Raw genomic sequence first — 72089 nt, 5'->3', positions numbered from 1 at the left:
CTGAATTACAACACTCTTGACAGCTAATATTGCTAAATAAATGAAAGAAGGAGGTATTTCCCATCTTTTCTTCACCATTTTACATTGAGGTTCATAATATTTTGTTATCTGCATGATTTCAGAATGAATTCAGGACATTATAGACGGGACTTCACTTGGTCTTTCTATTTGGTTTAACATTGTGATAAATAGCTAACCGTTAGTGCTTACCGTATGCCAGGCACTCCTCTGAGCACCTTAGGTGTATTAACTCATTTCACCTTCACAAGTCCCCTGTTAGTTACCCAGTAACCCACTGCCATCAAGTTGATTCTGACTCACAGCGACCCTATGGGACAGAATAGAACTGCACCATAGGGTTTCTTAGGCTGTAATCTTTATGGGAGCAGATTGCCAGGTCTTTTCTCCCAGAGCTGCTGATGGGTTCAAATCACCCATCTTTTGGTTAGCAGCCAGAGCTTAACCATTGTGTCATGAAGGCTCCTTCTAGGAGGTATTAGCAGGAAGCAATTAAAGTAGAGCATTGGGATCTGAAAAAGAATGGCAAAAGGCTGATGGTAATGGAGAAGCAGAAGTTTCACATGTAACCCACATGCTAATGAGTCTGGCTTTGTAAAGAAAGAAGTAGACAGCATAGTGGTTACAGTGGACAGCAGGTCAAATCAAAATTTTGTTTTAAGTTTGAGGTAGAGGAAACTTCTACATGTTGGAATGAGGAGATCGAAGGTGCTGGTGGGAGACCAGATTAGCGTTAGACATGAGAGAGGAGGAGGTGTTCCTTCTTACTGAGCCTGCAGGAAGGAACAGACAGAGAACCATAGACCATTATAGCTGAGAGGGACCTTCCCAATCATTTTGTCCCAACCTTTCCTTTGACTGTAAAGGTAACTGAGACCTGGAAAGTACGATATCGTACCATTTACTCTTACTTTTGTATTTTTCTGCATTCTTTCTTCTTTTCTAATGTTCCAAGATACATTTTTTTTCCCTTTCTGTTTAGAGAACTTAGTTTAGGTATCCTTTTATGGTAGGTCTGCTGGTGAAAAATTTTCTTAGCTTCCCTCACCTGAGAATGCCTTGATTTTCCCTTTGTTCTTGGAGGATATTTTTGCTGGTTATAGAATTCTGGGTTGGTAATTCTTTTCCTTCTGGCCTTTGTGGTTTCTGATGAAAACTGCTTCATTCAAATCATTTTTTTCCCTGTAGGTAATGCATCATTTCTTTCTGGCTGCTTTCAAAATATTTTCATTTTATTTTATATTTTTGCCTTTAGTTTTCAGAAGTTTGACCATGATGTGTCTCAATGTGCATTTGTTTGGGTTTCTCAGCTTCTTCAATCTATAAGTTAGGTCTGGAACTTTAAGTCTTCTGCCTAATTTGAGAAAATTTCATCCATGATTTCTTTGATTATCTATTTATTTCCACTCCCTTTCTTCTGTTTTCCTGGACTTTAATGATATGAATGTTAAATCTTTTTTATAGTATCGCATGTCCCTAAATCTGCTCATTTCTCTTTTTTGGTTTATTTCTCTCTGTAGTTCAGATTAGATAATTTATACTGTTTTATTTTCAAGTTTACTAATTCTTTCCTTTGTCCTTCCCATTCTGCTTTTGAGCCCGTTCATTAAGTTTTTAAAATTTTGTTTATTGTGTTTTTTAATTCTCAAATACCCATTTCATTCTTCTTTATGTCTTCTGTTACTTTGCTAAGATGTTTTATATTTTCATTTCAAGCCTGTTTACAATTGCTATTTGAAGTTTTTTATGATAAAAAATGATATGCCTTAAAATCCTTGTCAGATAATCCTAATGTCTGTGTCTTCTTAACATTAGTGCCTGTTGGTTTTCTTTTCTCATTTAGTTAAGATCTTCTTGTTCATGGTATGAATGATTTTTCAAATGAAACTTGGAAATTTCCATACTGTATTATAAGACTTTGGATTATATTTAAATTAAAATCTTGTGCTTTAGCAGGCTTTTTTTTTTTTGACATGGAGATACGAGGCTCTAGGTAGAAAAAACAAAAATTATTAAAATCCTTTTTTTCTTTCCTTTTTTATTGTACATTAGATGAAGGTATACAAAACAAACTAGCTTCCCATTAAACAGCTAGTACACATAATGATTGATTTATGACATTGGTTAACAACCCATGACATGTCAACACCCTCCTGTCTCGACGTTGGATTCCCTATTACCAACTTTCTTGTCCTGTCCTGGCTTGTAGTCCTTGCCCCTGGGCTGGTGTGCCCCTTTGGTCTCATTTTGTTTCAGGGGCTTGTCTAATCTTTGGCTGAAGGGGGAAACCTTAGGAGTGACTTCATTACTGAGCTAAAAGTATGTCTGGGGGCCATACTATTGGAGTTTCTCCAGTCTCTGTCAAGTCAGTAAGTCTGGTCTTTTTTTGTGAGTTAGGATTTTGTTCTACATTTTTCTCCAGCTCTCCCTGGGACCTTCTATTGTGATCCCTGTCAGAGAAGTCAGTGGTGGTAGCTGGGCACCATCTAGTTGTACTGGACTGGGTCTGGTAGAGGCTGTGGTAGTTGTGGTCAATTAGTCCTTTGGACTAATCTTTCCTTTGTATCTTTAGTTTTCTTCATTATCCCTTGCACCCAAAGGGGTGAGACCAGTGGAGTATCTTGGATGGTCACTCACAGGCTTTAAGACCCCAGACGCTACTCACCAAAGTAGAATATACGATTTCTTTATAAACTAAGTTATGCCAATTGAGCTACATGTTCCCCAAGACCATGGTCCCCGCAGCCCTCAGCCCAGCAATTTGGCTCCTCAGGTGGTTTGGATGTGTCTATGGAGCTTCCATGACCTTGCCTTGGACGAGTTGTGCCGCCTTCTCCAGTATCGTGTACTCTTACCCTTCACCAAACTTACCATTTATCTATTGTCTGTTTAGTGTTTTTCCATCCCCACCCCTCCCCTCCCTCATAACCATCAAAAATTGTTTCTTTTTGTGTGTAAACCTTTTCATGAGTTTTTACAGTAGTGGTCTCAGACAATATTTGTCCTTTTGTGATTGACTTATTTCACTCAGCATAATGCCCTCCAGATTCGTCCATGTTATGAGATGCTTCCCAGATTCATCATTGATCTTTATCGTTGAGTGTATGTACCATAGTTTGTTTATCCATTCATCTGTTGATGGGCATCTAGGTTGTTTTCATCTTTTAGCTATTGTGAACAATGCTGCAATGAACATGGGTGTGCATATGTCTATTCGTGTGATGACTCTTATTTCTCCGAGATCTATTCCTAGGAGTGGGATTGCTGGATCATATGGTATTTCTATATTTAGCTTTCTAAGGAAGTGCCATATTGTTTTCCAAAATGGTTGTATCATTTTGCATTCCCACCAGCAATGCATAGGAGTTCCCACCTCCCCACAGCCTCTCCAACATTTGTTACTTCATGTTTTATTTTGATTCATGCCAGTAATGCCGGGTAGAGATGGTATCACATTCTGGTTTTGATTTGCATTTCTCTAATGGCTAGTGAATGTGAGCATTTCCTAATGTGTCTGTTGGCCACTTTAATGTCTTCTTTGGTGAAGTGTCTGTTCATTTCCTTTGCCCATTTTTTAATTGGATTATTTGTCTTTTTGTTGTAAAGATGTTGGGTTTTCCTGTAGATTTCAGAGATTAGACCTTCGATTTGTAATAGCCAATTTTTTTCCCAGTCTGTACGTTCTCTTTTTACTCGTTTGATGAAGTCTTTTGATGAGCATAAGTGTTTAATTTTTAGAGGATCCAAGTTCTAGCTTATCTTCTGAGTTTGTGTGTTGTCGGTTATGGTTTATATCCTGTTAATGCTGTGTATTAGGGCCACTAGCATTGATCCTATTTTTTCTTCTATGAACTTTATAATGTTTGGCTTTATTTTTAGGTCTTTGATCCATTTTGAATTCACTTTTGTGTATGGTGTGAGGTATGGGTCCTGTTTTATTGTTTTGCAGATGGACATCCAGTTTTGCGAGCACCATTTGTTAAACAGACTGTCTTTTCCTCATCTGATGGACTTCAGGCCCTTGTTAAAGATCAGGCGACTGTAGGTGGAAAGAATTACATCTGGGTTTGAAATTCTGTTACATTGGTCAATGTATTTGTTGTTGTATCAGTACCACGCTGTTTTGACTACCATAGCTGTATAGTAGGTTCTGAGGTCAGGTAGGGCAAATCCTCCTTTCTTCTTCTTCAATAGTGCTTCACTTATCTGGGGCTTCTTCCCTTTCCATACAAATTAATGATTAGGGTCATGGATTAAATTTAAAAAAAAAAAAAATTTATTTTTTATTTTTTATTTAATTATGTCCTCCCAAAAATGTGTGTATCATTTGGGCTGGGCCATGATTCTTGGTATTGAGTGGTTTTTGTATATGTTGTAAATCCCACCTCTATGATGTTAATGAGGGAGGATGGGTGGCAGTTGTGTTAGTAAGGCAGGGCTCAACCTACAGGATTGGGTTGTGTCCTGAGGCAGTCTCTTGAGATATAAAAGATAGAAGCAAGCAGAGAGACAGGGGGACCTCATACCACCAAGAAAGCAGCACCAGGAGCAGATCGCATACTTTGGACCTGGGGTCCCCGTGCCTGAGAAGCTCCTGGTCCATGGGAACACTGATGAGAAGGCTGGCAGAGAGAGAAAGCCTTCCCCTGGAGCTGACACCCTGAATTTGGACTTTGAGCCTACTTTACTGTGAAGAAATAAATTTCTCTTTGTTAAAGCCATCCACCTGTGGATTTCTGTTATAGCAGCACTAGATAACTAAGACAATTAGTTTTTCCATCTCTTTGAAGAATGTTATTGGTATTTGGATCAGGACTGGGTTGTATTTGTAAATTGCTTTGGGTAGAATTGTCATTTTCACAATGTTGAGTCTACCTGTCCATGAGCATGGTATGTTTTCCTATTTATGTAGATCTCTTTTGGTTTCTTTCTTGCAGTAGTGTTTTGTAGTTCTCTTTTTATAGGTCTTTTACATCCCTGGTTAGATTTATTCCTTAATTTTTAGGGGCTATTATAAATGGTGTTGTTCTCCTGATTTACCTTTCATCATTCTCTTTATTTGTGTACAGGAATCCAACTTATTTTTGCATGTTTATTCAACGGCAGTTGTGGTGGTGGATTCTGTATCCTGCTAGTCTGCTGAATCTATTAGTTCCAGTAGTTTTCTCATGGAGCCTTTTGGGTTTTCTATGTATGGTATCACATCATCTGCAAAGAGGGACAGTTTAACTTCTTCCTTACCAATTTGGATGCCCTTTCTTTTTTTTTTGCCTTATTGCACTAGCTAGGACTTCCAGCACAATGTTAAATAGGAGTGGTGATAAAAGTCATCCTGGTCTTGTTCCTGTTCTCATGAGGAATGTTTTCAGCCTCTCTTCATTAAGAATGATGTTGGCTGTTGGTTTTGCATAGATGCCCTTTATTATGTTGAGAAATTTCCGTTCTATACCTATTTTATTGAGAGTTTTTATCAGGAATTGGTGTTGAACTTTGTTGAGTGCCTTTTCTGTGTTGAGACGATCATGTGATTCTTTCCTATTATTTATGTGGTGGATTATGTTGATTGATTTTCTAATGTTGAACCATTCTTACGTACCTAATATGCATCCTACTTGGTCGTGGTGTATTATTTTTTTGATATGCTGAATTCTATTGGCTAGAATTTTGTTAAGAATTTCTGCATCTATATTCATGAGAGATACCATCTGTAATTTTATTTTCTCATGGTGTCTTTGCCTGGTTTTTGTATCAGGGTAATGCTGGCTTCATAGAATGAATTCAGAAGTATTGGTTCCTTTCCTATGTTCTGAAATAGTTTGAGTAGTACTGGTATAAGCTCTTCTCTGAATGTTTGGTAAAATTCTCCAGTGAAGCCATCTGGGCAGGGCTTTTTTTTTTTTCTTTTTTTTTAATTACCTTTTCCATGTCTTGTTATGGGTCTGTTCAGATTTTCAACATCATTTTGTGTTAGTTTGTGTAGGTAGTGTGTTTCTAGAAATTTCTCCATTTTCTCTAGGTCTCCAAATTTGTCGGAGTATAGTTTTTCATAATACTCTGTTATGACCTTTTTTTATTTCAGTTGGGTCTGTTGTAATGTCCTCCAGTTTATTTCTTATTTGGACTATTTGCGTCCTCTCCTTTCTTTTTGTCAATTTGGTTGGTGGTTTGTTGATTTTGTTGATTGTTTCAAAGAACCAACTTTTGGTTTTGCTGATTCTTTCTATTGTTTTTCTATTCTCTATTTCATTTATTTCTGCTCTGATCTTTATTATTTCCTTTCTTTTGGTGGCTTTGGGTTTTTTTTTTTTTTTTGCTGTTCACTTTCTATTTGTTTGAGTTGTATAGCTAATGTCTTGATTTTGTCCCTTTCTTCTTTTTTGATGTATGCATCTGTTGCTATAAATTGACCTCTGAGGATTGCCTTTGTTGTGTTCCAAAGGTTTTGGTTTGATGTGTTTTCATTCCATCTCTGGTTTCTTCTATTACGCAGTGGTTTTTAGGCGGTGTGTTATTCAGTTTCCATGTAATTGATTTTTTTTTTTTCCTTGCTTTTCCTGTTGTTAATTTCTACTTTGATTGGGTTTTGGTCAGAGGAGATACTTTGTATTAATTCAGTATTTTGGATTTTGTTGAAGTTTGCCATGTGGCCTAAGATGTGGTCTATTCTGGAGAAAGTTCCATGGACTTTGAAAAAGAATTTGCACTTTGTGGCTCTTGGGCAGAGCGTTCTATATATGTCTATGAGGTCAAGTTGGTTGATTGTGTCCTTTAGCTCTTTTGTATCTTTGATGAGTTTCTTTCTAGATGTTCTGTTTTTTACCAAGAGTGATGTGTTGAAGTCTCCTACTACAATTGTGGAACTGTCAGTTTCTCTTTTCAGTGCTGTTAGAGTTTGTTTTATGTATTTTGGAACCCTGTCCTTGGGTGCGTAGATGTTTATTATGGTTATGTGTTCATGATGGATCAAAGTGCCCTTCTTTGTCTTTCATGGTGGATTTTGTTTTAAAGTTTATTTTTTCTGCAATTAGTATTGCCACTCCTGCTCTTTTTTGGTAACTGTTTGATATTTTTTTTCCATCCTTTGATTTTTAATAAATTTATGTCTTTGTTTCTAAGGTATGTTGCTCATATACAGCATATTTATGGATCCTGTTTTTGTTTTTGTTTAATCCATTCTGTCACTTGCTGTTTCTTTATGGGTACATTTAGAACATTTACATTCAGTGTAATTATTGATAGGTATGACCTTATTGCTGTCATTTTGCAGTGCTTTTTTTTTGTGGTGTTGACTTATTCTTTGTTCTACTTACTCTCCTTTGCTGAATTTCTTTTGTTTGTGCATTTTTTTCATTTGTTTTTGTAGATTTTTTTTTTAACTGAAACTTTGTTTTTCTTCTTTATTTTGATGAATAGGTCTGTTAACTTTCTCTGTGTTTACCTTGAAATTTATTGTTATCTTCCTAGGTTTGAACCAGTCTATTATTACTTGGTATTGCCTTCCCTTCCCTCCATTAGAAAGTTCTATACCTACACCATTTATTCTTTCTTTTGTTGTTCTGATGCTGTTGTCATTTACAGATTCACCTCTCTGGTTCTCTGTTGTAATTCTTTTCGTTTTGGATAGTCCTTGAGTGTTCATTTCCTAAGTTGTTATCTGGCGGTACAATCTTGTGTCCTAGACTCAGACTGTGGTCTCATGTTGTTTGTTCTCAAAGCGAAGGACTCCTTCCAATAATTCTTGTAAGTTTGGTTTGGTTTTTACATATCCCCTTAATTTTTGTTTATCTGGGAGTTTCCTAATTTCACCATCATATTTGAATGAGAGTTTTGTGGGATATATCACTCTAAGTTGGCAATTTTTTTCTTTCAAGGTTTTATGTATGCCACCCCATTCCCTTCTTGCCTACATGGTTTCTGCCAAATAATCACAGCTTAGTCTTATTGTTTCCCCTCTGTAACTTTTTGTTTTTCTTGAGCTGCTCTCAGGATTCTTTCTTTGTCTTTGGTTTTAGGGAGTGTGATTATGACATGCCTTGGTGATTTTCTTTTGGATTCTATCCTATAAGTGTTTTGTTAAGCTTCTTGGATGGTCAGTTTTTCATCTTTCATGATATTAGGGAAGTTTTCTGTCAGCAATTATTCAATGATCCTCTCTGAGTTTTCTGTTTTCTCCCCCTATTCTGGAATTCTGATCACTCACAAATTTTTGCTTTTGATTGCATCCCACATAATTCTCAGGGTTTCTTCATTCTTTTTTTCTGATTTTTCCTCAAACAAAGTTGTATCCAGGTGTTTGCCTTCGATTTAGCTGATCCTGTCTTCCATTGTTTCAAATGTGCTTCTCATCCCTTCTATGGCGCTATTTCTGACATCTTGTTTTTTATCTTTTGGATTTCTAATTGTTGTTTTTGTATGATTTCTAGTTGTGAATTTATTTTGGGATTTTTTCCCTGTATTATTTTCCTGAATTCTTCCATTTTTTTGCCTGTATTTTTCATGAATTTGTCTTCCTTCTCCATGAATTTGTCTATGTTTCCTCATTTTTGTCTGCTTTTTCCTTCAACTCTTGGAAAGCTCTGAATATTAGAGATATGAATTCCCTATCAGGTAGTTCTAGTGCCTTTTCTTCTACTGGAAAGTCATCTGGTGTTTTATTTTGGATACCTCCTGGAACCATCTTGTCCTTTTTTTTTTTAAAAAATATGTTTTTATGTTTTCTAATGTCTTTGGGACATTCAGTAGTTATTTTCCTCATTTATTGATCGTAGATTTGTTTGTTTCACCCTGCTTTTTTGTTTTATTTGGTTCAGTCTGATCAGGTGGGTTGTGGATTCTTTATTGTTTGTTGGTCTGTGGCACGATATTTTTCACCTCCTTGTCCAATGGGCAGGACCAGTCACTCAGGTATGGTGCAGCAGGGCAGGTCCAGCTAAAGGGGAGGGACTGGGATGGGTTGTTTGTGGTACATAGGAGGGCCAACAGAGCTGGCCAGGAATCAGTGCAGGGCAGGTTCCAGTAGGCTGTGCCTGTGCTGCTTGGGGGTGTGATATTCAGCACGTTGTGCAGGCAGGCAGGAAGAATGGGGGAGGTTGAAATGTTGGGAGCTAAGATGGGTATGGGAAAGAAGAGAAACAGGAGCGGAAAAAAAAGTGCCTAGGGATCTTGCTGTTGGAGTAGAGAGATGATACACTGAGAAATGGGAGAAAACAAAAAGAGAAAAATAAATAAAAATTAGGAAAAACAAAAAAAAGCTCCCAGGGATTCCAGCGGTGTGGCTGCAAAACTGGGGAAGTGGCTCCCAAGGTACACAGTGTAGCCTGGCTAGAAGGGGTCCAGGTGTCAAACAGCACCAGGTATTCAGGAGACAGGAAAGGAAGGTAAGTATAGAGAGATGAGAAATGAAGAAAGACAAAAAGGAAAAAAGACAGACAAAAAAAAAAAAAAAAGAAAGAAAGAAATACCCCCAGGGATCCCGCCAGCACCGTTATGCTGACTGGGGAAGTGGCTCTTAAGCCACACAGTACAGCCCAGCTAGAAGAGGCTTACGATTTGAGAAAAGAAAAAGAAAACAAAGAAACTGAACAAAACAAAAAAGGCCCTGGGGATCCCACCAGCGGAACGGACTGCGGAAGCAGTTTCGCAGTTGAGTGGCACTTCAAAACCTTTCAAGCTGAAGAAGAGATGGCACACAGAGCCAGGTGTTTGAAAGAAAGGAGATGGAGGAGGTGAGAGGCAGGGAAAAAAACCAAAAGAAGTGGAAAAAGGAAACATTGGGTACAAAGAAATGGCACTTCGAGAGCCAGCATGGAGCCGGAGCTGGTGCCTCCCAGCCAAGAGACTGCGGCTGGTGGGAAGTGGCGGAGGCTGAAGGGGGTGGGGGGAGAAGGCTGAGTGGTGGGAAAGTGTATATCGCTGGTTATTGTATGCTGTGTCTCCTGCTGGGAGCTCCGTGAAGCTGCTTTCTCGTTCTCCTTGTCTGCTGATCTCCAATGTGGGTGTGGCAAATCCAAGTGGCATGGAGACTACGTTTCCCTGCTGGCTGAGTGACCGCAGCCAGCTAGAAAGCTGTGGAAGCTAAGCAGGGGGGAGTAGCATAGGGGGTAGGAAAGGGTATATCACTGCTTACTGGGTGTTCTGTCTCTTGCTGGGAACTCTGTGAAGCTGCTTTCCCATACCCCCTGTCTGCTGATTTCTGATGGGAGTCCAAGATGGCGAGTCCATGCTGCATTAGCCAATAGGGGACCTCCACACATATCTCTCCTTGCTCTCCGTTCTGTCAGTTTCTTATTCATTTGGTGCTTGGCTGAATTCTTTATCTCTTTATTTGACCTTTAGGATTCCAGGATCTCTGTTTTACTTAGTTTTTCAGGTCTTTGGTATGGAGGGATGGTGTGGTCCTTCTGTCTATAGCACCATGTTGGCTCCACCTCCTAAAGTTCCTAAAACCTAGCACTGTTATTTGCACAATATCACTTCTGCCACATCCTATTAGTCAAAGCAAGTATCAGAGTCAGTCCAAATTCAAGGGGAGCGAGAATCAGCCTCTACTTCTAGATGGGGGCGTGGCAAAGTCACATTGCAAAAGGTCATACAAGATGGGAGAAATGTTAGTGGTCAGCTTTGAAAACAATCTGCCACATTAATAGTTATTTCACCTTGTAGAATTATGGATTACTCGTTTCCTCATGTATTTTCCCCTAGTTTTCTATATTAAGATTATGTTCCCTTTAATAGCAAAAAAATACATGTCAAAAGACAGAAAAAAAAGACATGTAATGCCAAATTATACTGTGTCCGGCTTCTGCAAAGGAAATGTAACAACCATGCTCTTTGCTCCTTAGAAATGTAAAATGTTTAAAGGTAATGTCTGGAATGATTTCAAACACTAGGAAATCACACTCTGTGTGTCTTTTAGTCTGATCATCCAATTTAAAGTGTGGGAAGATACTTGCTCTGTACCTGTCATCCTTCTCTTTACACATACCAGGGCAAGGGAGAATCAGCACAGCCTTTTTTCCTGAGGGAGCTGTCGTGAAATGGAAGATGCCAGGTTTTGCTGACAACCGTCCTCCCTATTCTCTTCACATCTAATTTGCACAGGTGGAAAATATGGTTGGATCTGTGTTGTCACGTAACTACCATGCCCATTACAATAGTTGTTAGGTGCTATGGAGTTGGTTCCGGCTCATAACCACCCCATGCACAACAGAACAAAATGCTGCCTGGTCCTGTGCCATTCGGCAGTCCACAGTACATTCAGTATTCTTCACCAACACTGTAACTCAAATGTGTCAATTTCTTCTTTGGTCTTCCTTTTCCGTTGTCCAGCTTTTGCACATGTATGAGGCAATTGAAAATACCATGGCTTGGGCCAGGTGGACCTTAATCATCAAAGTGACATATTTGCTTTTTAACACTTTAAAGATGTCCTTTGTAGCAGATCTGCCCAATGGAATACATTGTTTGATTTCTTAACTGCTGCTTCCATGGTCATTGGTTGTAGATCCAAGGAAAATGAAATCCTTGACAACTTCAATCTTTTTTCCATTTATCATAATGTTTCTTATTAGTTCAGTTGTGAGGATTTTTGTTTTATGTTGAGGTGCAATCTGTACTGAAGTCTGTAGTATTTGACCTTCATCAATAAGTGCTTCATCTTACTGATGAAAATAGTGGCAACCTTATTTTCTCCCATTAGGGTGGATAAGAAAATATAGAGATTTTCTAGTCTTTCCTGGAGCCCCTGGCAAATACAGCCCCTTAAATTATCTGGTATTTTCTCCCCAGGAAAAGTTTGAGTTTCCTGAACACTAAACCAAACCAAACCCATTGCCATCAAGTCAATTCCAACTCATGGTGACCCCATATATTACAGAGTAGAACTGCTTTGCAGGGTTTTCTTGGCTATAATCTTTATGAAGCAGATTGCCAGGGCCTTCATCCATGGAGCTACTTGGTGTGTTTGAACTGACAACGTTTAGGTTAGCAGTCGAATGTAAACCACTTATGGCACCCAGGCTTACTAAGCATTTATTGGCAGAGTTCCCTTCATAGACCCTATGCCCTAGCTTCATACACTACCAAAACAGGAAGGAAGGGACCTTAGGAAATCTGCCCTTCAGCATCTTCGCTCAAGATACGAGAACACTGAGACCCACCAAAGGGAAGCAACCCTCTCAAGTTAGGTAGTGGTTGCAAGTTAAATTAGAACCCAGGTGCTCTGACTTCTGATGTTCATATTTTACTGAAAGTTGAACGAGACTGAATTACATTTCCAATCTTGTGGATTGCAGGTGCAAATTTTCATCCAGGTGTTTTGTGTTGGGTAGGGAAAGGCCGCAGAGAGATTAATGAAATCACAAGTCTTCAGCCAGAAAGTTCACGTTAGGATCTGTATCTCTTAAGCCTAAACATACACACCAAACATCCTCTCTTTTCTGCTAAGAAAAATTACTAACAAGAGGACAGGCTGCAGTATTCATCTTGGTCTGTTTTGCTCCTGAATTCCCTCATTTTCTATTTCCCTCAGGGTTAAATATATTAGTGTTGATGTTACTGTCTGACCTAATGTCTTGGAGGTCTCAGAAGACCAGGCCAAGCCGTGACAGCTGTTCAAATAGCATGAATGAGTTAATGAGGGAGGGAGCTCACGGAGAGGGTGGCTAGGTTCCTGCTCTGGCTTCTGTCTGTTTCTTTGTGTTGTCTGGGTAAAGATCATGGTTTTTTAATTTATTGATTCAGCAATTATGTAGAGCTTGTACTGTTCAGTAAGTGAAAAAAATCAAAAGCTCTGTGTTTGGAGCACCTAGGTATACCCACTAGATCAATGGCATTTTATGGCCCAGTTCTCCTGCATAAAGAGCTTTGCCCACAAAGGTAATTAAGCTTAGCAGAGTTTTCAGTGGGAAACCTGGGCTGGAACCACAAAGGCCAACACGCAGGGGGGCAGGTTAACAGGAAAATTCAAGTCAAGGACATGAATAAGGGGTTAATATCATTGGGCAGGAATTATTTTTTAACTGGTGACTTTTAGAAGGATCTAATCTTTGGGTGACATTAACAGTAACTGTCCGAACTGGGCATGGAACCTGGCTTCTCTCGGTCCAGCATCCCTTCTCCTGTTCTAATTAACAGGGTCTCCTTCCTTTACTCCTTCATGGAGCTCTTCTAGTCTCACTCCATGTGGACTGAATGGGAATTTCAATCATAGTGCTCTTTCCCTCTGATTGTAGATATACCATGTGGTACAAGCTAGGCCATGAGATATATTAGATCCATTTTAGGAGTGAGGAATTTGAGGATAGGGAGAACTTAGATAAGTTGCCAATTTTTTTTGCCAGTAATAAGGAAAAGAGGTAACATTGAAGCTCAAGATCAATTTATCCTGGACCCCTGACACCATAGAGCCTCATGAGTGCAAGGTGCAAGTGAAAGTCGGCTTCAGAAGTTAAGGTCTCAGGACACATTCAGGAGAGCTCCAAGGAACAGATGCTCAGCATCAGTCTCACCTCTTGCCATCTTTTTTTCGTTTTCTGTCAAATTTTACCTGGCAGGCTTTATCTCGTGGTATGAACGAGTTAGGACATGATTCCTAGAGTCAAACCGAATGTTACAGGTTTAGGAACTGAGTTCCAGAGATGTTAAATGGATTGCTCTTGGTCACATAGAAATTTAGTGCCAAATCAGGGATAGGACCAGGAGTTTCTGATTTTCAGGGCCCCACATAGCTCTTATTTCCATGATTTCTTCTTGAAATGATGGCATGTTATGCTTTTTCAAAGCAGTATAGTGGAGTTGCACCAGATAAACAGACATTTAACGTTTTAAATTTAAGTGCTTACACACTTGGCAATGAAAAGAGACAAGGATAAAAAGACACAAGAGAGAGAATTTTAATATTGCCAGTGATTCCATCTTCCAGTCTGGCTTATGAGCCAAAGTGAAAGTGAGATGGGAGAGGTGAGTATGATGATGATTCGCTGGGTTTTGGTTCTCACGTGTCTCTTACAGTGGGAGCAGCTAAACATGCTGAGTGGCCCTGCATTTTATATTTGTGTGTTATTTTTTTTAAATCAACATAAATCCTGAAACACAGTTCATCTATTTCCATTGCCTCCTCGCTCCCAAACTCTACTTGTCTGTTCAATATTGGAAGAAAAACTGACTGGTGGACTTCCTGACAGATGGTGTTGCACTTAATGGACAAAGACATTTTCAAAGATAATTTGGACTAAGGTTGGCATTTTTTAGTGTACTCACATTAGAATTCCAGCCCCATGGAAGTTGCAGCTCCATGTCTTAGCATATAATGAAACTATAGGGCGTGGGCTCTGGTGCCACAAGTTTTACATTAATATCTCAGTTCCATATATGGTTTAGAGCAATCCTTTACTTTCTTAGGTTATGGAAAAAGATCCATGTAAGATGTTTAGCATAATTCCCTGCCTATATTAAGTGCTTAAATGTTAACTATTGGCATAGTTATTATGATGGAGTTGTTCAAAGAAAGTTTTGATGCAATATTAGCCAAATCTAGTAAAGAAAATAGCTAGTACTCTTGACTTTCAGTTCATGTTCTTTGTTTGTCTTTACTTATATTCATAAAAATTGACTAGACACTCTTCCCAAAGTTCTAGATCTCTGATGGATGGCAATAGGGATATCCTCATCTATTTCTGTTTCGGTTATATTGCATAGCTATTTGCATAACAACCCATCCCAAATCTTACTGGCTTAAAAGATACACATATATTTAGCTCACAAGTCTATGGGTCAGATAGGTGGTTCTGTTCTTATCTGTGTCTATGATCTGCTGTGCATTGAAGCAATTCTGCTGATCTTGGCTGGGCTCTATTACATGTACATGGAGCACTGGTTGTAGGCTAATCCAGAATGGTCTTTGCAAGACCCTATTGTCCCTCCTTCTCCAGAAGGGTAGCCTGGGCCTGTTCATATGGTGGCAGCTGGGATCTAAGAAACAGAGCAGAACCCAAAGTGCCTCTTGAGGCTTAGGCTCAGAACCAGCTTCTCATCACTTTCTTCATCGTCTATTAGTTAAACGAAGTCACAAGGCTGGCCTAGATTCAAGGGGTGACAAAAGAAACTCCTCCTTTTGATAGGATGAGCTGCAAAGTTATATTTTCAAGGGGCACAGATATAGGAAGGGACATAATTTCGGTCATTTTAAGAATCATTCTACTACAACTTCAGATGTCTTGGGATCTGTCAATGGGATCTGATGTAGTCTCCAGACAGTTTTTTATCTTTCCTGGAAGAGAATTCAGGTTCTCCAGCAACTTATTTTCCTCCATCAAGAATCCTGGTATTAAGATACAGTTTTTAACAGCGAGAGTTCTGGTCCTGTCAGAATTTGACCTGGTGAGGCAACCATTTGTTTCACATTTGGAATAAAATGTACCATCTGGATATGGCCTAAAATTGCAAATGCATTTGTCAATTAGGATTGTTCAAAATGGCAATTGTTGCCTAAAATAATGACAGGATAATCTCCTCCTACATGATGGTCAGAAGAGAGGAACACAGACAAACAGCAGAGAATACTACTTTCGATAGCTGTAATATAATTTCCCTTCTTTTCCTTAGCAATAGTAGAGGTGGTGGTGATGGTTTTGGTGTGTGTGTGAATAAATAAACTTAGAATTTACAAAAAATATTTTGTGAACAGAACAGTGGCTCATTATCATTAGATGTCAGCTAAGAGGTCTATAGTGTGTGGCTGCTACTGGTGGTGGTATGGGTGATGGTACTAGCCACCAATGAATATGAGGGTCCTACTAGGTCCAGTTTCAGGAATAGAAGCGTGTTTGTCACTCTCTGATAAATGTTACAGGGTCACTAAGGGCACAGGCAATAGAAAACAAGTAATTCTACTATTAATTTCTCATAGGAGTAGAAAATGCATAGTTTGTAGCCATGTTCTTTTGTATTTTTTAATTTTAATTGAATTATAACATATATATTTATAGAAATCTGCACAGATCATTAATATCATCTCAATAAAATTTTTTGTATGAATACAACTATATAACCAGTACCTACATCAACAAATATAAAACATTATTAGCTTCTCAGAAGTCTGTCTCATGCCCCTCCTGATCACTACTCCTCTACAAAAGTAACAGCATAGATTTTTGCTTTTGTACTTTAAATGGATGGAATCATACAGTATATACGCTCTTGCTCTTTCTTTTTCTTTTTTTTTGGTTGCCTTCTTTTACTCAGCATAATGATTTTTGAGATTTATCCAAATTTCTGCATCTATCAATAGTTTATTCCTTTTTGGTGCTGACTAATATTAATTGCATGGATAGTTCAGGATTTGTTTTCTCACTTATCTGTTGAGGGATTTTTGAGTTGTTTCCAGTTTTTGGCTATTATGAATAAAGCTACTATGAACATTTGTGCACAGATCTTTGTGAGAACATACATACATAGGCTTTTCTTAGGTAAATGCCTAGAAGTGGAAAGCCTGGATTGTACGGTAGGCATAAGTGTAACATTTTAAGAAATGGTGAAATTGCTTGATTGTACCCTTTTACATTCGCAACAGAAGTCTAGTTTGAGCTCCACATTCTTACCAGTGTAGTCAGTCATTCTAATTTTAGCCATTTGTATGGGTATGTATAACACCGTGGTTTAAATTACATTTTCCTGATAGTTAATGATGTTGAGCACCTTTAAACTGCTTATGGCCGTCACCTTCTTTGGTAAAGTGTTTTCAAACCTATTGCCCATTTTCTTATTGGGTTATTTATCATTTATTATTGAGTTGTATGAATTCTGTACATTTTCTGGAGACAAGTCATTTGCTTTTTGTGTTGTGAGTGTTTTCTCCAGTCTGTGGCTTGATTTTTCATTTTCTTAATAGTGAATTTCAAAGAGAAAAAGTAATTTATTTTCACGAAGTTCAACTCATCAATTTAAAATTTTTGTTTAATGTTTTGTGCCTTCTATGCAAGAAACCATTGCCTACATCAAAGTCACAAAGATACTCTTTTTTTTTTCCCCATGAGTATTAAGAGTTTTAGGTTTTACAATTATTTCTATGATCAATTTTGAGTAAATTTTTGTTTATGGCGTGAGATGTGGGTTAATTTTTTTTTCTTACATTGATATTCAGTTGAGACAGTAATGCTTGTTGAAAAGACTTTCCTTTCTCCTTTGATTTACCTTAGATATTTGTCAAAAATTAATTGGTCCGATATATATAGGTCTTTTTTCTAGACTCTCCATCCTGTTCCATTAATCTGTATATTTATCTTTACACCAACATCAAACTGTCTTGACTAGTGTAGCTTTAAAGTAAGTCCTCAAATCAGAGTACATTCTCCAACTTTGTTCTTTTCTTTTAAAATTGCTTTTGATACTCTGGTACCATTGAATTGCTAAATATATTTTATAATTAGCTTACCAATTTCTACAAAAACCCTGCTGGAATTTTAATTGGAATTAATTTTAGTCTATAGATCAATTTGGGGAGAATTATCATCTTAAAAATAAGAGTCTTTCAATCCATGAACATGGTATATATTTCCATTTATTTAGCTCTTCCTCAATATCTCTCAGCAATGTTTTGTAATTTTAATTGTTAAGCTATTGGTTATCATTTGTTAGGTTTATTCCTAAGCATTTTATATCTATCTATCCATCCATCCATCTTTTAAAAATTTAGTTTTCCAAATGTTTGCTGCTAGTATATGAGAATGTGAAAGAGTCCTGGTTGCACAGTGGTTAAGGCTTGGCTGCTCACCAAAAGGTCGGTGGTTCAAACCTACCAGTCACTCCACAGGAGAAAGATGTGGCAGTCTGTTTCTGTAAAGATTTACAATCTTGGAAACCCTATAGGGCATTTCTACTCTGTCCTATAGGGCCTCTGTGAGTTGGAATTGATTTGGTGGCAATGGGTTTGGTTTTATATGTGAATACAATAGATTTTTAAAATATTAGCCTTGTATGTTGCATCCTTGATAAATGTTTTTGTTAGTTCTAGTAGTTATTTTGTAGATTGGGATTTTCTATGTAAACAATCACATTATCTGCAAACAGTGACAATTTTCTTCATCCCTTCCATTCTTTATGCCTTTTCTTTCTTTTTCTTGCCTTGTTGCAATGTCTAGGATCTCCAGAAGAATATAGAGTAGAAATGATAAAAGTGGGCATCTTTCTCTTGTTCCTGAACTGAGTATGAAATAATCACATTTTACTTAATAATCAACATTAAGTATGAAGTTAGCTGTCAGATTTTCATAGATGCCCTTTATCGTTTTCAGGATGTTCCTTATTATTCCTAGTTTGTTCAGAGATTTTATAATGAATAGGGTTTTTTTTTTTTCAATTTTTTCCTGCATGTATTGAAATGGTCATATGATTTTTCTACTTTTTTTTTTTTTTTTTTAATATATGTGACTTACATTGATTTTGAAGGTGTAGGATACAGAATGTGATTTGGCCATAAGACTCCAGTTTCTGAAAATAACCCAAGCAGTCAAGATACCTTTGTTTTCCAAAATAGCTGGACAAGTAGGGGCTACACAGGTCCCACATTTGGTGAACTAACTTCAGGAAGGGAGGGCGCCTTAATGCAGTCATGCATATTCACTGATTGGATTTATCATAACTATGCATTACGGGCTGGGTTATGCATTAATTGCTAAGTCATGCATATTCCTTGAGGGCCCAATGACACGGGGACCCAGGACCTTGGAGTACTCTCTTTGGGGCCCCCTGGATCATTGAGAACATCTCTGCATGGGAAATGGAGCAGCACATCCCTGAGGATGATGGAGGTTCTGTGCCAAGAACTCTCCTAGACCTTGAATCTCTGTTGTGTCCCTTCTGGTTATACCAAATGGGTAATTGTAAGTATGGGAAAAAGTCTCCATGAATTTTGTGACTCATTATAGAGATTTAGTGACCCCACAGAGGAAATGAGCCAGCAGGGGCTGGTAGTACAGAGTTGATTTGTATATACTCAGCTCTGGGTAGCTGGGTGATAGAAGAAGGCTATATGGGCAGCTAGAATTCTTCTCATTTGTGACCTAGTCCCAGGGGACTAGAGAGAGAAAAAGAGAGAGAGAGAGAGAGAGAGGAGCTGGTCTGAAGTGCAGGGAGTTGTGCAGACTCCTGAGCCTATGGCTGCTCACCTGAGATCAGGAATGTTTTGACCCAGGTCAGGATAGCAGAGGATGAGGTCTGATTTAACTCTGGGTTGTTAGGGTCAGAGAGAGAGTTTTTGCCATGGAAGCGGCCAGCAATGAGGTATGGAGATGTGGGAAGGTGAGGCCTGGATTCACTTCCAGCTGGGATGCGATTAGTGATAAAAGTGGGGTTTTATAGCAGAGTTTGTAGTGAAGTCTGCAGAATGTTAAGCCAACCTTGCCTTCCTTGCAGAAAATCTATTTGATCATAACTTACTAACATTTTTTGCAATATTACTGGATTTGATTTGCTTGTATTTTCTCAAGGAATTTGCATTTATATTCTTGAAGATTATTGGTCTGTAATTTTATTTTTTGTGATATCATTGTCGAATTTTGGTATCAGGGCTATATGTGCCTCGAAAAATGAGGTGGGAAGTGATCCCTCCTCCTCTCTTTTTTGAATAAGTTTGGGTAATATTGGTGCTATTTCTTCCTGGAATAGTAGATATAATTCAATAGTAAACTATCTGGGTTTGGAGTTATCTTTTTGGAAATGTTTTTGATATTAAATTAAATTCTTTAATATATGTCTAACTATTCATGTTCTGTTTCTTCTTTCATCAGGAAACCCTGGTGGTGTAGTGGTTAAGAGTTTGGCTGCTAACCAAAAGGTTGACAGTTTGAATCTACCAGGTGCTCTTTGGAAACCCTATGAGGCAGTTCTACTCTGTCCTATAGGGTTGCTATGACTTCTTTTCTCAATTTTCGCAAATTGTACTTTCCAAGAAGTTATCCATTTCATAAGCTGTTGAATTTGTTGGGATAAAGTTGTTTGTAATATTCTCTTTTTATCCTTTTAATGTCTGTGGTTATAACCTCCTTTTCATTCCTACTATTGGTGATCTGTATTATCTTTTTTATTTCCTGATTAGCCTAACTAGAGTTTTCTCAGTTTTATTGATCTTCTCAAAAAAAAAAAAAAAAAAAAAAGCAGCAGATCTTGGCTTTTAAATTTTCTCTATTGTCTGTCCATTTTTTATTTTATTGACTTCTACTTTATTTCTTTCTTTTCACTTACTTTGGAGTTACTTTGCTCCTTTTTTTTTTTCCTAGCTTATTTTTTAAAGTGAAACAGACCATTTATTTTAGATCTTTCTTCTTTTCAAATATAGGCATGTAAAGCTAGAAGTTCTCCTCTAAGCACTACTTTGAAGGAGCCCTGGTGGTGCAGTAGTTAAGCACTTGGCTGCCAATCAAAAGATCAGCAGTTTGAATCTACCAGCTGTTCCACATGAGAAAGATGTGGCAGTTTGCTTCCGTAAAGATTTACAGCCTTGAAAACCCTATGGGGCAGTTCTACTCTGCCCTATGAGTTAGTTCTACTTTGCCTATGAGTTAAAATTGACTTGACAGCAACAGGCTTGGTGTTTTTGGTTTTAAACACTACTTTAGCTTCATCTTCTAAATTTGATATGTTTATTTTTGTTGTCATTCTATTAAAAATACTTTCTAATATCTTTTGTGATCTCATATCTTATCCATAAATTATTTAGAAATGTGTTGTTTAATTTCTATATATTTAGAGTTTTCCTAAATATTTTATAGTTATTGATTTATAATCTAATTATTTTGTCATCAGAGAATGCATCTTATATGATATCAGTGCTTTTAAAATTATTGTGTCTGGTTTTATGATGCAGCATATGGACTATCTTGGTAAACATACCTTGTGAACTTGAAAACAATATTTGTCCTGCAGTTGTGATGCAGTGTTCTATTAATATCAGTTAGATTGAAGTATTTGGTTGTGTTGCTAAGATCACTGTCTTTACTGATACTTTTATGTCCAGTTTTTCTACCACTTGTTGAAAAAAGGGTGTTAAAATCTCCTACCCTAGTTGTGTAGTGTTCTATCTCTCCTGTTTGCTTCATGTAGTTCGAGGTTCTATCACTAGAAGAATAGTCATTCATAATTGTTATGTCTTGTTCATGTATTGTCCCTTTTACAATTGTGAAATGTCCCTCTTCATCTCGGGTAATTCTCTGTCTTGAAGTTTATTTATTCTGATATTTGAAGTATACATATTCTTGATATAAAATAGCCACTCCAGTTTTATTATGCTTACTGTTTGCATGGCATATCTGTATTCCTCTATTTCCTTTCAACCTATGTGTGCTCTTATATGTAAAGTGCATCTTTTTTAGGCAGCATATAGTAGGATCTTGCTTTTTTTTTTTTTTATCTTCTCTGTCAATTTCCACCTTTTAATTACAGTGTTTTCCTTAGATCATAAACATTTAATGTAATCATTGATATTGTTAGATTTAAGTCTACCATTTTATTATTTGTTTTCTGTTTGACAAGTTTGTTTTTTGTTTCCCTCTTCTATCTCTCCTTCCTTTTTTGGATTATTTGAATGTTTTTAGAATTTCATCTTAATTTATCTATTGGTTGTTTGGTTATATTCATTTATATTAGTTTTCCTAGTGGTCAATTTAGGGATTGCAGCACACACGTCCAATTTCTCACTATTGCTATGGATCAGAATCGACTTGACAGCAACGGGTTTGGTTTTTGTTTTGGTAATTAGATTTAATACTGTGCCACTTAAAGTAAAATGTAGAATCGTTGCAACCATAAAGATATATTTACCACCCCTCACTAACCTTTATAACTGTTGTAAGAATTATATTTACGTTTATTGAAAATCTCACCAGGTGTTATAATTTTTGTTTTCAACAGACATACATACTATAAGGAACTGAAGAAGGAAAAAAAAAAAAGTTTTTATATTTTCCCAGATGTTTACCATTTCTTTTGATTTTCCTTCATTTTTTTATGATGTAAGTTTTCCTCTTACATCATTTCCCTTCAACCTGAAGAATATTCTTCATTTTTTAGCAATTCTCTTAAGAGTGGGACTATTTATGACAAATTCTCTAGGTTTCTCTTGATCCAATAGTGTTTTATTTTGCCTTCATTCCTGAAGAATAGTTTCATTAGTTATAAGATTCTGGGCTGACAAAGATGTTGTTCTACTGTCTTCTTGTCCCCATGGTTTCAGATAAGAATTCTACGAAGTCATTCAAATTGTTATTAACCTGTATGCAATGTATTCCTTTTCCCTAGTTATTTACAAGATTTTTTTTTCTTTTTTTCTGTTCTGTTTTGTTTCTTTTTTCTGCAGTTTGATTATGATGTGCCCAGTTGTGGTTTTCTTTGACCGTACCTCTGTGGGGTTCGCTGAGGTTTTTTAATCTGTAAATTATTTCTTTCACCAAATTTGGGATTTTGGGGGTATTATTTATTCATTCTCAAAATCTTTCTGTTCTCATTCTAGAATGCCAATGACACACACGGTAGACCTTTAGATTTTGTTCTCTAAGTCTCTGAGTCTCTGTTCGTGTTTTATTTTTTCAATATTTTTTTCTGTGTTCTTCAGATTCAATCATTTCTATCGATTCGCATTCACTTTTAGTGATTCTTTCTTCTTTTTTTTCCATTCAGCTATTGAGCACATCCAGTGAACTTTTTACTTCAGATATTACATCTTCCAGTTCTAAAATTATACTTTGATTCTTTTTTATAGTTTCCATTTCTCTGCTGAGAATTTTTATCTTTCTGCTAATTTCAAGTATGTTTAAGTTACTTATAATATCTGGTTTAAAAACTTTGATAATTTCAACATCTAGGTCATTTTGGGATTGCCATTTATTGTCTTTTCCCTTGAGAATTAGTCACACTTTTTGTTGTTCTTTATATGCCCAGTAATTTTAGATTGTATACTGGGTGTTATAAATGCTATGTTATGTAGAATCTGTATCCTGTTATAATCTTCTAGAAAAAAATTTGTTTTATATTATTTGCTTTAGTGGGTAGTTTTTTTTCTTTAACCCATTTGGTGTCAGACTGAATGTTTTGTCTTTCCTTCTGTGGGCAGTGGTTCTAATTTCAGTTCAGTTCTCAAAGCCTTTGCTATGCTGCTTTGATCTGTCACACAAATGCACAGTTTAGGAGTGAGTCCAAGATTTGCACACATTCATGATCAGAATTAGGGAATCCCCTTCTCCAGCTCTCTCATCTCCAGGATTCCTCCACATGCTCCAGTTTGCTAAGGTTTTTCCTCTGGCCTGAAAGACAGGGTTTGTATCAGAGATTTTGTCATTGATGTCACTGTTCTGCCAAGGAGGTCAGTGACTGAAGTCTTCCCTGAGGGCAGAGCCCTGAGAGAAGAGAAAAAGAAGGTGCAGGGCGGGGAGAGAAGTCATCCTTGTGTGGTTCACATCTTCTAGCTTTGGCTCTTCCCTACAATCTATCTTCTTTTATTTACTCTTAGAGTCCTTAGGCAGTTACTTTCAGTATTTTGTTTAGGTTTTTAGTTTTAACTGCAAGAGAGAGGTTATAAGGAGCTTATACTGCTGGAGTGGAACCAGAATTCTGTAACTTCAGTTTCGATTTCTTCCTTAACCATGGATTATTATTTAGATATATATTGCTTACTTTCTAGATATTTGAGAGATTTCCTGATTATCCCTTTTTGTTATTGGCTTAATTCCATTGGGGACAGAGGATATACTCAGAATAATTTTAATTTTGTGAATTTTGTTTAAGGTTTTTTTTTTATGGTCCAGCATATGAGTCAATTTTGGGAAATATTTCATGTTAATTTGAAAATAATGCTAATAATTCCATGGCTGGGTCAATATACATATATCACTGGGTTTGGTGTGTGTATATATATGTGTGTGTGTATAAAAACCAAACCAAACCCACTGCTGTGTGCATATGTATACATATATATACACACATGTGTACATATGTAGTCAACTTTGTTCTTGTGTGTTCAAATCTTTTGTACTGTATTTTTTTTTACATCTATTGCAAGAGCTGTGTTAAAGTCGCCCACTATAATTCTGAATTTGTCTTTATCTCATTTTGTTTCTGTTAGTCTTTGCTTTATATATTTCAAATCTACATTAATTGGTGGATACATATTGAATCAATCCCTTTATTATTATGGAATGTCTCCCTTTATCTGTAATAATACTTCTGGCCTTAAAGTACTCTTCGTGTGATATTAATATAGCTCTACCAATTTTCATTTGGCTGGGGTCTACAGTGGAGCCCTGGTGGCACAGTGCTTAAGAGCTCGGCTGCAAATCAAAAAGTCAGCAGTTCAAATCCACCAGCTACTCTGTCCGATAGGGTTGTTATGAGTTGGGATCGACCGATGGCAACAGGTTTGAGGTTTTTTTTTTTTTTTTTTGGAAACTCTGGTGGCGTAGTGGTTAAGTGCTATGGCTGCTAACCTAAAGATCGGCAGTTGAATCTGCCAGGCGCTCCTTGGAAACCCTGTGGTGCAGTTCTCCCCTGTCCTATCGGGTCGCTATGAGTTGGAATCGACTCTAGGGCAACGGGTTTTAACGGATTATAGTAGCCCTGGTGGTGTGGTGGTTAAGACCTTGGCTGCAAACTAAAAGGTTGGTGGTTTGAACCCACCCAGAGGCGCCACAGGAGAAAGACCTGGCAATCTGCTCCTATAAAAATTATAGCCTAGAAAACCCTATGGGGAAGTTCTACTCTGTCACATGGGGTTGCAATGAGTTGAAATCTGCTCGATGGCATTAACAACAACAAATATGCTATAGATTTTAGAGATTATCCTAGAGATTACAATATACATCCTTGACAATACAGTACATTTTTTTTTACTTTAAATAATTTCACTGTATTGATAGAACCTTGAATTCTTTTAGCTCCCATTTATCCTCTCTCACTTTCTGCATTATTGCAGATTGTACTTAGTCTACATGCATTTTAGGGCTAATGAAAATGTCAGGATATGGTGCCAAGTATTCCAGATTGGCTACCTAGAAGCTTGTTGTTGTTGTTATTAGGTGCCATCGGATCAATTTGGACTCATACTGACCCCATGTCACCGAGCAGAATGCCCCATAAAGTTTTCTAGGCTGTAATCTTTACAGGAGTAGATCATCAGGTCTTTCGCCAAACCTGTGGGTGGGAGTAGCTTGTAGTAGATTGTATTATTGTTTCCAAATATTTGCTCCACCTTCTGTAAAAGAGGATTATGTACCATGTCCTTTGCCAAGTTAACTGCTAGTCCTCTTGTGAGGGAAGTATACCTCCTCCACACTGATGTCAGGTTTGGCCCTGTGACTTGCTTTGGCCAATGGATGTGTGTAGAAATGATTTATGGCATGTTCAAGCAGAATTATGTTGTTTGACTCCATGTCTTTCTCTTTGACCCAAGAATCACATTTTCTAGATAAAGTCTACTTCTTAAGCCTAGAACCCAGAAAGAGAAGAGGAAGATCAGAGTCATAGTTAACTCAGAGCTGTGATAGATGTTTATTGCTGTGACTGAGATTTGCAGATTATCCATTAATGCAGGGCATCTTAAGAAAAAGATATCATTTGTGGACTTGGTGAATTCACCATTATTAAGGTTTTATTCCTGCAGGCTCCAGAGACCTGACAATAAGGACACACTGAGAATGGACCCATTGCTCAAGGGCAGATTTCCATACTCATTAGATTGTCATTTTATTAATTTACCTAAAGAAATACAATCTATAGGAACTGAAATAATTCAGCCCCCATGGCTAGCTCCTTATATAGGAAAGTCTACAGGGGAAGTCAAGTCACAATTGGAAGGTTGCTTAGTAAGCATGATGTGTTAGGCTGAATAATAATACCTCCCAAAGATGCACATGTCTTAATATTGGAACTTGTGAGTTTTACCTTATATGGCAAAAGGGACTTTGGAGACAGGATTAAGTTAAGATGTTGAGATGGTGAAATTTTTATCTTGGATTTCTAGGTGGGCCCAATGAACACAGGTTCTTATAAGAGGGAGGCAAGAGATCAGAAGAAACCAATGTGACAACAGAAACAGATTAGAGTGATTTGGCCACAAGCCAAGGAATGGCAGCAGCCACCAGAAACTGGAAAAGCAACGAAGGGATGCTCCTTTGGAGTCTCCAGAAGTAATCAGCAGTGCTGACATCTGATTTTAGCCTCGTTTCGGACTTCTGACATCTAGAGCTGTAAGAGAATAAATTTGTGTTGCCTTAAGCTACTAAATTTCTGGTAACTTGCTACAGCAGCAGTGGAATTGAAGAAAATGGGATCAAGGGAAAAAAAAATCATGGGGTCAAATATTGAAGGAAATTAGTCTATGATAGATTGGCTCTTCCATCTAATAATACCAGTTACTGTGCCGTAGAATTGATTCCAACTCATGGCGATCCCGTGTTTGTCAGAGCAGAGCTGTGTGCCACAGGGTTCTCAATGGCTGATTTTTCAGAAGTAGATCTCGAGGCCTTTCTTCCTAGGCACCTCTGGGTGGACTCAAACCACCAACCTTTCAGTTAGCAGCCAAGCACTTAACTGTTTGCACCACTCAGGGACTCCCTAGAACTCCTTAGAAGCAAAGATGGTGGGACTTCATCTCATATACTTTGGACATGTTATCAGGAGGAACCAGTGCCTGGAGAATGACATCATGCTTAGTAAAGTAGAGGCTCAGTGAAAAAGAGGAAGATCCTCAAGGAGATGGATTGACAAAGTAGCTGCAACAATGGGGTTAAACATAGCAACAATTGTGAGGATGGCGCAGGACTGGGCAGTGTTTCGTTCTGTTGAACATAGGATCGCTATGAGTCAGAACTGACTTGATGGCACCTAACAAGAGCAGGGACTTCCCACCTAATAACAGGTCTGAATAACTAAAATTCATTGGCTACAGCATCAAAAGCCTTGGATGTATATTACTACATTTGACTTTGTGAAGTCCTTTTTTAAATGTGCTATTGGCTAATCTATCCATTCATAATTGTCTGAATGTTACTTTGGGTATTTATTACATTCAAACAGGCCTCAGGTAAATTGTTCATTCATGAGACCAATTTTATCTTTGTAGGTTTGATTTTGCATAATTTTGCTTTGTGGATATAAAATTTCACTCTCAAAGGTCAAACCAATTTCTGCAATTTCCAAGTGATTGGGTACAGCCTCATTCTGGACTCCAAACACCAAAACCACTTATCAAGAAAGAGGTTCATATATAAAGAAACTAATCATTTCTTGAATTGTAAAGACTCTCCTTCCGTATGCGAAACAGAAGACTTGGTACTTAACCACCATTTAGCTAATGTTCATGTAGATAGAGCAGCAGCAAATGTTTATGTGGTTAAGTCTGCAGAACCCCCTTCTTATTTTTATGGTGAAAAGGTAGTAACTCTTACAATAAAAGAAAAACTGAAATTTGTTGGTTATTCCCTAATTTTACCCCTATAATGAAGTAATTATTTGTGATCTCTTTAAATGAGGATAAACTACAATAAAACATGTCAATATGTAACGTAATATATTCTCATTACTAATGCTCCATTCTATATTTCTCCATTGTTCCATGATGGAGTGTAGAAAATATTATGAAACACAAATTCCTAAGAAAATTTACAGCAATAGCTAATAATTAAACTGAATAACCACATAAGGCCAAAGGTCTACTCTATAATGTGTGTGTATTAGCAATCTACATCTGACTCCATTTCTTCATTTTAATGTTAAAATTATATTTCTTCATACATTCTCTGTGAGGTATAATTGTGCTCTGTTTAAAATATATTTGCATTTAATTTTTTTTTCAAAAAGTGTGAAAAAGAAAGTCACTTTAAGCAGAAGGCTTCTAAGTCAAGTGAAAAGTTCAATGATAAGAAGCATAAGACCTTACCTTGTAGCTTAAAAAGTAGTTATGGAAAACCAAACCAAACCCCTTGCCGTTAAGTTGATCCTGACTCATAGCGACCCCATAGGACAGAGTAGAACTGTCCCATAGAGTTTCCAAGGAATGCCTGGTGAATTCAAACTGCCAATCTTTTGGTTAGCAGCTGTAGCTTTTAACCACTATGCCACCAGGGTTTCAGTTTTGGAAAAGAAGGGTAAAATAATAAAGTGACTGACTAAGTAACCTTTCAAGTAATAACTTCTGCTTAGAGGAAGCAGTCTTAAATTTGGAAAGTTGACAAAGTGACTTGAAAAACAGAGCGTAATTCTCCGTGCCCAGCCGTTTTCTTACTAGACTTCAGAGGGGGAAGTTACAACTGAAGGGGCTTTTTAGAAGCTCATTCGGGGGAGAAAGCCAAGGCAGGATAGAAATAGAGGCAGGCACTACAGCCTGGAGTGAGCTTCTGAGACTGATGGTACAGAGAGCAGGAGTAGGGGCAGCCTGCAGCCAGAAGCCCTGGGTCAGTTTCAGAGGTTGGTCAAGATGGTACCAAGACGAACCTTGACACTGACATGGTTTCCATTACTGAAACAGATGGTATTTGCCAGGCAAAGTAGATGGACCATGGATTCTTAGCCCAGGTTCATGAACTTTTCAGGAATCTATGACAGACTAGCAGATATGTGACCTCCTGAAATTCTTTACAAGTGTACATGTGTGTTTGTAGATTTTTCTGGGGGTAGGTGTTGCCTTGTTGTTGTTGTTACTTGCCATCCAGGTCAGCTCCTGTCTACCGCCTGTCTGTCAGTTTGTTGTATTGTGTCGACTTACGTGTTGCTGGAAGTTTCGTCACTGGTATTTTAAATACCAGCAAGTTCACTCATGGTGAACAGGTTTCAGTGGAGCTTCCAGAGTAAGACAAAAACAGATGTTCGTTAGAGCTTCCATCAAGTTCTCACAGGAGTCATGGCCTCCTTGGTACTTACGTCTACCAATCCTAAACTCAGAGGTTATAAATTGGTGGCCTGTGTACTGCAAGAAGATAGCATTTGTGTGGCTGCTGTTATGGCTGCACAGCATTTTAAAAGGCATGTGTTTAAGGCTGGTCTGACATCCTGTTGCAGACCCAGCAGAGTAGCACCTATTTGAAAATAAATCCACTTTAAGCATTTATGCATTTCAGTTTGTAACCATTGTGCCAACACAGCTCGTTGGATAAGTGTAAAGGTTGGTGGTACAGAAATCATCAGCAAGGACTTGTTAAAATTGCACATTTGTGGGAGTCCCTGGGTGAAGTAGATGGTTAAGTGCTCGGCTACTAACCGAAAGTTTAGAGGTTTGAGTCCACCCACAGGTGCTTTGAAAGAAAGTCCTGGCAATCTACTTCTGAGAAATCAGTCATTGAAAACGCTATGGAGCACAGCTCTACTCTGACACACATGGGGTGGTCATGAGTTGGAAATGACTCAATGGCAACTGGTTTTTTTTTTTTTTTTTCCTGGAGTGTAGCTGGGAATTTGTAATTTTGCAGAGTTCTCTATGAGATTGCAACTCAAAGGGTTGTCTATAGAATAGCAACATTGGCAACACTTAGGGGTAAGAAATAAGGACTCTCAGAGCCACTCCCACCCTCAAACCTATCAAATCAGAATCTGCACTTTAATAAGATACTTAGGTGCTTTGTATGTGTGTTAAAATTAGATAATTATTGTGGTCTCTTTGGGGAACTACTAGCCTAAAGGCTCTCTATTTTTTTACTGATATAAAGGCAATCTAATTAAGGCAGTAATATTTTTCGAGGTATGGCTAGTTCTTTCAAAGCATCTTATATACATTTTCACATTTGAGTATATTTAAAAATAAACTATATTAAATCTTCTTAAAGAAGTACCATTATGTATTAGTTAATATTCTTTCGGAGGTGAAATGTTATCAAACACAAGCCTGAAGAAAGAGAAACATATAGACAAACATGGATTTCCTAGTATTACAACGGTATTGCTGGAGCCCTGGTGGCACTCTGGTTAAGAACTATGGCAGCTAACCAAAAGGCTGGCAGTTCAAATCCACCAGCTACTTCTTGGAAACCCTATTGGGCAGTTCTACTCTGTCTTATAGGGTCACTGAGTTGGACTCGACAGCAGTGAGTTTTTTTCTTAATCTCTTTTTAAATTTACTGTCAATTTGCTTGATTCTCTTAGAAGAAACAACTGGAAGCTTCTAAAAGCATAGCTCTACCAACAGTTGGTTGGGCTCTTTTCTTATGGGATTAAGATATCAGAAGACTGTTTATCTTTCTTCATAGCATTGAATGAGTGGAATGTTCTCCACTTACTAATTCAAAGGAAAAACAAACCCCCCACTTTGTTTTGTTGAGGGTTTTTTTTTTTTTTTTTAATTCTATCCAGTCTCTTTCAAAGGGCATCCTGGCACAAGAATATGGAGCACATGTTTTCTGACTATGTTGTTGTTAGGTGCTGTCAAGTTGGTTCCCACTCATAGCGACCCTATGTACAACAGAAGGAAACGCTGCCTGGTCCTGCACCATCCTCACATTCGTTGCTTTGTTTGAGCTCATTGTTGTAATCACTGTGTCAAACCATCTCGTTCAGGGTCTTCCTCTTTTTCACTGACCCTCTATCTTACCGAGCATGATGTTGTCCTCCAGGGATTGGTCACTCCTGATAACATGTCCAAAGTATGTGAGATGAAGTCTTGCCATCCTCACTTCTAAGGAGCATTCTAGCTGTATTTCTTCCAAGACAGGTTTGTTCATTCTTCTGGCAGTCCATTGTATATTCAATACTCTCCGCCAGCACCATAATTCAAAGGCATCAATTCCTCTTTGGTTTTCCTTATTCATTATCCAGCTTTCACATGCATAGGAGGTGATTGAAAATATCATGGCTTGGATCAAGTGTGCCTTAGTCCTCAAAATGACTGGCTGTACATTCTTCTAATCAGATAAAATTAACTGGTTCAGTTATCAGTCAAAAAGCTGCATTTTTCCCTTTCCTTCCTCCTCTAATTTTTCCTGCTTCCTTGCTCATGTTTTAATGAGCCAAACCCATTGCCATGGAGTTGATTCTGACTCACAGCAACCCTACAGGACAGAGTAAAACTGCCCCATAGGGTTTCCAAGGATCGGCGGGTGGATTTGAACTGCTGGTCTCTCTCTTAACCACCGCACCACTAGGGCTTCAACAACAACAACAAAAAAACCAAACCCAGTGCTGTTGAGTCCAGCTTCAACAGCTAGTATTAAATGAGTTGATTTAAGCACCCTCTGAATTATTATAATATCTACCTTCTTCCTGCAGCAGATTCAAGGCTACCTCTTAAAAGGCACCTGGCCCTTTCCTTTCCTGAACATTTGGTAGAAATAGTTCTTAAATATAACCTGCTCTTCCAGGCTGCTCTAAAATCCAGAGCAATACCAGAGTTACTGCATCCACCTCCTCCAGAAAGTTTCCCACCAGAAGAAAAAAAATCCTTACTTAGCCATGAAATCCCAGAACAGCACAAATTAGTAGGAAACTGAACACAGGTGATTATAGTCAAAGGTCTAGGTCTTTCAATTAATTTTTTAAATTTTCACTTAACTTAAAAAAAAATATATTGGTATTTGTGGTAGACAGAAAAATGGCCCCCAAAGATGTCTACACCTCAATCCCTAGAACCCGTGAATATGTTACCTCACATGGCAAAGGAATTGTGCTGATGCGATTAAGTTAAAGATCCTGAGATGGGAAGAGTAGCCTGAATTATCCAGGTGGGCCTGATATAATCACAAGGCTCTTTTTAAGAAGGAAGGCAGGAAAACTAAAGGCAGGAGTAGGAGATGTGACTATGGAAGCAAGAAGTCGTAGGGGTGATAGGGGCCACAAGCCAAGGCATGCAGGTAGCCTTTAGAAGCTGAAAAAGGCAAGAAAACAGATCCTTTCCCTCTTAGAGCCTCCAGTAGGAAGCAGCCCTGCCGACACCTTGACTTTAGCTCTGTGAGATTGATTATGGACTTCTGACCTCCAGAAGTGTAAGAATAAATTTACATTGTTTTAAGCCACTAAGTTTATGGTAATTTGTTAAGTCAGCAACAAGAAAAATAATGTAGTAATATATATATTTTTTATTCAGTATTTACACTATAATTTTATATTATGACATTTTATAGAAAAATAGCTATGTTATGGATATTACTCTGTCAAAATCATCAGTTTTTCTTGTCTGGAAAAAAATAAGTTTTTTTTTTTTTTTTTTAACCTTTCACTATCCTGACTGGCACCATCATCAACCTGGTGAGTGTTTAGAAGGAACTAAGCAGTCTTTAAGGGCTATGGCTAGATTATGATTCAGCCCCACAGCTGACACAGAGCATTACATTTGCATGACAATTTCTTGGTCGGGGAACCGGTTAGCCATTTGCTTTGGGGAGTCAGAAAGATGGAAATTCAAGTCCTAGTTCTGCCACTTGTTAATTTTTAACTTTAGGCAAGAACTTACCTCTTCTAAGCTTTGGATTCCTTGTATTTAAAATACGGATCATAAAAGTGTAATGAAGACCGTATGAAAAAATACATACAAAGTGCTTAGCACAGTTCCTGCTATATAGTAACTACCGTTTTTGTTAGTTGACATTGAATCCATTCTGATTTATGGTGACCCCATGTGTGCAGAGTAGAACTGCTCCACAGGGTTTTCAAGGCCGTGATCTTTCAGAAGCAGATTGCCAGGCCAGTCTCCCGAGGTGCCTCTGGGTGTGTTAGAACCATCAACCTTTTGGCTAGTAGTGGAGTGCTTAACTCTTTGCACCACCCAGGAACTCCTAAATGGTATCCATTATTAGTGGGTTAATGCTACAATAGACTTGGGTATGGTACACTGATGTTTGTTCATTATGATTATATCTGGGCCACATGTGACATTCTGCCATGGATAAATCTGGGCAATTTAGGAAATGATAAAAAAAAAAAAATCTCTGGTAGACATTTTAAGATCAATCAACCGGCTAAAAATAATAGCCTTAGGTGTGGAGAGAAGTAGTCGCGTAAGAGCATTTATTCTCATTTGAAAACACAGTATCCTTCCAGGGATGAACTGTGTACCCATCTCTGTTCTACATGTGACAAAAAAACCACTGCACACTTTGCTGAGATGTGTTTAATGTATGGGCAATAATTCTTTCTTATGCTTTTCTTAATCTCCCAGCAAAATACTGCATCCTGCCTGAGTTCATAGAAAATCCAATGACTCTGAAATTGTCAATGTAAAAAAAGTGTATTGTGTGACGTTAGGTATCATTATGCTATTTGCTAATGTAGGAGTGCTACTTAATTTCAAAAGTATTTTTTAATATCTTTTCTCATAGTTGAAATATCAGAGCGAAACATCCATTATCCCATCATAAACTCACTGCTCCCATTTCTGAAATGTAGGCATAGATGTTCCCACAGAATCGAAAGAGGAGATTTACAGGAACGAAGAAAAGACACTTCTAAAATGCTACATTTCAGGCGCCTCTCAATATGTGAGGAAACCCTGGTGGGGTAGTGGTTAAGAGCCACGCTGCTAACCAAAATGTCGGCAGTTCGAATCCACCAGGTGCTCCTTGGAAACTCTATGGGGCAGTTCCACTCTGTCTGATAGGGTCGCTATGAGTCATAATAGACTTGACAGCAGTGGTTTTGGTTTTTTTTGGTTCAATATGTGAAGCATGGGTACTTCTGAATAGGATAGGCGAGCACGCTAAGTCTTATTGTCTTCATTTCTTACGTTGCCATGATTCTGTTGGAATTATGGAACAGCACTGACTCAGGATTTAACAGGCCTGGGTTCTTGTCCCAGCTTTGCCATCAACTAAACATGTGACTGGGGTCATCAGTTTCCTCATCAGTTCTCCAAGCATCCATTTCTTCATCAGTAGAATCAGGGGCTGAACTTCAACATTTGTATATCATGTTCACACGCTTTGCAATTCCAATGGATCTGAGTTGTTATTATTTTTCTTTGAAATTGACTCACTTTAAAAACAAATTTCTTTTAAAAGGAAATGTGCTATCATGACTACAAATAGAAAATCGGTATCACTGATGATAAATGGCCACAAAAATCAATAAAGGGGGGAAAAAAAAAACCTTGTTGTTAAGTTCAAGCTAGATGAAGTTGTCTGTTGAAGGCTTTAAGACAGAGCTTCTCTCTATATAAAGTCAAGCTAGGAAGTGTCAGAGAGGCATTGGAGACATAGTAGCTCTAAACTTGCTCCTAGACTAATCAGGACTGAGAGAGAATTGAAAAGGGAATACCACCTCACTGTGTGACTTAATGCTATTTCATTGCTTGTTCTATGTACTCCCTAGAATCATCCACTAGTGGTATACATTCTGTACTTTGGAAAACACTCAATTAGATTATTTCAGTGGTTCCTTCTAAAGGCCAAAATTCTATAATTTTATGTGCCATATTAGAAAACATTCTGACCCCCAGTTACAGTCAAATAAAAGGCAGGCATGCTCAGATGGAAAGGAAGTAGTTTGTAAAGGAATTCATGATGATGATGGTGACAGGTTTTCTCAGGAAATGTACAGTGGGGACCACTGCTGGAAACATTGCCTTGATTTGGCAATGGCTGGCCTCTCTCCCTGGGAGTTCCAAAGCCAGTTTATGAGAAGCATATAGAGATACTTACTACATGAAAAACTTTTGCAGACCTTCACTGTCAACTTGGGTTACTTTCCTTCTGGTGTTACTTATGCCTGTAGATGTCATAGTTCTTATGTAACATAATGACCAAAAGAAATTTATGAAATATAAACCATAAGAAGCTAAAGTTAAAATAATTGGCTGGATGATGCTGTTTTGCTGGAATTGCTGTTTGTTATGGGATTGTGTACTAACTGCTGCAGGTCAGGTTATTTGGAATTTGACAAACCTGTACTAGAAGACGCCATTCAGTTAACCTTAAGTTAGACCAAAGCATCAAAGATGTGAGAAATGGGGAAGGAGAGTCGGAAGCGAGAGAAGTAAATGTGTGGCTAGAATGCCAGGCAAGGGTTTGATCAGCTGTCAGATGAAAGAGAGTTTGGGAAGCAAAGGTGAATGAGATAAATGGTGTAATCTTGATGATGTGGTCCCCTCAGATCTCTTATTGGAGAGGAGGGAGCTGGCTGGGACCACATCTAAACAAATCCTTGCGAGGGACATGGGGACATGTATTAGAGCACGAGATCAATAGGTGTCTGGCAATTCAAAAACAAGTCTGAGAGATGATGACAAGTCATATGTGGGCTGGAAAGAATGGCTAATGGGGATGAGGTCTGATTTGAGGGAATGATGCCAGTTGTGGCTTGGAGGTTTGAAGATGGATACTATTGGATATAGATCTGGCCTTCAGGGGAAAGGAGTCTGCACGAACTAGATAAAAGGTTCAAGGATTCCAGGGAACTGGGTGGGGTATAGGGCCAGCCTTCAGTCTTTGAGATGAACCAGAGGAAGTAACTGGGATTGGGACCTGCCGGGTGGCACAAACAGTTAATGCACTTGGCTACTAATGGAAAGGCTGGAGGTTCAAGTCCACCCATAAGTGCCTTGGAAGAAAGACCTGGTGACATACTTCTGAAAAATCAGCCACTTAAAGCCCTGTAGAGCATAATTCTACTTTGACACTCACGAGATTGCTCTGAGTCGGAATCAACTCCACGGCAACTTTTTTTTTTTAATAGAAGGTGAAGTAAGCATATCAGACATGGCAGAAGGATCAGTCCCTGAAGCCTGCTGCTATTGGGGTGGGTGATATCGGCATGAGGCAGTTTCTAATGGGCCAGCAGGTCTGCGTCTCCTGGGCCTAGGGTGTGGTGTGACCAAGCCAATAGCCTGTTGCTGTCGAGTTGGTTCTGACTCAGCGACTCTGTAGGACAGACGACTGCTCCATAAGGTTTCCAAGGCTGTAATCGGTACAGAAGCGGTTCGTCACATCTTTCTCCCACGGAGTAGCTGATGGGTGTGAACCACCAGCCTTTCAGCTAGTAGCTGAGCACTTAACCACTGCACCATCTGGGCTCCTCGGCTAAGCTAAAACCAAAAGAAAAAAAAAAAAAAACCTGTTGCCGTCGAACCAATTGCGACTCAAAGCAACCCTATAGGACAGAGTAGAACTGAATAGGGTTTCCAAGGAGCTGCTGGTGGATTCGAACTGCTGTACTTTTTGGTTAGCAGCCAAATGCTTAACCACTGCACCACGAGGGCTCTAGGAGATACTTATTACAGGCAGGCAGCCAAGACTCTGATGGGACATGAGAATTTCTGAGAGTCACTAAACCAAACTCGCTGCCTTCGAGTTGATTTTGAATCGTTATGATTTAAAAAGCAAATCCTGTGGGAGGTATGTTTACCTTAAAAAAAGTTACATTTATCTGAGCAATACCGTGTCCTGAACACTGTGCTAACCCCTTCAAGTGCTCCATGTCATGTAATTATTACAATTTTAAGATGTAAGCACTGTTATTATCCCCTTTCTTAAGTGTGAGGAAAATAATTCAGAGGTTAAGTAACTTGCCTAAAGTCATACTGCTAAAATAAGTGGCAAAGCCAGGATTCAAATCCAAGTTGTTTCACATTCATTATTTGTGTTCTTAAAGCATTTAGCTATAACATCTCTCCAAGTCCCAAGACTCTCAGAATTGGCCTCAGTAGTGTGGGAGGTAGCAACTGGAAGAGAGAAAGGCTTTGGGCTTGGCTGCCTCCCGCTGTAAAATGCCCCTTCCTGACCTTAGCAGAAACTGGTGTGCTGGGGCCCATATCCTCGTTGTTGTTGAGTCCAATTCATGGTGACCTCACATGTGCAGAGTACAACTGCTCCTTAGAGTTTTAAAGGCTGTAACTTTCTGGAAGTGAATGGCCAGGCCCCTCTCCCAAGGTGTCTCTGCATGGTTTTAAACCATTAACCTTTTGGCTAGTAAGTCAAGAGCTTAACTGTTTGCATCACCCAGGGAGCCTGTCCATCTCCTTGTTGTTGTTGCTGTGTCCTATTGATCAGACTCCGGCAACTCCATGTGACAGAGTAGAACTGTCCCATAGGATTTTCTTGGTTGTAATATTTATGGAAGCAGATCGTCAGGTCTTTCTCCCATGGAGTAGCTGGATTGGTTCAAACTGCCAGCCAACCTTTCAGTTAGCAGCCAAGAGTGTGACCATTGTGCCACCAAGGCTCCTTTCCATCTCCTTAGGGCCCAGGCAAGTTTTTTGTGCTCCTTCCCCACATCTCTGTGGTAGCCCATGTGGCCTAAGTTAGGCTGTTTCCTTCTCATACCTTAGCTGCTTTACCATAAGCAGAGAATCCACTGCTTCTTAGTGTGAGGAGTCTCTGGAATGTTATCACAATGCAGTAAGAAAGCTGTGCAATGTTATCCATTCCTTTGAAAAACTGGTGACGAACTCAGGGGACAGGACCAAGCAATTGGATCAGACATTGGTATTCAGCTCTGTCATTGAAAAGGAACAGCAGCACCAAGATTGATGAAGAACAGATCAAGAGGGAACAGTTCTAGAAAAAGGCTAATGCAGATGCTCAAGCTGCTAAATATCAACCCAAAGCTGGTTGTTAACACCTACTCTGGGTTTCCACGGATCTAATGGACATAACAGAACCAAGTGTTCATTAACAGGAGTAAGGCCATTTCTCTTCCTTGCAATATTTCTGCCCCAGCAGCAAAGCATATAGTATATATGTTAGTGCCAACAGGTGTGCAGTTGAATAATCGTGAACCCAACCTGTACACTGAACAGCAGGATTGTGTAAATCAGTGATACTCAACCCTGGCTACACATTAGAATCGCTTTGGGAGCTTTTAAAACTATCAATGCCTTGGCTCCACCCCCAGATGTTCTGATTTAATTGGAGCTCAGGCATAAGTAGTTTTTTTTGTTTAAAGCTCCCTAGATGATTTTAAAAGGACAAGCCAAGTTTGAGAACCTTTTGTGAATCATTCCAAGCAATCCCTTCTTTGATTTCTCTGGGAGGAAAGAATCTCTCCCTAGCAGCATTGCCTAGAAATGAAAACCTGAGTAGAGAATTCTGCATGGGGGGGTGGGGGTGGGGGGGGGCGGGGGGGAGGCTGAGGTATTTGCATTCTGGTCGTTTCCAGATGATGCCTGTGCAGCCCCAGCTCCTGTGCTCCTTCTACCACACCTTGGCAGGAAACAGTTAAACCCTGTGAAGGATAAAAGAGAGGCAGGCAACAGAATCCTGTACACAGGCGTTGCCAACAAACTGATTCTGACTCATAGAGACCCTGTGTGTGTCATAGTAGAACTCTGCTCCATAAGGTTTTCAATGGCTGATTTTTTTGGAAGTTGATTGCCAAGCTTTTCTTCTGAGGAGGCTGTGGGTGGATGAGAACCTCCAACCTTTCCATTAGCAGCCAAGTACTGTACATTAACTGTTTCTACCACCTAAGGACTCTACCTGGTACAAAAAAAGAAAAAAACCAAACCCATTGCAGTTGAGTTGATTCCAACTCAGCAATGCTATAGGACAAAGTAGAACTGCCCCATAGGGTTTCCACGGAGTGGCTGATAGATTCAAACTGCTGATCTTTTGGTTAGCAGCTGTAGCTCTTAACCACTACGCCACCAGGGCTCTTCACTTGGTACATAATAGGTGCTTAATACATGTTTGTTGAATGAATGCAGGAGGAAAGAGTAGATTCTATTCACTTTGGGCTTTTATATACTTACTTCTCCCTTTTTCTCTATGAAAACCAAAAAGTAGTGGGTTTTTTTTTTTTGGGGGGGGTATCAGTATTACTTCTGTAATAACTAGTGACTATTACATTTTTCTTAATCTTTTCTAGAATGTACTTCACCATGTAAATATATTTAGTCCAACAAATATTGATTGAGAATCTATTATATGGCATGCTTGGTAAAGTGGAGGGTCACCGAAAAAGAGGAAGACCCTCACCAGACAGATTGACACAGTGACTACAACAATAGGCTCAAGCATAACAATCATCATGAGGATGGTGCAGGACCCAGCAGTGTTTTGTTCTGTTGTACAAGGTCACTATGAGTTGGAACTAACTCGACAGGACCTAACGATGACAACATTATATGTCAGACCCTGTGGGAAATACTGTGCATATATAGATTAGTAAGACAAATTATCTGTCCTCCCCCAAAGGTTCATTGTCTTATCAAAAAAACCAAAAAACCCACTGCCGTCTCATTGTCTTATAGGGAGAGACAAATAATATTGATAAAAAAGTTCAAAAGCTATGGGCCTTCTAATAAAAAAAAGTGTATAAATGTTACAACCAGAGTGAAGGGAAAGGAGTAAGTTACTCCACTCTGAGAGACATGAGGCAGCCGTCATTGTGCAGGGTGAGATCTCAATGCCAACTTCTTTATTTTCCTCTTCCTCCTTTGTGTGGCTCAAGGAAGCAGCCAACTCAGAAGCTACTATACCACTTAGCAGAGTATTTGGAACTATAGTGATAGATGTATGTTTGCCTTTTTAGATAAAAAACAAAACCAAACAAACAAAAAAACCCAACCTGTTAGTTCTAACATTCCTATTTTCTCAGTGAGTGTCAGAAATTACTTACCCTCCAGTTTGGAGAGGGTTGGTGATATGACTAACGTGGGCCAAACCGGTGGCCTTCAGTTTAGAAGACAGCTGATAGTACAGGAGAGAAAAGGACAGAGTCAAGGAATCCTAGGTCCAGTTGGTTTGGATTTGGGGGATTATGATAAATTCAGCAATTGGGTTTAAAAGTGTAAGCTGTTCCAGGCCTCAGCAGTTCAACAGTCTCTATCCTACATTTCCTTCTTTACCAGATGATAACTGGCACTCTTTCAGTTGATAAATGTTGATATGTATGTGCTATATACTAAAAAAAACCCAAAACAAAAAAAACCCCAAACCTGTTACTGTCTAGTTAATTCTGACTCATAGCAACCCTGTAGGACAGGGCAGAACTGCCCCATAGGATTTAGAGTGAGTTGCTGGTGGATTCAAACTACCAACCTTTTGGTTAGCAGCTGTAGGTCTTAACCACGACGCCACTGGGGCTCAAGGGGTTATATAATTGCTATATATTCATCTGACCTCATTCGCTGCAAGCACCAAAATGCTTAGGAAGTACAGATCCTTTTGAGGCACCAGATATATATGAGGAAAGCAGAAGGAAGGGAACATTTTAGCAGAAGGCTGCTTTCTCCTACCTCTCCTCTTAGTTCCCACCCCAGCACCCATCATAGAAGGATGGTTAAGAAATGGGAAGGGGACAAAATTGGGAGGGGAGAGAGAATAAAAACTTGGTCCAGGGGAAGGAGCTTCTGTGTTTCTTATCTGTCAGCCTAAGAGCATCCAGTTTTGGAGCTGGGCTGGAGGTGCTCATGATCAGGGTTCCCTCTTGTTCTGTCAGAACTCTTTAAGATTCATAAATTGCTGTGATTCTGTCATTCCACAAGTTTCTGTTCTTTCTTTGTAATTAAGGCTCCAACACCTAAGGCTTACTACTAAGTATGTAAGTATTTAGTAATGTCAATTCCTTTTTCCTTGACTTACCTGCCTATGTGCTCAAGAAAAATTATAGGGCCTGTAGTGTCTTCTCTTGACTGCTTCCTAGCCTCTGTCACTGTTGTCATCATCACAATTTTCACCAAAAAACAATAGCTTAAAAAATTTTCAGCACTTAATGTATGCTAGGTACAGACTACCACATCTTGCTTCCTGGAGCAGCTGTGTTTTTGAACTACTGACCTTTCAGTTAGCAGCCAAGTACTTTAACCACTGTACTACCGGGGCTCTGGGGGAGGGGTGTGTGTGTGTGTGTGTGTGTGTGTGTGTTCGTATTTTTTATCAAGCAACCCAATGAGGTAGGTATTATTCTAATTCTTATATTTATCTTTATTTTACAGCTGATGAACTTGGATGGCAGACAGGTTTAGTAACTTGTCTAAGGTCACTCAGCTAGTAAGTAGCAGACCCCAGATCTGAAACCATGCCATCTCACTTTAAAGTTCATGTACCTAACCATTACTTTACTTTGCTTTCTCTCACATTAGAAACGGTATGATAAACTCAAGTTACATTCTGGTGTTTCTTAAATTTTTTTTCCTTTCCAGTGGCCTATTCTTTGTAATAGAAAATATTAACATAGTATGATGTAATACTCTTCTAATGGCAGAATTTGAGGCATCAGTGACTCAACATTTTCTGCATAGCCGTCTACGCATGCGCGTGTGCCACCCGCCTCCGCATGCGGGCGCGCCACCACCGCCACTTGCGGGCGCGCCACCGCCTCTGAGCGGGTGCTCGACTCCCCGACCCCACCCGCCTGCGACACCCCCTGACGCATGCGCGTCTCCCTCCTGCGACACCCGCCAACGCATGCGCATCGCCCTCCTGCGACACCCGCTGACGCATGCGCGTCTCCTTCCTGCGACACCCGCCTTACACATGCGCACCTCCTGCCTGCGCCACCAGCTCGACGCATGATCACCTGCCTCTTGCGTCACCGTCCCGACGCATGCGCGCTGCCCCCCTGCGGCACCAGCCTGACGCATGCGCACCTCCCTCCTGGGGCACCCGCCCAACGCATGCGCTCCTCCCTCCTGCGGCAGCAGCCAACGCATGCGCGTCGCGCTCCTGCACCATCCACTCTTCGCATGCGCACCGCCCTCTTGGGCATACCCACCGACGCATGCGCACCGTCCTCCTGCGACACCCGCTGACGCATGCGCGCCTCCCTCCTGCGACACACTCTGACGCATGCGCTCCTCTCTCCTGCGACACCAGCCCGACGCATGCGCTACCCTCTTGGAACACCCGCCCAACAGATGCGCGCCTCCTTCCTGCGACACCCGCCGACGCATGCGCGCCTCCCTCCTGCAACACCCTCTGACGCACAAAGCTTTCCTGCGACACTCGCCTACGCACACCCGCCTATTCACAGCTGTCTACGCACATCCACCTACGCACACATACCTACGCACACCTTTTTTATTTCTTGAGTGGACCCTCTTAGCTGGTGTCTAACTAGGTAAATTAAGTTCTGAACACTGATCCTTTGTTCTTAGAGCAGAGTGGCCATAGTGTCATGTAGGGTTGTCACCTTTCACAGACACAAGCAGTTACCTTGGTGACAGCATTTGGGAAGGACAAAGGCAAGGAGAACTTTTGTCAAGACCCATTATACTGTGGAGAAGCTCTGCCTCAGCCGGGCCCCTGCTTATCACTTTACCTGCCTCTCTGGCTCCATCTGTGGCTATCTTAGAAGCAGAGTGGGGCCCAAACCAAACCAAACCCATAGAAGTGGAGTGGCTTCCAACTCATAGCTATCCTATAGGACAGAGTAGAACTGCCCCAAGGAGCGGTTGGTAGATTCGAACTGCTGACCTTTTGGTTAGCAGCCAAACTCCTAACCACTGCACCACCAGGGGCCCCAGAGTGGGGCAGAGGGTGGTAAACTGGAGCTAAGATTGAGTTAGGCATTGGAGAATATGTGAGCTTGAAGGGACTAGAGAGGACAGTTGGTTCAATGAATCTCTTCTGTAAGATTTGAGAGAGATGGCATGAACAGTAACAGGCAGGCCACTACTTAGCCAGGTGGTCTTACATTTTGGTTAGAGTTTTTCTATGAAATGAGGTAGGATTTTTTACACTGAAATGATAAGTCTACGAGATCAGCTTTCGTTGAGACTTTTGCCTGGCCTTATCACTACCTGTTAGAGTAACACAGTATGCCGGATCTCTCCTCTGTATGACAGTCCATCAAATATTTGGAGACAAGAACCATGTTGTTCCTCCCGAGGCTTCTTTTTCCTCTCTAGATCCTTCTTCATTATTGATATGGTTTAAAGACCACTTGGCATCTTCAGTGATCCCTTCTTGATTTTTTGCTTTCAGTTTTTACCATGTCTTTTAAAGAACTTAACTCTGAGAACTGAAATGTTGCATATGTGGTCTAACCAGTGCAGAGTATAGCATAGTCATCATTTTGCTAGATTTGGATATTATCCTACACATTGTGCAAGAATTAACTAAGTTTTTCATAGGCACATCACACAGCTTGCTCTACCAAAAGAGAGGAATAGACTGAAATTATTTCACACACTTAGGACCCGAGGACCATATTTTCTACATCATTGGAAAGAGGTGGGCCGATTATTCTGTATAAAACATAAATGAAAATAACATTATTGCTTATACTTTCCTGTGTATTTTATATGGGATATTTTGATATACATACTAAAAAGTATGCTTGATGGTTAAAACATCTTAGCCTTATTCCTCTCATAAAAATAGGCATTCCCTGTTGATCACAGGAAGGTGCCCTGATGGTGCAGTAGTTAAGTGCTCAGCTGCTAACCAAAAGGTTGAGGAATCTGTCTGCTTTGTGACTTACTGATAGCATTCCACTAAACTGTCAATGAGGGAAATGGAACTGGAGAGAAGGCGGAGCAATACTTGACTTCTAACTCCGTGCTCAGTAGGGTTACTTTCCCTTAGTATTTCAAAAATGAACCTGGGAAGGGAAACTGGGAGAGAGGTGAGGTGGGACTTCCTCTCTACACCCAAGTTGGAGAGCAGGAAGGGGAAACTGAGCCCCTCTTCTTTTCTCCTTAAAATATGCCCTCTCAGTATGAGAGGGAGTGTAATATGGTGAAACAACATGGGATTTAGAATTATGCACACCTGAGACAGACTCTTAGCACCAGAAACTTCTGGCTATTAGCTTTCTTGAGAAATTCCATGAATCCCAATGCCCGTTCTCACATAAAGAATGGTGATGCTGAGTACCTCATATACTTTATTTGAAGTTGAAATATGACACTGTATGTAAAACACCTAGTTTGATGACTTGCCAAAGTATCCATTCAATAAGAATTTCTTTGAGGTAAGTCAAACATCAAATTGCCAATTGAGAATTTGATACTGTCCTATCTACTAGTGTGAATTCAATTTCAGGCACTGTATTGGACATTATGGAGTAAAATTTGCTTTCCTGCTCCCAATAAGCTTATAATCCAGTGAGGAAGATGATAAAATTTCATAAAAGGTGTACCAAAAATGTTAGATGAATAAAGAGGAAGAAAATATTACATATACTTTGATGTATGGATGTGTATTCTTGGAGTAAAATTAATCCTTAAAGAGCAAGTAGGAGTTTGATTAGCTGACCATAGGAAAATGCATATTCCAGGTGGAAGAAATGGCAGGAGCAAAGGAAGAATAGTGGCAATGGAGGAATAGAGAGGGTGTGTTGAACCCTTCGTACCCGTCAGGCATATGTGTCCAGGCATTTGTACATGTGGTATTACTGAATCCTCATAACAGCTGCCGAGGGAATTATCCCCTTTTTTTTTTTAAAAAAAAAAAATTCTTTTTTTTTTTCTGTTACTATGCTACTGGCTGTTTACTGAGCATTTCCTATGTGCCAGACACTCATCAAAATATTTACATGTAGTCTCACTTACTCCTCAGGGTAGCCCTGTGATGTTGGTACTATTATTGTCCCCATTTCATAATGAAAAAATTCAAGCTGAGTTAAAGCAGCTTGTCAAAGGCCAAAGAGTTAGTAGGAGAAGCTGGGATATATGGCCAGGCAGCCTGACATCTGACCTTGTGTGTTTAAAGATATTAAACGACACGGTTAAGTTTCTATAGCTAACCAGAGGTGGGATCAGTTTTCGAACCTAGATCAACTTGTCTCAAAAGTCTGTGTTTATTCTTCTGTAGAAGCCTAACCCACAGCCTGCAATATAAGACCCTCAATGAGTATTTGCAGAATGATGAAAAAAATGAACCGACTCTCTTGGAAAGTGATTCAACCGCTCAACATTTCAGTAGCTATTTGTTTTCTTAAATGTAATTGTGCTCAAAACAATTTACGTCTCCTTAGAGGCAAAAATTGTATATTCAGTATTAAATATTTCAAAGGAATAATAGCTTTAATTTTAGCAAAACATAGATTTATTTACTGAGAATATGACACAGCCTACTTATTTAAATCATGCATGTAATAATAATAGTTGTGAACACATATAATGCTTTCTATTTGCTAAGCACTAAAAACTTTATGTGGATGGGCTCATTTAATGCTCATAGCATTTACCATGATTTTATTTATTATTATTTTCTGCATAATTTTGCATTTTTACCAAACCGTGTTTAAGGAGAATAATACGATTATGTGAAAGAAAGTCTGCACTGAAAACTCCTACAGAATTCTTAGCTAGGATTTCACTGTAGAAATAAATGGTTTCTACTCTGCAGCCATTTCTTTTGTGATAAGAACCTTGGGAGACCACAGGGCATGAGAGTCGTGAAGAGGAAAGGAAGCAGTGAGACATGAGGGCAAGGCTTGAGGCAGAACAGTGGATTTGGAAGCTTGTTTCACGTGAGGCTTCCTGGGATGTACAAGAACACACACACGATCTAAGTAAAAACTAGTTCATTGCAAACCTTCTTGATGTAAAGGGGATATTGATAGGCAGTTTCTTTTAGATTTCTCAAAAAGAATTTGGGTAAAAAAGACAATGATTTAAGGGGTCAACTCCTAGTTGCTATGTATACTCGGTAGTGCTAGTAACTTGGTTTGAGAGATTCCACATATTAATTTTCTCTATCATGTGTACTTTTTCCTTACTTATGTTCGTCTGCATGCTGAGGTCCTGTATTACCTCCATTATACGTTACGAAAAGGAAGCCCAGAATCACAGAGGCGCAATAATTTGCTGAAGGTCCCCCAGCTCATAGCCAGTGGAGCCAGGCTTTTAACCACAAAGCTATTTGCCTCACTATGGAAGTAATATTACCTATTGATAGAGGTTTAACGTTTTATTCGTTGTCGAGGAAAAAGTTACTACTTATTTGGTTTGGACTCTTGTTTCTTTAAGGAAACGGAAATAGTGCCGATATTTGGAGCACCTTCTTTCACTCTTTCTTCTTTTCGTTCTATGCTTTTTGCTTAAACCAGTGTTAGTTGAATTCAAGGGCTTTGCACTCAGCATTACTCTAGAAATTTTTTCTTCTCTCTGCTTCTCTCAAACTCTGAGAATATTTACAGCTGTGAAATTGGGAGTACAGTCTAATTCACCCAGGGGTAAGAAAGGAATCAGCTGCAGAAACTTACTCCATATGGTATGGACCATATCTTTCAATCCTGCGCAATTAGGAGTCAATCTGCTTCCCAGGAAGCACAGAACAATCGGTAAACAATGCTACTTTGGCTCTTTAAAGACAGGGCTTCAAATCAGATAAGCTCATAAGATTTCACCTGACTATAAATTCTAATTTTATGACAGTCTAGGCTATAGATTAACAAACATTTTGGGAAATTGTGGAAAAGACTTTTTTTCCCCCTCAATGTTGTTGTTGTTAGGTGCTGTCGAGTTGATTCCAACTCATAGCGACCCTATGTACAACAGAACAGAACACTGCCCCGTCCTATGCCTTCCTTACAATTGTTGCTGTGCCTTGGGTGGTGCAAATGGTTTGTGCTCAGCTACTAACCTAAAGGTTGGCAGTTCAAACCGAACCAGAGGAGCCTTGGAAGAAAGGCCTGGTTATCTGCTTCTGAAAGGGCACAGCCTTAAAAACCTTATAGAGTGTAGGCCCACTCTTGCATGCATGGGGTCGCCATCAGTTGGAATCGACTTGATGTCAATGGACTTGGACTTGGTTTTTTGGTTTTATACTTTAGAAAAGAAAATCAATATTAGTCTTTGGAATTGGTGACAGAGGCAACAGGCATTTCTTGTTGGTGGCAGTTGACCGCACTTATCTACACAGAGCCCCCAAAAAGAGTTGTCAGGAAACCAGAAAGGAAGCGAAATTCTGTTATACATTGCCTGTGGTGGAGGAACACTTTATTGTCATTAGGGACCATTTAAAGTGCTGTAAAACAATACATCTCTCTGCAGCTACGAGCCCCAGTTCTGTTTGGCTGGGAAGTATGAACAGTAGCTGAGGAAGATATTTCTATGTTCTGTTTCTCCGGAGACTTTAAGTAATAGATTCCAATGGGTCTGAGGTAGTTTAAGTTTGATTTTTACTGAAAGCCGTGCTGGCCACTCCGTCTTTTGTAAGAATTAGGGTTTGTGGTCAAAACTTTCTTTTGGGTATTCTATAAATATGCTTGGATATGCTATAAATATGCATAACTGTGCGTATATGACACAGGTCTGGCTTGTCATGGGTCTTCATTCCCCGGACCATGGAGATGTGTCCAGAAAGAGCTGTGTGACTCCATCTAGGCCAATCAGTGTGGTTAGGCGAGTGAAGGTCTACGATTGGCAGCATCAATCCAGAATGCATGATTCAGCTGGAAGAGCAAAGTTATTCAAAGAAAATGGTGACACTAGACAAAAACAGCAATACCCACTACAGAGAAGTGTGATAAAGCCTAAGCCAATAAAGGCAGGAGGAAACAGGATTTCTGTCAGAGCAAGAAGTAGATGGCAGCCAGTGTGCAAGTTAAGAATTAATTTACCCAACTATTAATGGTGATTATCTTGTCAGAGTGAGGGACAATTTTGAGGAAACTATCACTTTTTAGGAAACCTTGGTGGCATAGTCATTAAGAACTACAGTTGCTAACCAAAATGTCGGCAGTTCGAATCCACCAGGTGCTCCTTGGAAACCGTATGGGACAATTTTACTTTGTCCTGTAGGGTCGCTATGAGTCAGAATCGACTCAATGGCAAAGGGTTTTTTTTTTTTTTTTTTTTTTTATCACTTTTTAAGCCATATAATTCTGTGGTATTTACATTTGTTACTACACTTATTTAGTGTTTTTGAAATCAGAAAACAATATTCATTTAAAAATCCTTTAAATGAATGCACCCACACATGTGTCTAGTATTGAGGATATAACGGTGAACAAGACAGACACATTCTCAAGGAACTTCCTGGAGGATACATGGTTAAAGGATCCCTACGGTGGGAACCCAGAGAACTTTATGCTTTTCTGAAGAACAGCTGAGGTGCATGTAGTTTAGCCTGACAGAAAAGACTTAGGAATTAAACTGTATAATACAGCTAGCACAGTGTGTGTATGTCCAAAAGAAGCTACACAATGAATGTTAACTTCCTTTCCTTTTTCTTATTTTTCCAATTTCCTAGGACTTTAGTCATTCCTGGATTAAAATACAAGAACCGAATTGCCAGAGAAATTACCACTTGGAGGATCAATGACGTTGCCCCTGTCCCTTAGTATATAATCAGATTCTTTAAATACACTTAGATAATGATTTATGGACAAGTGGACATTTTCTTTCTCAAGGGCTCAAGGACTTAGAGGACAATATGTTAGAACAAAAGAGAGAGAGAAAGGTTGTCATGGATCCAGGCAAGGGAAAACCTGAGACTCTGGGGAGATAAATGTAGGATTTTCTTGTCCGTTCCTGATTTGATAACTTTTGTGTAGATCATTCTAAATAATTTCTCTACGCTAATAAAATGACTTTTTGCACTGAAAAGTATTGAAGGTGATGTCTTAAAAACTCACTCCTGAAAAAAGATCAAGGGATTAATTCTGCCTGATCATGTCCCACTTGCAATTCAGGGTGAACTAAATGGAAGGATCGGATTACCATTCATGTGGAAGTACTAGGGCTAAATTAAATCAGGAAGGTGTTATCCAACGTAAGGCAAGGCTAAAGCCATGGTGGAAAAAACAAACCAAAACCAAACCAGTCTCCCTGTAGTCAATTTAGACTCATGGTGACCCCATGTGTTACAGAATAGAACTGCTCCATTGGATTTTCTTGGCTGTAATCTTTATGGGAGCAGATCTCCAGGCCTTTCTTCCACAGTACTGCTGGATGGGTTCGAACCACCAACCTTTAGGTTAGTAGTCCAGTGCAAACCATTTGCAGAAGTACTACCTATTACCATCGACTAGATTCCAGCTTATAGCGACCCTGTAGGTACTAGGACTAAATGAAACTAGTAAGGTGTTACTCAACATGAGGCAGGTATGGAGCTGTGGTGAAAGAAACAAACCAAAACTAAAGCCATTGCTATCGAGTCGGTTCCAACTCATGGCTGTCACGTGTGTTACAGAGTAGAACTGAGATCCATAGGGTTTTCTTGGCTGTAATCTTCCCAAGAAAACCCTATGGAGCGGTTCTACTTGGTCACATAGTGTTGCTACGAGTCAAAATTGACTCGACAGCACCTAAAAACAACCCCCAACACCACCACAACAATCTTTACAGAAGCAGATCGCCAGACCTTTCTTCCATGGCACCCCTGGGGTGGGTTTGAATCGCCAACTTTTCAGTTAGTAGGAGAGTGCAAACCATTTGTGCCATCCAAGGACCTACGATGGAAAAAGAGAAGGCTAGAAAATATCATGAGGCAAATCAAGTGTTAAAGAAAAGATGCAGATGAAAGATTCAAGAGCATTCTGAGATCAGTCGGTTAGAAAGCCCAAGGCAGCTGGTGTAGTTCTGAGGGGCCGCTCAGGAGCCAGAGGATGCCTGAGTATGCTTTGAGAAGAGCATACTCTAGTGGCTCAAAGCTGCATTGCCCAATTCACTGCCCAGGAAGGAAGAAGGTGTGGAGACAGGCCAAATAATTTTTATAGAGAATTTAGCAAGATGATACAAAAAGAATTGGATTTTTGTTTCAGAAACAAATGAAAAACCCTGGGTGCAGTGTAGAAAATAGATTAGAAAAACAGTTGTCCTCTAGTCAGTTCTGACTCATGGCAACCCCATGTGTTGAAGAATCGAACTGCGCTAAGCAGATCACCAAGCCTTGCTTCCCAGGTGTCTCCGAGTGGGTTGAAACCACCAACCTTCCAGTTAGTAAGTAGTCAAGTGCTTCATCGTTTCCGCCACCCAGGGACTCCAGAGCAAGACTGTTGTTAGTTGCTGCTGAGTCACTCTCAACTCATGGTGACCCAAGTGTGCAGAGTAGAACAGCTCCAGAGCGTTTTCAGGCCTGTGACCCTCAGAAGTAGATCACCAAGCCTTACTTCTGAGGTGCCTCTGGGTCGATTTGAACACTTAACCCTGAAAGAAAGGCCTGGCAATCTACTACCGAAAAAAATCAGCCACTGAAAACCCTATGGAGCACAGCTCTACTCTGACACACATGGGGTCTCCGTGGGTTGGAATCAACTCTATGGCAGCTGGTTATATATATGTAAAGCCTTTCACCTAGATTCTGGCAGATAGTGGATCCACAAATGTTAGCTATTATTGGTTATAATCATCACCATCTGCATTATTATCACCTTTCTGCTTGCAAGTCTAGTATGCTGTTATTAAGGCAATGGGAAGAGTATTTCTTGAACCCATTCCTGTAGTCCATGGATGTGGTAGAAAGTATATGGAGAGAGAGCAGTCCTGAGGGATTGCTAAGTGAGAGTACCCCTTGGACTGACAAGCTGGAAAGCTCTGCTAGCGCTCTCTTTAACTAATAGTTGAGATTGTTAGGGAAGGTAAATTGTATTCCATTCCAGAGACCAAATCAGAGTGATGCATGGACTTCGGCTGGTGGTTGGATTGTGGTTTGTACTTCTATAGCCTGAGCTGAAATCACTCTGTCCCCTCTTTACTGTCACTTCAGCCATGCTGGCCTCCTTTGAGATCTTTTAGTCCACAAGTCATTTCCTCCCCAAGGACATCACCAGTACTCTTTCCTCTGACTGGAATGTCCTGCCCCTAGCTCTTCACATGGCTGACTTTGTTTCTAATTCATACACTTCCAGCCACAGCAGAGATAACCTAGCTGTCTTCAGCTGGCACTTCCAAATTCTTTCAGGAGGATATATGACTAGTTCAGCTTGGATCAGGTGTCTGTCTAATCACAAATGGCTGGAGATTTAACTCATAAAATAAACGTAATTCCTAGAAGTCCATTCCTTTGGGTGGGCAGTTAGGGAAAGAAGGGGTTAGTCTCATCAAAGATGGGCGTCTACTTCCAGAGGTGACATTTCAAAGGACTGCTAGAGAGAGACGGCAGAGAGGAGAGAATGGAGCAAGATGGCAGCTAAGAGAAAACTTGGTAGATGAGCTGGTGTGCTCCTGAAGCTCTAACTACTGTGTCTTTATTTCCCACCTGTTTTTATAAGAGTTAGCCTTTGAGTAAGAAAAGACTTTCACAGAGATTTACAGGAGGAAGCTACTGGAAAAGGCTGGCTGGGGTGGAAAGACTATATAGAGTGAAAAATGTGGTGGAGACCAGATAGCCGTTTCTGACACAGATTCTTTTACTAGTTAAGGCAAGGAGATGGTCTTAAGCTGCTCTGTGTACCCTCTTTCGTTCTTCTGTCCCTTCTGAGAACTAAGGAATGTATTTTAAGATAGTTTTGGTGAGATTAGTGGTGTCTTCCCAGAGATAGTAATTGTTCCTTAAAGGGCTTGATCTGATCTACCTCCTGGCCTCATTAGAAGTAGGCTCAGCCAACCACGGTAGCTGAACTCTGGAGTTACCCAGGACTGTCTTTAATCTCCTGGCCCTAGAACTTTTCTACATAAAATTTTATTTTATCCTTTATCTTGTGACATTTGCTTTGGCTATTATCTCCAGAAGTTAAACCATGTCAAAAGGTTTTTGAAAAATATAAGTATATTGTCTTCACTAACTCATTGTCACGTGAATAAAAAGAGGCAACTTCAAAGGCTGCAGCAAGTATTAAGAATAGTGTTTCTTTGCTGAATCCAGGCTAGGGATTCTTAAAATGCTCTTCTTTCTTATAATCTCCACCCATATTTCTGAAGTATCTTTCAAACACTTTATTTTAGAATCTCTGTGTTTCATTTGGGTCTCTGTGGACATCACACGTTAAACTGAGAGAGGCACTATTATGCCCTCTCCTGGGCAGTCTTTATTTCTTGCCTCATACTCACATTTTCCCAACACAATTTTCTTCATTCTTTTATTTAGTGTTGATTTTCAAAGAAGTTTTCCTTTAGGGCCTGAGGAAGATGAGGAAGTAGGTGGCTCTTCTGGTTTGTTGGTTGTTTAAGAGGGTAAAAAGTTACCGCCCCCCCTCCCCCCAGGAATAAACATCCAGATGTGGTTTTCAGTTAACTTCTTCCTCTTAAACCATCTGGGTTAAAATTTCCTACCTCCTTGTATGAGAGGAAAGGAGATTTATTATTAGAACAGAAAAAGATAAAGAAGAAATAGGACATTTGGAAACTGTAATCACTAGTGCCTATCTGTAAGTTTGTCATATTGTGGTGGTTTGCGTGTTGCTGTGATGCTAGAAGCTACGCCACTCATATTTTAAATACCAGCAGGTTCACCCATGGGGAACAGGTTTCAGTGGAGCTTCCAAACAAAGACTAAGAAGAAAGGCCTGGCAATGTACTTCTGAAAATTAGCCAATGAAAATCTCCTGGATCACAACAGAACATTATCCATATAGTGCCGGAGGATGAGTCCCCTAGGTTGGGAGGTAGCGGTGGACTCAGGCACACTGGCGATGATGAGAATGACGTGTACTTGGCAGAGTTTTATACTGTTGTACGTGAAGTCACTGTCAGTTACAGCTCAACTAACGACAACAAAGCTGTAATCAAGGGGATGTTTCAACCCATCTAGCGCTTGTCCTGGTCTTCCACGGAGGCTCGTTCCTGCCGTTGTGACCTGGCACCTGTCCTGGGAATGCAGTCGAAGATAGGATCGTAAGTTGAGTCTCTGCTAGGTAAAGTGACTAGCTCAGTTCCTCAACCAGGGATCTGGACTGAGGAATTTGGGGGACACTGTTTTATGGTTTCCTTGACTTGTGAAGCTTTTGAAGCCCGTTATTTGCTAGAAAGCTTGGAACATGTGTGTCAGGAGTGGAAATGAAGTTGTGGTAACAATGCAGTTTCGTGGCACAAGCAGAAAAGATGTGACAGGCATGTGGGTATGGAAAGCAAACATGATCTCCAGCCGGCCAGGACACATCGCAAGAGAGGAAGGGATATGGGAAGCACCAAGCAGCAAGGTGACAGATCGGGCAGGCCTAAAGAAGGGCCTCATAATGCGCAGAGTATCCCTCTTTTCAGATTCCTGCTTACTTTGCATCTTTGATGTTGGGAGCTGGTCTTCCTGGTTTGTTCTGGGGCAAAACCAGTTGCTGTCGAGTGAATTCCAACTCATGGCAGCCCCACGTGTGTCAGAGTAGAACTGTGCTCCATAGGGTTTTCAGTGTCTGAGATCTTATGGAAATAGATCACCAGGTCTTTCTTCCAAGGCGTCTCTGGGCAGACTCAAACCTCCAACCTTTCGGTTAGCAGCTGAGTGAATCATTAGCACCACCCAGGGACTCCACTCTGGGGTGAATGTTTGTGCTATGGTGAGTATATTAAAGAGAAAAGCTCTCATTCCAAAAATAACACTTTGTCCTTCTTAGTTGCCTCTCCTCTCCCTTTTTGCCCCACGTTCATGGTGGTCTGTGCTTCCTCTATCATCCCTACCAGAACCCACTCTCAAGTGGGCTGTGGGGACTGTGGTCTTGGGGAACATCTAGCTTAACTGGCATAACATAGCTTACAAAGAAAGCGTTCTACATTCTACTTTGGTGAATAGCGTCTGGGGTCTTAAAACTTGCGAGCGGCGATCTAAGATACTCCACTGGTCTCACCCCACCACTGACTGCTCTGACAGGAATCACAATAGAAGGTCCCAGACAGAGCTGGAGAAGAATGTAGAACAAAATTCTAACTCACAAAAAAGAGACCAGACTTACTGGCCTGACAGAGACTGGAGAAACCCTAAGAGTATGGCTCCCAGACATGCTTTTAGCTCAGTAATGAAGTCATTCCTGAGGTTCACCCTTCAGCCAAAGATTAGACAGGCCCATACAACAAAATGAGACTAAATGGGCACACCATCCCAGGGGAAAGGACTAGAAGGCAGGAGAGGAAAGCCGGTAATAGGGAACCCAAGATCGAGAAGGGAGAGTGTTGACATGTCGTGGTGTTGGTAACCAATGTCACAAAACAATATGTATACTAAATGTTTAATGAGAAGCTAGTTTGTTCTGTAAACCTTCATCTAAAGTACAATTCAAATAAAATTCTTTTGGTACCTATAGTAGGGCACCAACCACAGGGTCTTCCAGATATTCTCAAAAACAATATAAAACAAAACCTACTCTCAAGAAAGGAACTTATAAACTTGGTTATATAGAAGTGAAAAGGCTTATTGCCTCCCTAGGGCATTTGCCTTTTAATAGAAAGTCTTGAGCCATAAAGCATTAGCATTTCCATATTTCAAATCTTCTTTGGCTACTTGCCTTTTTCTGTTTTCCATGTGCCAATAACATCTGCTGTCTAAAATTTTAGCTTCTTTTTTCCTAGCAATTAACTGACTTCTGACAGTTTACCTTTTTTATCCCATTAGATAGCAACTAAACATTTTAATTAAAACAGACACTACGAAGCTAGAGTTTGATAACTCACTACAGAAGCCTACTTTTACATATAAGTAATTGCTGTACACAGCTGTTCCCCAAAGGTAATGAGCCCTCTTTTACATTCCTAACTCCCTTTCAGTGCCAACTTCTCCACTGCTTGGCCTTGTGGGAGGGTCTCAGCCTCTCCCCTGGCTGTGGGGTCAATGCTCTCTCCCCATTCCAGCCCCATCTCACACTGGCCTCAGTGCTCTCTCGGTTTCCAAGTAGGGGAATGTTAGTAGGCAGTGTTGTTTATAGGTAAATATCAAATGATTCTTTCTTCTAGCAGCGATTACATGGCTCTAAGTTGCAAAGGTACTAATACCAAAGAGGTGTCAGTATCTAAGATGGAAGGAGGTTGACAGTTTGCTGGAGAAGCAGAAGAGGAAGTAGTTAGATATTAATGGAATTTTAAAGAAATAGTAGAATTCTTCAGGAGCTAAGAAAAAATATAAACCAGTGATTCTTATCTCTGGCTGCACTACAGAATCACCTGGCACTTCTTGTAAAACTGATGCCTAGGCCCCATGCACAGGGTGATTTAATTGGTCTGGGACAGGAGCTGAGCATCAGTATTATTAAAAACTCCACAGGTGAATCTAATATGCAGTCAAAGTTGAGAACTACTGATCTAGGACCAAAAGGGACTTCAGATTTTTCAGACTTTTCAGCACACAGGCAGAAAGTCCCTTTTCAGACTAAAGGAAATTAAGGTCCTGTTTTGCACTATACAAATTTGGACTCTGTATCACACTGGAGTGGGGTCCAAGAATCTGATTTTATATAAGCCCCCACCCCCCAAAAAAAACCCAAACCCATTGCATTGAGTCAATTCTGACACATGATTGACACATGGTGACCCCGTGTGTATCAGAGTAGAACTGCTCCATAGGGTTTTCTTGGCTGTAATTGTTACAGAAGCAGATTGTCAGGGCTTTCTTCAGCAGTACCTCTGGTGGGTTTTATAAGCCTCTCAGGTGATGTTAATTTAGACGATCTGTGGTGATCACTTTGAAAAACATTCTAGAATGGAAAGAGAAGAGAGTGTCTCCTTTCTATGCATCTGTTGTTAATGACAAACATGTTATTTTGTTTATGCCTTCACAATGACCCTAAGAGGAAAACAATATTATTCTGTTAAATATTCATGGAAACTAAAGTAAAGGAAGCTTTCAGGACCTTCATTTATTCTATCCACGTCATTATGGCCGACTCTACTTTGAGGAGGGAGCTCTTCCCCAGTCGTCTTTTGAGTGCCTTCCAACCTGGGGGAGATTAAATAACTTGTCTAAGAACACATAGCTAGTAAATAGTAAACCAGATATCACACATGAGTTTTTAGCTGAAGCACTAGGGACAAGGTAAACCTTAATCACAAACTCTTTTTCCTAAGCTTTTCCATGCTTCCTGTTGGGATACCAGTTGATCCCCAAGGGTCATTAGCTCTTGGCTCAAAGGTGGTAATTTAGAGGACTGTGCTGAGGAGCAGAGAGAAACACAGCTGCTGACATGACCTGGCCTGGGCAGGACAAGGTTCTGGGGAGATGTTGTGGCCAGAAGGCTTCCCTCTTGCTGCAAATTCCTAGGCTGGCCAGCCTAGCTTGTGAGAAAAAGCCAACAGTTTTAGAGTACATTAGAAAGTCTCATTGCTGTAAATCTTGTTGTTTTTTCCTGCTGTCTATCAAATGTCAATCTTTGTTGCCCTGATAAGGAAATATGCCCTCTAGCAGTAAGGAGGATCTGAAACCTCCATAAGCACCCATTTGTGACCATAAATGTAACCCAAAGAAGGGTAATTGTGTCAGAGCTCTAATAGGTTAGTGAATGGAGAAGGGGAGGGAACTCAGGTGTGGCGATCTTGTCTTGCAAGTGTCTGACTGCTAAGCATCAGGGAAGCCCATTTCCTATTTGTCATTTCTTCTCCTAATCCCCTCATCAGAAGGGTACATTTTCACCCAGTTCTATACATTTTAGCCTAAAGTAAATATAACTCAGTTTTGGTTCAAAGCTCTCTGTATTCTGGACCTACATATTCCATTGCTTACTTGATATTTCTTCATGGATACCCCAGAGTCAACAAAGCATGTTTGTCTTCTAGACCATTCCTGATGTCAGAGACTAGCTACATTGTTCCTAGAGCTAGTCCAGGCAGAAACAGAGGATCCAGCCTTGGCACCTTCCTCCCCTGCCCCAAAGCTAATCTAGCACCAAATCTGTGGCTCTTTTCCTCATACGTATTTCTTGAATCTCTCTGCTTCTCTCTATCCTCTGTTAAAACAAAAATTATGTTAAACAAATAATAGAAATTAATTGAAGTTTATTTAACACATGATTTGTAAATCAGGGCTAAACATTTCTGACTAGAGAGTCAAAAATGCTCCAAAGAAAAAAGACCTTTCACAGGTTCTTATTTTCCATCTTATTGCTAGTTATACATTGTCCTAGAAGAAGGGCTGGAATAGAACTGATAGAACCATTTGTGGCCATGCAGGATTCCATATATCTTTACACTGAAGAACAATTAAAATAATTACTGACTGACCCTAAAATGGAGCTTTTAGTCTGACTTTGGAGTTTTTGTTGTGGAAACTGCACATAGATAATTCTTTAAAGGAGCACAATGTCCAAGGCAAAACGTTCTTTACTAATTAAGCTAGGCTTTTTTTTTTTCCACTAAGGAGGTGCAGTAGTTAAGTGCTCTGCTGCTAACCAAAAAGGTGGTGGTTTGAACCACCATGGGAAAAAGATGTGGCAGTCTGCTTCTGTAAAAATTACAGCCTTGAAAGCCCTATGGGGCAGCTTTACTCTGTCCTATAGTGTCACTATGAGTTGGAATTGACGCCACGACAATAGGTTTGGTTTTGGTATTGTTTGACTTAAAGGTGATTTTTAGGAAACCAGTTTTCTCAAGGCTCAAGGTTCAAAGATCATCTCAGGATGGTAGCTTGGGTGGGCCACCTCAGCCTGCATGGAATCCAGAATCTGGATCCCGCTAGAGTGAAAAACTTCATTCCTCATTTTGTTGTCGCTATGGAAACCCTGGTGGCATAGTGGTTAAGTGCTACAGCTGCTAACCAAGAGGTTGGCAGTTCAAATCTGCCAGGTGCTCCTTGGGAACTCTATGGGGCAGTTCTACTCTATCTTATAGGGTCGCTATGAGTTGGAATCGACTTGACAGCAGTGGGTTTGGTTTTTTGAGTATCCTAGTTTGAACTGCCATTATAACTCACCTGGACCACAACGGTAGCCCTTCTTTTGCTGTTAGGTTATGTTAAAGAGGATTAGGGTGAGATGCAACACACTTACTCAGGTCACAGCCCTGATCCTATGTAAGGGGAGTTTCCTTGGGGTATGGCCTGTATCACCCTTTGGAGACAGAAGCCAACAGAGAGTGACAGGGACCTCATTACCACCAAGCAAGAAGAGCCAGGAACGGAACACTGCTTTTGGACCCTGGGCCCCTGTGCTGAGAAGCTCCTAAACCAGGGGAAAATTGATGACAAGGATCTTTCCCCATAGTCGACAGAGATAGAAAGCCTTCCCCTGGAGCTGGTGCTCTTGCCCTGAATTCAGACTTCTAGCATCCTAAAGTGTGGGAGAATAAATTTGTGATTGTTAAAGCATCCACTTGTGGTATTTCTGTTATAGCAGCACTAAATTACTAAGATCGCTGGCTTAGGAACAGACCTGACTCCATTTTGTTAAAAGCTCCTGCTTCTGCGTTCCTGAGAATGTAGCTTTGACTTCTTCCCATTCATATGCATATGGACTTGTATCTCTGGCTGAGTAGAACCAACAGACAATGTTGCTGTGCCTAGGCAAGCCAGGGCAAGTCTGGGCAAGTCCAGGAAAGTCCAGGGAGGGTCGATCAATCAGGATCTTTCTAGGAGGTTCCTGATTATGCCCTAAAAGTATCCCTGCAAAGCAGCCATCCCTTGGATATGTTAGTATTCACCCTGTGTGGACTAACATCTCCCCATTTGAATGTTTCTTATGCTTTCAATAAATCTCTTTGTTTTACTTTAGCAGAGTCTGAAAGAGTCACTCTACAATATTTTGGCATAGCCTACAGGATTTCAAAGTCATCTTATCTTCAGCAAACCCCAAGATTGTTGAGGACAGGAGCTCTGGTGCCAGCTCAAGCCCCCTGTGCTCAGTCTGTCTCCATGAAATCTCAGGCTCATGAAAGTAAGCACTCTTGAAACTTGAGCCTCTGCTTTGTCTCATAGATGGCTGTTCAGGAGATTTATTGTCAGTTTTCTGTTTTTGTTTTTACTTTCTGTTCACATTCTGAACGTTTTGAAGAGTTCGGTCCATCATCTAGTGCGAAGTTCTGATAAGATTTTAGAACTCAATTTTTGTTTTCTCTAGGAGCACATAAAGCTTAAGTGTACATTTAAGGTTCTAATACTTGCAAGTTACTTAGAAAGATGAGGAATGCCAGCTCCAAAGATGACCCCAGTTCAGCTTTGTATCTGGATTGCTAGCATGCACATATTTGAGAGTGATTTAGTAAGTCAATGGCCATTATAGGGCTCATTTGACCTAGGTAAATTGACTTTTCTGTACCATAAATTAGAGGCCAAAGTCTCCCAAATAAAACAAGTACAATGAGAAGCCTATTTTAATTAGTACCTAGAAGCTTCCACATAGGCTGGGCAAATAAAAGAAATTCAACATTAGGCACCTGCCTGTGCTTGACCACCATGCCACCAGAGCTCCTTTCCTAGGAAAATAGAATAGGCCAAAGTCCAAGGTTGTAAACAAGAATAGGATAATTATAGGGGCTACTTGAGCAAATTTTGCTGAACATGGGCTTAAATCTAACAGAGCCTGGACTGTTAGTAGTTTTCAATTCCATATTCCTAAATGAACTTCACCCTGAATTAGCTGAACCAATCAAACACCACAGACTGGACTGGAAAATTGTTCTTAACCCTGGTAGGAATTTTATTTGACTCTGAGACAAAAGTTTCAAACTATTCTTAACATCTTTGATAAAAGAGATCCTTGCTTGGGGTTCATGTTTGAAAACATTTATTTCCTATTTAAAGTAGCTCAGAATTTTGTTGATCACTTTGAGATAATGAGTTTCCATTCACTTTTTCCTTCCATTTTAAGAAAACAAGTTCATGTCATCTTTTCTTTCCTCTTTTGGGGAACTTTTTTTTTTTTTTTTGGTATTCAGGGTTGTCAGAGGGTCTGGGATCCCTCCATCTAAGGCTCTGGCAAGTTAATCAGTTTTATCTAGTACCTTTTTTCTGTTGAATTGGGTCAATCCTACCAAAGAATTGCCATATACATTCAGGAAAATTGGAGTGGTTTATGTTATATTGTTTCACGTAAGCCTGGCCGTTGAGCTGGCCTCACAGGTCAGTGAGTTTATGTGGTTTTCTGTAAGCCTGGCTGTTGAGCTGGCCTCACAGGTCAGTGAGTTTATGTGGTTTTCTGTCTCCTTTTATTCTGAGAGTTTGCATTTGGTCTAAAGAGTAGTACCTGTGTTTCTGTCTTGTATCAGGTTAGAGGTCATGATGGGTAATTACCATTTTTTCATGAGGATCTCTGTTTTTCTCTTTTCCAAGAAAAACTGCTTTTTGCATCTGTCTTATGATTTGAGCATTTGGTAGCTACTTAGAGAAACTTTGGAAACGCTCGTGGTGTAGTAGTTAAGAGCTGCGGCTGCTAACCAAAAGGTCAGCAGTTTGAATCCACCAGGCATTCCTTGGAAACCTTCTATTTGGTCCTATAGGGTTGCTATGAGTCAGAATCTGCTTGATGGCAATGGGTTTGGTTTGCTTTTTGGAGAAACTTTGATATAAATTGGTCTATTTAAAAGGTGCACTAAAAGGATAGGTTGTCTATTTTGATTGGTATAACAAGGCCTTGAAAAAGGACAAATGACTCTAAGATTGCTTTTCTAAAGTATCCTATAAAGCATGCAAAAGATAGGTTATGAAAAAGTAATAATCTCGTACATTCAGATGGTATTATTAAAATTAAATTATAATATTTCTTCAGAGAACTTACTCTGATTGGTTTAATGACAAACAGGTGCTTATATAAATAAAATAGCCCCTGTAGTCCCCGGAATTAAAAGAAATAAAATCATTCTGATGAAAGTTTTTGTGTTTATGTCAACCATTAAAGAATCTTTCTAAGTAATTTACGCTAGATATTATGAAATGTGTTTTATTTAAGGAAAAGGGCTAATTTTATCTTAAAATAAAACTAGCAGCTCCAGAGTGGAAAAAGAGGCATAGGATAAGCCTAGAGGACAAAAAAAAAAGCTTGCCAAGAATTGATGGATTCATTTGAAAAATTGCTAAAGAGCTTTGGTATTTATTGCATAGATAAGAGGTTGTGATACGGAGAAGGCAAAACTGCTTACCAAGAGAATAGCAAAAGAAATTACTTATCTTTTGCCTTTCAAAATGCCTGGGCCAACTTAAATATATTTAAGTGAATTGGAATGACCTAATCATTTAATCATACCTTCTACCATGAGTCAAAAGACAGGGTGAGTGGGAGGGATCAGGCCTCCCTGGTCCCCAGCCTCTGAGATCACAGAACTCCAGGGAAGCTTTTGAGGGACCCCTCCCAACTAGATAAGGACCTTTTTAAGACAAAAGAAAATAAGAAAAAAATGCTGTCTTACTAGAGTTATCAGAAATTGGGTGGATCCCCATCATAAAAAGAACCGTAAACTTCTATCTATTGTAGGGAAACTCTAAGAAGCTGAAAGATAAAAATCACAATAAGACGTACATGAAATAGCCTAGGGAAATATCTCTGTCCTTAACCAGAGACTTAAGATTATATCCATATGAATGAATTGGTTGGGCTGAAAAAAGACTTTGTGATTTCCAAATCATTTGATAAAATCTTAAAGGGCTAAAGCTGGATTGGGAAAAATACGAAAAATGGTAAAACTTCAAACAAAAACAAACTTTATTTCAACAATGATTTGTTTTATGGTATACAGGATATTAAATTGAATAATAAATATTCATTATAATTTATACTTTTGCTTTATATGCCACAGGGAAAAGATATATATATATATATAAAAAACCAAAAAATCAAACCCATCACCATTGAGTCAATTCCAACTCATAGAGACCCTGTAGGACAGAGTAGAACTGCCCCATAGGGTTTCTAAGGAGTGTCTGGTGGATTCAAACTGCTGACCCTTTCATTAGCATCTGTATCTCTTAACCTTGAAAGAAAAAAAAAAATCTCCAACCAAGAATAATATATCCTGCAAAACTCTTGTTCAAATATGATGGTGAAATTAGGACATTTCCAGATAAACAGAAATTAAGGGAATATGTAAAAACCAAACCAAACTTACAAGAATTATTAAAGGGAATCCTTTGTTTTGAGAACAAACAACATGAGACCATAGCCTGAATTCTAGGATGCAAGATCATACTAGCCAGATACTAACCTAGGAAATGAACTCTCAAGGACTGTCCGAAACCAAAAGAATTACAACAGGGAACCAGAGAGGTGAATCTGTGAATGACAACAATGTCAGAACAATAAAAGAAGGAATTAACAGTGTAGGTATGGAATTTTCTAATGAAGTGGAAGACAAGGTGATACCAAGTAATAGACTGGTTCAAAGCTAGAAACATAACGGTGAATTTCAAGGTAACCACAAAGAAAGTTAACAAACCTACTCATCAAAATAAAGATGAAAAACATAGTCTCAGTAAAAAGAAAATCTACAAAAACTGAAGAAAAAAAAAAATCCACAAACAAAAGGAATTCAGCATAGGAGAGTAAGTGGAACAAAGAAAACGTCAACACCACAAAATAAAAGCACTACAAAATGACAGCAATAAAGCCACACCTATCAATAATTACACTGAATGTGAATGGTCTAAATGTACCCCTAAGGAAACCGAGAGTGACAGAATGGATTAAAAAAAAAAAAAAAAAAACAGGATCCATTACTATGCTGTCTACAAGAGACATGCCTTAGAAACAAAGACAAATTCCTTAAAAATCAAAGGATGGAAAAAATGTACCAAGCGAACACCTACCAAAAAAGAGCAGAAGTGGCAGTACTAATCTCAGCTAAAACAGACTTTAAAACAAAATCGACCATAAAAGAGAAAGAAGGGTACTATATAATGATTAAAGGGGTGATCCATCACGAAGACATAACCATAATAAACATTTACACACCCAATGACAGGGCTCCAAAATACATAAAGCAAACTCTAACAATGCTGAAAAAAGAAATTGACAGTTCCACAATAATAGTTGGACACTTCAACACACCATTCTGGGTAAAGGACAGACATCTAGAAAGAAACTCAACAAAGATACAGAAGAGCTAAAGGGCACAATCAGCCAATTTGACCTTATAGACATGTATAGAACACTCCACCCAACAGCTAGAAAATACACATTCTTTTCTAACGTACATGGAAAGTTCACCAGAATAGACCAAATCTTAGGTGACACTGCAAACCTCAACAAAATCCAAAACACTTAGATAATACAAAGTATCTTCTCTGACCACAACACCATCAAGGTAGAAATTAAAAACAGGAAGAGCAAGGGAAAAAAATCAATTACATGGAAACTGAATAACACCCTGCTAAAAACCACTGGGTAATAGAAGAAATCAGAAGCAGAATCAAAAAGTCCTAGAATCAAACAAGAATGAAAACACATCATACCAAAACCTTTGGGACACAGCAAAGGCAATCCTCAGAGGTCAATCTGTAGTAATAGATGTACACATCAAAAAAAGAAGAAAGGTACATAATCAAAGCATTAACTATACAACTCAAACAAATAGAAAGAGAACAACAAAAGAAGCCCACAGCCACCAGAAGAAAGGAAATAATAAAGATAAGAGCAGAAATAAATGCAATAGAGAATAGAAAAACAATAGAAAGAGTCAACAAAAACAAAAGTTGGTTCTTGGAAAGAATCAACAAAATCGAAAAGCCACTGGTCAAACAGACAAAAGAAAAACAGGAGAGGATGCAAGTAACCCAAATAAGAAATGAAATGGGGGACATTACAACAGACCCAACTGAAATAAAAAGGATCAGAACAGAATATCATGAAAAAATACACTCCAACAAATTCGAAAACCTAGAGGAAATGGACAAATTTCTAGAAACACACTACCCACCCAAACTAACACAAAATGATGTTGAACATCTGAACAGACCCATGACAAGAGAAGGGACTGAAAAGGTAATTTTAAAAACTCCCAACCAAAAAAAGCCCTGGCCCAGATGGCTTCACTGGAGAATTCTACCAAACATTCAGAGAAGAGTTTACACCAGTACTATTCAAACTGTTTCAGAAAATAGAAAAGGAAGTAATAGTTCTGAATTCATTCTATGAAGTCAGCATAACCCTGATACCAAAACCAGGTAAAGACACCACAAGAAAAAAAAAATTATAGACTAAAATTTCTCATGAATATAGATGCAGAAATTCTCAACAAAATTCTAGCCAACAGAGTTCAGCATCATATCAAAAAAATAATACACCATGACCAAGTAGAATTCATACCAGGTATGCAACGATGGTCCAACATTAGAAAAGCAATCAATGTAAGCCACCACATAAAAGGAGAAAAAGAATCACATGATCATCTCAATCGATGCAGAAAAAGGCTTTGACAAAGTCCAACACCCATTCCTGATTTAAAAAAAAAACAGCAAAATTCTCGATTAAATAGGTATAGAAAGGAAATTCTTAAACATAATAAAGGGCACCTATGTAAAACCAACAGCGAACATCATTCTTAATGGAGAGAGGCTGAAAACATTCCCCTTGAGAACAGGAACAACACAAGAATGCCTTTTTTCACCACTTCTATTTAACATTGTGCTGGAAGTCCTAGCTAGAGCAATAAGGCAAGAAAAAGAAATAAATGCATCCAAATTAGTAATGAAGAGGTAAAACTGTCTTTATTTGTGGAACATAGAAAACCCAAAAGACTCTATGAGAAAACTACTGAAACTAATAGATTCAGCATAGTAGCAGGATACAAGATAAACATACTAAAATCCGTTGGATCCTTGTATACCAGTAAAGAGAACAAATGAAAAGGAAATCAGGAAAATAATACCATTTATAATAGCCTTTAAAAAAAAGTAAAAAAAACTTAGGAATAAATCTAACCAGGGATGTAAAACCTATGCAAAGAAAACTACAAAACGCTACTGCAAGAAACCAAAAGAGATCTACATAAATGGAAAAACATACCATGCTTATGGATAGGAAGAATCAACATTGTGAAAAAAAAATTCTACCCAAAGCAATTTACAAATAAAATGCAATCCTGATCCAAATACCAACAACATTCTTTAAAGAGATGGAAAAACTAATCATTAGCTTTATATAGAAAGGAAAGAAGCCCTGAATAAGTAAAGCACCACTGAAGGAGAAGAATAAGGTAGGAAGACTCCCACTACCTGACCTCAGAACCTACTATATAGCTACATTAGTCACAACAGCCTGGTACTAGTATGACAGATACATTGACCAATGGACCAGAATAGAGAACCCAGATGTAAATCCATCCACCTACATTCACCTTATCTTCAACAAGGGCCCAAAGTCCACCAAATGGAGAAAACAGTCTTTTTTGGATGTCCATCTTTGAAAAATGAAACAGGACCATACCTCACACCATATACAAAAACTAATTCAAAATGGATCAAAGACCTAAATATAATGCCAAAAACTATAAAGCTCATAGAAGAAAAAATTGGATCAATGCTAGTGGCACTAGTACACGGCATTAACAGGATACAAACGACAACCAACAACACACAAACTCCAGAAGATAAGCTAGGACTGGGATCTCCTAAAAATTAAACATTTATGCTCATCAAAAGACTTCACCAAAAGAGTAAAAAGAGAACCTACAGACTGGGAAAATATTTTGGCTATTACAAATCAGACAAAGATCTAAGATCTAAAATCTACAGGAAAATCCAACACCTCTACAATGAAAAGACAAATAATCTAATTAAAAAATGGGCACAGGAAATGAACAGTCATTTCATCAAAGAAAACATTAAAGTGGCCAACAGACACATGAAGAAATGCTCATGATCACTAGTCATTAGAGAAATGCAAATCAAAACCACAATGAGATACCGTCTCATCCCGGCATTACTGGCATGAATCAAAAAAAAACAGGAAATAAATGTTGGAGAGGCTGTGGGGAGATCGGAACCCTTATGCACTGCTAGTGGGAATGGAAAATGATAAAACCATTTTCAAAAATGTTATGATGCTTCTTTAGAAAGCTAGGAATGGAAATGCCATATGATCTAGCAATCCTACTCCTCGGAATATATCCTAGAGAAATAAGAGCCATCACACGAATAGACATATGCACACCCATGTTCATTGCAGCATTGTTAACAATACCAAAAAGATGGAAGCAACCCAAACGCCCATCAACAGAAGAATGGATAAACAAACTGTGGTACATATACACAATGGAGTATTACACAACCATAAAGATCAATGATGAATCTGCAAAGCATCTCATAACATGGATGAATCTGGGGGGCATTATGCTGAGGGAAATAAGTCAATCACAAAAGTACAAATATTGTATGAGACCACTACAACTGGTTTTTGTTTGTTTTATTTCTAAGTGGCATATACAGGTGTAAAACCCAGGCATTCCGGCCTGCTCCTAACAATTTGTTATTCTGTCTCACCTAGATTTATAGGAACTCTTGGCTTCCTAGACATGTGTTGAATATTCTCCACCATTTTGATTATGTAAAGGAGCCTATCTTAAAAAAAAAAAGTCTATCTTCTTTTTCATTGTTTATTCATCATCTTCCTTTGAGGTTTCTGTTTTTCCTGAGGCTCTCTATTTTTTTTTTTTTAACAGAATGCAGTGAATTGGTTGCAGCAACAAAAACAAAACAAAAAACTCAAACTTTGCTGAAGAGCAAGCCTGAAATCTAGGTCCAGATAATTTTCTTATTGAGAATGTGATGTTTTATGCAACAAATGCTTAATTTATTTCTATTCCAATCCTGAGGCAGATAAACCTACAAAGGTTGTATTAATAAGTTCTGTGTTGAAGCCATCTTAGTTGTTCAGGTAAGCTCATTGGTGGAGCGGAAAATATTCTCAACTGAAATTCAGAACACTTTTAGATCCAGTGTCTTAGACTGGTTCTCTAGAGAAGCAAAACCAGTAAAGCGTGTGTGTGTGTGTGTATATATATATATATATATACATATATACACATATGTATGTATATGTATCAAGGAAATGGCCAAGTGGTTTTTAGAGGCTGTAAGCCCCAAGTCTGTGAGGTAGGAAAGAGAATTCTCCTGATTCACATCGCTGCAGCGTCTGGCAAACCCAAGATCGGAAGGCCAGAGAGCAGTGCTGCCACAGGCTGTGAAGATGGACGTATCTGAAGATCAGCAGGCAAGACTGCCAGCAAGCTGCAAGCCCAGGTCCCAAGAGCCAGAAACCAGATGAACAGGAGCCAGCTGCAGAATCCAGAACAAGCAAAAGTCCCAGGAAAGCAAGCAGGAAGTAAGTAAGTAGAGAAGGGTGGAGAGATGAAGGCTGAGGGGATGGTGAGCTGCCACAGGCCCTGCCCCTACTGGTATCACTCAGAAAATCCCATCATGGGCGTGATCATGTATCAAATTTCAACAGGGAAGTGATTACAGCATTATACAACTGCCAAAACACTGAGAATCATGGCCCAGCCAAGTTGACACACAGTCTTAACCATCATACCTAGATTTGTCATTTAGCTCTGTGACTCATAGCAAGTCACTTAACCTCTCTGAACCTGTCTCTTCATCTATAAAATGAGATAATAGCTTTGCCTGTGAACAGTCGTCTTGAATTGTGAAGCCTCTTTCTATTATAAGGCAGTTACTATGTCATTCTTTCTTCTTTTAAGAAAAGGACGAAACACAAAATAGACCATTTTTATTAATACTTTCAAGGCGCAAGCTAAAGATGCAAACTCTTCTAGCTAATTAGCCAGATGGTACTATTGCATACATTAAGTTTCCAAATGGCTAATGTGTGATGGAGCCCAGGGGCAGGTTGGGGTGCAGGGACTTCCCCAGACTTGGGAGGGCAGTAAGGTGGCCTCACTGAGCAATTATTTGCCACCCTTTTCCCAGACCTATAGTATGGGGATGGGGAAGATATTCAGAGTAAGGAGAATTTATAAATTCTGGCTTGGGGACCGCCATTGCCGTCCTGTGTCTTTATAATGCAAAACCATCAGGGTTGAAAGCTGACATTTTCATGGTTAGAAGTAGAAGTTACAATCAGTTAATTCACAAAACATACTCACCAACTTATTTGAGGTATAGTAATTTGTAAAAGAAGGCCTGTTCTTTGCAGTTATTTTTACACCTACTTAGCAGAGTCCCATTGACCTTGGAACCCAGAAGTGCTGAGGGTCTTTGGAGATACATTATAAACTGGCAGGGGATATTAAACACATGGCTCACTTGGTCACCTTAGGCACATTACTGTCTGGGAACAGGCCGGGTCCTGGGCAAGGTCTTCATCTCTTTGTTGCTGCTGTTTGCTGCTGAGTCGATTCTGACTCCTAGTAACCCTATATGACAGAGCAGAAGGGCTCCATGGTGTTTCCTAGGCTGAAGTGTTTACTAGAGCAGATTTCCAGGTCTTTTCTTCCATGGAGCTTCTGACGGGTTCAAACCACTGGCCTTTTGGTTAGCAGCTGAGCTCTTACTTACCTCTTAAAAAATTCTCTACTTTATTAACACAGATTTATTTTCAGCTTAGTCCCTGGATAGTGCAAATGGTTAATGCTCTCGGTTGCTAACTGAGAAGTTGGAGCTTTGAGTCCACCCAGTGGTGTCTTGGAAGAAAGACCTGATCAGTTTCTGAAAAATCAGCTATTGAAAACCCTACGGAGCATAGTTCTACTCTAACACATGTGGGGTCGCCAAGAGTTGGAACTGATTCGACAGCAACTGACTTATTTTCGAGTCAGTTATACTAGTACGCAGGCGACTGAGTTGGTTAGCTTTATTGGTAACTGACTTTTCTGGGATGATTCTTTTCACAGTCTAGTACTGTGACTCCCTCTGTGTCTAGGATAAAGGTTTGATAAATTAACATTGCAGCAGCTCCAAAGGCCAGATTCATATTAATCTAAAATTTCTGAGCCTTTACTAATGTTCTGGGCCCTTTCATATATATTAACTCATGAAAATTATTTCATACAAACGTACAAGGTACCTATTACCATTATTCTCTTTTTACAGACGAGAAAACTGAGGCTTATGGGGGTTAACTAACTTGCCTGAATCATAAAGCCAGCGACTGGGCCAATCAGGGGTTATGCCCAAGTTTTCTTAGGTTAATTTTGTGCCCTCCCTTAAGTCACAACTGCCCAGTGGATGGCTATGCTGTGCTTTTTATTGGGATACTGTATGCAGTGTAATGTCGTGAAGCACAAGACAGGGCCTCTGAGGCATTCGCCTGAGTTTCTTTTTCAGGGTTTGTTCGCTGACCTTTTGACTGCAAGGAAAACTTAATGTTGGCAGCTCCTGGAGCCTGTGATCATCTGACCTATCAAACATGCTATTCTTGTTATAAATCATTTAGCAAAAACATATTACGTATTCAGTACCAAGCATTGTACTGAGCACTGAGGATAAAGCAGTGAACAAAAGACAAAGACCCTGCTCCCAGGGAGCTCCTTCTAGTATGGGAGACAGGCAATTATCAAATAAATAAACAACATCATGTCAGGTGGCGATAATAGCTGTGAGGATAAATAAAGCATGATATGAAGATGACAACTAGTGGGGGTACTATTTTAGATGGAGAGAACAGGAGAGACCTTTCAGAAGAGGGGATAGTTGAGTCTAAACTTGAAAAATATGAGCAGTGAGTCTTGTGGTTTTCTGGAGGGAAACTGTCAGAGGAAACAGACAGTGTAAAAGTCCTGAGGTAGAAACCTATTGTATGTGCTCTAAGAATAGCAGGAGGGCCTGTCCGGCTGATTGGTGTAGGTGAAAGGAAGAGTGGAAGGAAATGAGCTGGGGGAGGTAGTCGGATAGAACGTTTCAGACTACGGAGCTTTGGATTTTATTTTAGGTGTGATGGGAAGCCATTGGTGGGCTTTGAGCTGGGATGCGATATAATCTGTTTTTAAAAGGCTCTCTCTGGCAGCTGTATTGATAACAAACTGTGGGGTGAGGGGTCATGGAAGTAGATAGGACAATTAGGAGACTACCAAACAAGACCAGGTTAGACGTGATGGTGAACAGGGCTGAGAGAAGTGATTGGATTCAAAACATATATTGAAGATAGACTAGGTAAGATTTGCATACGAACTAGATTTGAGGTGTTATCAAGTTTAGTTCATTCATGCTGGCCCCAGGCTAACACTCTCATCTATGGACTTGCAGTTGGTGGCTGTGATCCTGGCAACTGACTCAAGAAGTGAACATTAGGGTGGGCATGCAATCTTAGCCTCTGGTTCTCTTCATCCTCGGCTAGTCTATTCATTCATTGTTGAGGGCTGCCCCCTGCAGGCGGTATAAGTCTGATGCTGTTTATTCTGTTTTGCATTGCTGTCTCCCTTGTGTGGGAAGTGGAGGTTAGTAAGATATGTATCACCCATTCACGACCCCTTTGGAGCTCTTAACCCAATAAGAGAGGCTAGATTACAAAGAAATACTGTAATAACAATAAAGTGTGCTCTGAGGGAGCACAGAAGTGAGTGATTGATTCTATCTTGGGATGGAAGAGTAAAAATCAGGGTTTGATAGGGGAAGTAACATTTGATCTGAACCTTAAAACAGACCCTCTAATTTTATATTTACTCATGGTCAAGTTTCCTAATTTCTTGCCCTTGCCCTTTCTCCCTGTGTGGCTATCAGCTCCCTTTATTTATTGTTCCGTAAGTGAGTAATCTTTCTTTTTCAGTCTAGAGGCGGGGGTGGAAGAAGCGTGCATTTATCTCAGTGACGAAGACTGCATGCCAAATTAGAACTGAGACCCAAGCCTATTCTTTTGTCCTGTGGCCATAATCATCAGAGCTCAGAGTGAGCCCTCATTGCCTAGTGACACATCAAAGCCAGCGCAGTGAGGAAGCCTGTTAGGATATCAAAATGTGATCTGTTTGAAATCTCCTAATGTGGGAAGCTTGGACCTTGAGGTCTATAGAGGGCCCTGTTAACCTTGCTCTGTGGGCTACCTTATAGATTTCTGACATTGTAAGGAAGATAATTTACAGCCATTACCCATCTCAGACTTTGAAGTAAGTTCTGTGAGTGTTTGTTTATGTCCTGCAGGGCTCTCTTTACTTGGTTCATTATTTTCTCGGGCTTGCTCAAGCATTCCTGTGTAATACAGGTAAAAATGTTGCCAAGATAAAAGGCCTAAGAGTCCAGATGCTGTCCAGGCTTTGATAGATTCTCATGCAGAATTACTGCAGATCTATTTGCAAAGTCCATACGTCATGCAGAGTACGGATATGTTGCTGTGGTATAAAGTGTCTGTCTTAGTTATCTAGTGCTGCTATAATAGAAATGCCACAAGTGGATGGCTTTAACAAAGATAAATTTATTCTCTCGTAATCTAGGAGGCTAGAAGTCTAAATTCAGTGTGCCAACTCCAGGGGAAGGCTTCCCTCTCTGTCAGTACTGGGGGAATGTCCTTGTCATCAATCTTCCCCTAGTCTAGGAGTTTCTCCGCTCAGGGATCCCTGGTCCAAAAGATGCACTGCACTCTTGAAGCTCCTTTCTTGATGGTATGAGGTCCCCCAGTCTTTCTGCTTGCTTTTCTCTTTTATATCTTAAAAGAGATTGAATCAAGATACAGCCTAATCCTATATATTGTGTCCTGCTTCATTAACATAACTGCCTTTAATCCTGCCTCATTAACATCATAGAGGTAGGATTTACAACACATAGGAAAATCACATGAGATGACAAAATGGTGGACAGTCACACAATACTGGGAATCATGGCCTAGCCGAGTTGACACACATATTTGGAGGATACAATTCAATCCATAATAGCATCACTAGCTAATATTAAGATGAGGGACACATATATTTTGAAAAGGAGTAATTTGTGTGCACCTTCATTTGAAGCACTTGCCAAATAATTTTGTTGTGAGTTGCGTGTATATGTACGTCTCCCCTACAGAGCTCTAAGCTCCTTGAGGGAGGTGACTTATTTATTTTTGGTTTTCCTTCTAGACTTAGAATAGTGGTGAGCAGCATGGAGTTAGAACATGCTTCTCATTGAATCTTGGTCAAGCTACTTAACTCTTTTGTGTCTCGGTTTCTTCAAATGTGAAATAGAGAAAATACTTTGGGTATTTGGGAGACAGAAGCCGAAGAGACAAGGAACATGAGACCGGGATGCAGAGCTTCCAGTCTCGAAGGGATTGAATTGTGACCCCCAAAATATGTGTCAACTTGCCTAGGCCATGATTCCCAGAATTGTGTGGTTGTCCTCCATTTTGTGATCTGATGTAATTTTCCTATATGTTGTAAATCCTAACCTCCATGATGTTAAGAAGGCAGAATTAGAGGTAGTTATGTTACTGAGGCAGGACACAATCTACAGGATTAGGTTGCAACTTGAGTAGATCTCTTCTGAGATATAAAAGAGAGAAGCAAGTAGGGAGGAGGGGGGCCTCATGCTGCCAAGCAATTACACGTGGGAGCAGAGTGCTTCCTTTGGACCCAGAGTCCCTGAGCTGAG

Source organism: Elephas maximus, chromosome 16, assembly GCF_024166365.1.
Source record: "Elephas maximus indicus isolate mEleMax1 chromosome 16, mEleMax1 primary haplotype, whole genome shotgun sequence".
In the NCBI taxonomy this organism is placed as follows: Eukaryota; Metazoa; Chordata; class Mammalia; order Proboscidea; family Elephantidae; genus Elephas; species Elephas maximus.
This window is presented reverse-complemented; position numbering follows the sequence as displayed.